General features: G+C 39.7%; 1 protein-coding gene across 1 annotated transcript; it reads left to right on the plus strand.

Moving 5' to 3' along the window:
- Window positions 1-14690: 14690 nt before the first annotated feature.
- On the plus strand, window positions 14691-54306 carry LOC121997673 (rho GTPase-activating protein 7-like). Its single transcript, XM_042552223.1, has 23 exons — window positions 14691-14890; window positions 14974-15094; window positions 16276-16312; window positions 32023-32099; window positions 32845-32915; window positions 33018-33096; window positions 33222-33366; window positions 33475-33594; window positions 34042-34119; window positions 34313-34368; window positions 34458-34527; window positions 36882-36969; window positions 37379-37622; window positions 39156-39380; window positions 41964-42293; window positions 42658-42707; window positions 50166-50226; window positions 50310-50393; window positions 50977-51090; window positions 51170-51333; window positions 53189-53258; window positions 53582-53779; window positions 53849-54306. The coding sequence occupies exons 2-23, from the start codon at window positions 15032-15034 to the stop codon at window positions 54023-54025; spliced, it is 2601 nt and encodes an 866-aa protein (XP_042408157.1). The 5' UTR covers window positions 14691-14890; window positions 14974-15031; the 3' UTR covers window positions 54026-54306.
- Window positions 54307-72089: the final 17783 nt, after the last annotated feature.

The raw sequence follows: 72089 nt of genomic DNA on the forward strand, positions 1-72089 counted from the left end.
ACTAAGCTCACAATTTCTTCTGACAATTCTTGAAGCATCTTGGGTCTTGGAGACAAGTGTTGTTACACTTCCAAGAGTCAAAAGACATCTTGAAGCTACATAAGATCAAGCAAGAAGAGGTTTTCTTTTGGAATTATGTATTTACTTCTTGCTTCGAGTTGTATCTTGTTGTGTAAGTATTGTACAAGGTTTCTCCACCTCCAGTTATATCCGATAAGGAGTTTATTTCTTAGTAGAGAGTGCTCGTGTGCGTGGATCCTTAGATTAGTCACCTCTTCTTGAGATAGATACCAAATGAATTTATGTGTTAGCATTTGAGAGTTTGCTTCGAGTTTATTATGCTGTAAATCAACAACACTGAAATTAGCTATTCACCCCCTCTAGCTTCCGAAGTGACCCAACAAGTGGTATCAGAGTGAGGCTACTCTTTATCGGACTCATCGCTGAAAGGACAACAGCTAGAGGAATGAGAAGTTGAAGTCCAAATTTCATTAAGTCAGAGACTTCATCAAAGGCTTAACTTAAAGATGAAATTCCAAGATAGACTCAGTTTCAACACAAGGGTGCCTCCGTCATTCGCAATGACAAACTTCAATTCTTGAAAGTCAAGAATAAAAAATTTGTTCATGATGGAGATAGAACAATGGTTTGCTTTAATAGAAGATTTTGAAGCTCCAAGGGATAGTAAAGTCAAAATCATCAAGAAGAACAAATGGAGCAAGGAGCAAGTTCAAAGATGTGAGGTCAATGACAAAGTGATCAAGTTATTAGTCAATTTATTGCTTAGCGACATCTTGAGTAAGATAGGGGAATACAAAGATGCCAAGGAGCTTTGGAGCATGTTGGTGAACATCCATGAAGAACCCTCCACTAAACCAAGTTAAGAAAAATTCAAAGAGGGCAACTCATAGGATCATTAAGAAGAGGACTCCAAGATTGAGAGGTGCTCAACATCGGAAGAAGAAGAAGTCCAAGAAATTTCATCCTCAAAGGTGTGCAACGAAAAAGGCAAAGAGAGAGTATACTCTTTGTTTCATGTATAAGAGAATGAAGATAGAGAAGCCTCTCCCTCAAGGATTGAGGGGGAGCGTGGAACATCAATGTCGGATCAAGAAGTCTCTTCATCCGGATCGAATAGAGAAAGTGTCACCCCTACAAGTAAAGGTATAGAAATTTCAATTGTAAATAATAAAGATCATATCATTTGTTTTGAGTGTAGGGAGAAAGGGCATTATATGAGTAAGTGCCCTAAGTTGACCAAGAAGAAGAGTCAACCGACACCGAAAGGCAAGGAGAAGCCTAAAAAAGTTAACCCCGTGGTACGCAAGGGCAAGGAGAAGCCTAAAAAAGTTAACCCCGTGGTACGCAAAGGCAAGGAACACATCGTATGTTTCTTGTGCAATCAAAAAGGACATTATAGAAGTCAATGTTCTAAAGGGAGGAAATCAACCAAGATCAAAGGAGAAAGCGCAAGTCAAGGGGGAGCTCTCAAGAGCAAACCTAAAGTGTCATTGATTGAACCTATTCCTCTAAATCATGATAAAAAACATGCTAGTTCTAATTTATATTATTTTAATATTATTTATCATGAAAATAGAAGACATGATAGGATAAAAAAAAATATGTAGCTTTTCATGCCAGGACCACTTCACCTAAGGTTAGAAAGGTAAATAATAATCTAAGCAAAAATTCTTTGGATTTTAGATATAAGCTTAGAAATAGAAATACTCAAGAACCAAATGAAAAATTAAAATCTAAGGATTTAAGGATGGAAAACAAAGCCTTAAGGTCAAGATTTAATAAATTAAAAAAGACCCTAAAAAGAATGAAAAATATCTTTAAGGGGCAAAATGAGCACAACCTAGGTTTAGGAATGCAAGAGCTATCCTATGGTCATAGAAGTTTGGGATACAAACCTAAAGCCAAGAAGAACATGTCTTCTTATCATAGAGTTCCATATAGTTATGAAACTAACCCTAGGTCTAGGGGCCAAGTCAAAGATACAAGAGAAGTTATCCCTAGAAGTATCTTTGAGAAAATCAATGTGACTAAGGCTTCAAAGAAGTCTAAGAAAGTCACTAAGAAGATCACAAGGGAAGCTATCCTTAGAGTTGATCTAGAGGAGAGGAGCATGACCAAGGCTTCTAATAAGTCTGAGAAGGTCATTAGGAAGGTAACTAGGGAAGTTATCCCTAGTGAATACCTATAACACTCAAGGAGCACCAATAGATTTTGGGTTTATAGGAGTATATTCTCTATACCCTAGATAGGTTTAGAGAGTGTTAACTTTAATTGAAAGGATAGTTAACCTAACCTTGAAAAAGTTTATATTTAGAAGTCATTTTCAAGGCTTTGTTACTCATTGAAAATGAGAATGATTAATTGATTATTCTTTGAAAGAGTAAAATGTACCAAATTATGAGGAATTATACTTAATTTAAATTTGTACAAATAAGGAAAAACAAAAGAAATGTCAAGTTAGGATTTTGACGGTTTCTTAGGAAAAAAAGGGCAGTTTAGGATTAATTTTAAGTTAGCAAATATCTAGAGATACTTAGACAGATAATCTAGGTATATTTATTTATGCTAAACTATCATGATTGTCTGTCCATCACATGTCATGACATCATATTTCACATTCGTTTTATTATGAAAAATCCAACAAAAATATTATGTCATGTCATACATACATCATATATCTATAATATATTTTTCTTTCAAAAATTAATTATTTTGATGTATGTCATAAGTCATTATGCCTTATTTTAAATTTCTTATAATTAAGGACAATGACATTTACCAACAAGTGTGATAATGGACTTATCAACAAGTGACATCCTAGGTGGATGATTATAATCTTAAAAATGCCTAGATAGATATGTATGATCCCTTAAATTAGGGTAAAACTAAAATCTACATCTCACAAAGACTATAAGATAACTTGTATGTATTTTAGTACACATTAGATACAAGTGAGATATTAGGATGATGAACTAGACTCAAAATGTTGATTTAGTGCATCCATTTGAGTTTTAGGTTCATCAAAACATATAATTATGTGTTATCCAATCATTGGGAAAGCTAATGTATAAGTCATGTGCATTTACCCCAAAGAACATGGTTGGAAATTGGTTTTGAAAATCATTTCAAAATATTTTTGGAAAACCTTGGTGAAAATTAACTCTATTATTTTGAAAATTAGAAGATTAACATAAAAACAGGAGTTTCCAATTTTATGTTAATCTTCAAAAATAGGAATTATTTTTTTAGAAAACTATTTTTCCTTGATAGTATATATCTTTAATAATGTCCATAAAAATTTTCATAATTTTTAGAATTTTATAGAATTATTAGGGCATTTCTGAATTTCGACTGAAATTTGATTTCAGGAAATCAGAAACCCAATCGATTAACCGATTGATTGAGAGAGTTTATCAATCAACCGATCGATTGAACTGGATTTTCTCATTAGCAGAAGCTCACAAAATTGATCAGTCAATCAATTTACCCTGCCTGGATCGATTCAAGGGCATTTCCCACGAACAGAAGCTTGCGGAATCGATAAGTGGATCGATTGAATGTCTTAAATCGATTGGAAAAGCTTATTTTGACTGTAAATGTTTGATTTCAGCCCATTAAGCCATTTTTAGTTACATTAACCATTCCTAGCCCTGTGAAATTCATTTTTAAACATTTAAGGGTAGTTTTCTTGATGAAACAAGATTGAATTGATTAAAAAAGACTAAGTTGAAGTTTAGGATGAGGTTTAATTTCATTATTGGATTTTAGACCTCAAAACTTCAAATTTTTTGTTTCCTAAAGTTTTAAGAGTTCCAAGTCATTGTTGGTTCAATGATAGAAATTTAGAGCATGTTTTGTGGGTGAGCTACTCCTTAAAGACATAAAAACAACTTTTAAAACCACGGAAGGTTGTAAAACCTAAATTGTAGTAAATGTTCAATGTTGAGCATTGAAGAACAATAGAAGAGTGGATATCTTCATAGTTTGAGTGTTAATGCTCAAGGATGAGCATTGGAGACAGTGAAAGGTATAAGACCTTCATTGTGGTGTTGTAAACAACGAATGAGGTTATGCATAACGTGGAGATAACTCTTCAGGGAGAGAGTTTTGATGTATGCCAAAGAAGGAGAATGTAGAGTTTAAGTTAGGTCTTCATTACCCAAAGGGAGAGTTTATCCTCTAGGAAAGGGAGAGAATGAAGGAAAACCCTCATTTATGCTTTAACATGAAGAAGATGTTGAGATTATAGATTAGCCTAACTTAAAAGTATTGTCAAATATCAAAAATGGGAGATTGCTGATGCAGTTTCCCTAGGTAAAGGTTGACTAAGTTTGAATTGGCTTAAGCTTGAGTGGTAATGTGTGAGTTTCGATGTTTGACAATATATGAAGATTATTCTGATAATGTATGGAGATTGTAGGAGCAATCACCCGTTTTGTATAGAGATTGCAGGAGTAATTGTCCGTTTGGAAGGATTGATCAAGGTTTATCAGTTTAATACGAAGAAGAGTCAAGTATATCAAGATTGACCGGATATTTGATTGAGAAGTCCAATGGGAAGGTTCACAGAAGATGAAAATCTAAGTGGATCAGTATTGACCGAACACTTGGTGAGAAAGACCTAGTGAGTGAAGCTATGTAGATGGGAAATCCTAGTGAGTGAAGTCATGTGAAAGTCCTAGTGAGTGAAGCTAGGCAAATGAAAATCCTGGTGAGTGAAGTCAGGTGAAAGCCCCAGTGAGTGAAGCTAGATAGTAAGGAAGTCCTGGTGAATGAAGCTAGGCACGTGGAAATCCAAGTAGGTCCAGGAGGACTGAACACTTGACATGGAGAGAAAAGTCCAAGTGTGTCAAAGGAATAACCAGACACTTGGTGACAAAGTCCCAACAGGTTAACGTTAACCAAATGTTGGGTTTGGGAACCCTAGGCTTGATTTAGGCAAATTAGGGTTCGTCAATTTGATAAGAAGATCAATTGAACCAGAGCCTAATCGATTAACCGATCGATCGAGAGAGTGTTGTGAGAAAAAGGGGCTCAATCATCGACCGATAGATTGGGAGACATTCTTGCGAGCATTGAGAGGCTCTCAATCGATCAACCGATTGATTGTGGTTGGATTTCTCACGAGATTGCGAGAAAGTCTGAATCGATCGGTCAATCGATTCCGAGTATTTTAAGCGAAGGGCACAGAGGTGCTCTGAATTGATTGGTCGATCAATTCATGCCTCCCTAATCGATCAACCAATCGATTGAGATATGATCATTGCACAGGAAGCAAGCTTTAGACAGCTGGGATTGCACGGATCTAACATGTCAATCGATTGGGAGCAAGCCCAATTGATTGGGAGCCCTAAGAGCGTAGAGTATAAAGCCGTTGGCGAGCTTTCTTCTCCGCAGATTTTTCTCCCGATATTCTCCACCGAGCTTACGATTTCTTCCGCTAGTTCTTGAAGCATCTTAAGCTTTGGGGACAAGTATTGTTGCACTTCCAATAGTCAAGAGACAACCTGAAGCTACACAAGATCAAGCAAGAAGAGGTTTTCTTTTGGATTTTTGTATTTACTTATTGCTTCGAGTTGTATCTTATTGTGTGAGTATTGTACGAGGTTTCTCTACCTCTGGTTGCACTACAAAAAATACCATTATTACCGACTGAATTTTCCGTCGGTATTCCGTCGGTATATGACATTACCGACGGAATACCGACGGAATTTATGATATCGGAAGTATTTTGGTCGGCATTCACTTTACCAACGGAAAAGTAAATCCGTCGGTAGTTACCGACGGAATTATCTATTCAGTCGGTATATTACCGACTGACTTTCTTACCCGTCGGTAAAAAGTCAAACGGCGCTAAACGGAACTTACCGACGGAATCTTTTATTCCGTCGGGGATTACCGACGGAATTATAGTTTCCGTCGGCAAACTCCCGACGGAATTACGGATTCCGTCGGCAAACACCGATGGAATAAAAGATTCCGTCGGTATACCCCGACGGAATACTTGTTTCCGTCGGTGTTCTCCGACGGAATCCGTAATTCCGTCGGAGTTTACCGACGGAAACTATAATTCCGTCGGTAATATATCGAAAAAACCACTGTACTTTTCGATAATATACCGACGGAATTTTAGTTTCCGTCGGTAAAAACCTGGAAAAATTTTGAAATCCTGCCCCTGTTTTGCTAGTTTCCCATATACAAATTTAATACAAATACAAACCATCACAGGCGATGGTATCACAAACACAATCCACACAATATATTCACAACATACAACAACAAGATCACAATATAAATCAATCCACAATCTCCAAAATACAACACACAACAAATATATAAACATAACTGAACGACAAATAGAAAATCTCCAAACTATAATAAAATCTAAGTATCAAGTTCTCACAATCAAAAATATCTAAAAATATACAAGTGAACAACAAATACAAAATATCCAAAATACATACCATGATACATCACTTATACATATATCCGAATATAATCCTGTAAAAGTCAAATATAATAGATTATGATTAGAATAAATCGATGCAAATATAATATAACTCAAACATTGTTATATATAACTAGTTTTACTTGTAAAAAAAAATACCTGGATTATATTTTGGATAACCAATATTAGTGGTGATGGTGAATGTATCAGTATGAACTCCTGAAAAATGTAAAACACTTTAAGATAAACCTCTAATAATATCTCAATACAATAAATATATTTGACTTAATGAATTTCTAAAAAAATCTAAAAAAAATCAAGTTATAGTTAAACATACCTCAACAAAATCTAATCATCAGCAGGGTCTGGGTCTGATGGGTCTGGGGTCTACTCTAACTGGGGCTGCTGTGATGGGTCCCATCGTGCAATGATTGCTTGCATCTGGGCCAATGCCTGCTCCTGTGCAGCCCACTTCTTCTCCCACTTCTGATCCATGGTAGTCATCTGAGTCTTCAAGTCTTGGTTTTCTTTTCTTAATGACTCCACCTCAGAAGAAGAAGAAGAGGAACTCGCACGGCCCCTAGGAGTCCTCAAGCGATCAAATACCACCTTGGCCTGGGAACCAAGGCCGTAGAGGGAGGAGTTCTTTGTCCTTCCACCCACAACATCATAATAAATTTCATTTATTTCCTGGGTGGATAGATCCTGTGACTCCCCTCCCTCTACTGGTGGCTGAGATGCCTGAGCAACCCTGCTTGTCATTTCATCCTGTGTAGAAAAAATATACAATTTATATATTATACACAATTATTAAAGCTAATTAATCATTATTAAAGATTAAATATAAATTGCAAGTTAATAATTCAAACCCCAATGTTCTTTGATCGATCATCAATATATGTGTCATCCTTTCTCTGGTGAGTTTTGAGAAAGATCTCCAAGCAAGTGGGTTGTCTTTCTAAAGAACGCTCCTGCATGTACAAATAAATTTGACTAAAATTATACAAGTTCATTAATAAATAAAAATTTAATTTATATAACTTTAAATTAAAATCACCAGATCCATAGCGTGCTCAACAATGGATCGAGATCCTGATGTATGCCGAGCAGATCCGGTACTCGGGCCACCTGGCTCTGTATTCCTATTCGCTCGAGCTTTTAGAGCCTTTGTCTGCCATCTTTCTGCAGACCAAGTGGCCGTCCATGCACTCCAAATCTCGTCGGATACATAAGCAGGTCGTGTGTCATCCTTTCTCACATAGTATAATAGGTCTTTGTACAACTTGGCACAATAAATATTCCAAGTTTTTGCAAATTCTACCTCGTGCCCCTCCTCCCATGTATATTTTTTCTACAATTTAAAAATAAAATTTTAGAATATTAAAGGATAAATATAATGTACACATTCAATTTACTTACCACAAATTCTTGATAATAGAAATCCTTAGTTCCAGCATCTACATGTCTCCATGTAGTCCCAGATATGCAGACTCTTTCTTTAAATTTCCGTGTGATATATGTGGATACTCGATGGCCGTCGGGAGTAAACCTACATATAAGCAATATTAAGACATAAGATATATGTTATAAATAAAGAACTTGAATTACTAATAATAAAAAAAATACTTACGACTCTCCAACAACCCTAAGTACGGTGGATCCACGGAGTGGTGCTGGAAGATCTGCCATGATACCTTATATCTACAAAAACATATTACAGCACATCATAATAAGTCTTTAATAACATGATAAATAAGCAACAAAACATGATTAAAGCATAACTTACTAGATGAATAATAATGCTAAAATTTAATCAATCCTAGACTCTGGAAGCATTTCTACTCAACATTAACAGTTTGTAAGTCGTCGTCGCTAGACTCTGTTAGTTCAACAAAATCCTCACTTCTTGATTTCTCTCCATCATCTATCTCCTCGTCGGTGGCATTACCATCTACAAGTAATTGTGATGTAGATTGGAGTTGTGAATCAACCAAGTCTCTCTACTTCGTCATTCAAATGCATCATGGTTTTGAGCAGTAATAGTGTTCGACATTTCTATGGTAAAACGAGACTTCAATCGACAAACAGACAACCATTCACTAACACTTCTTCTCTTCGTAGGATATGCAAGATAAAAAATTTGACTCGCTTATGCCCCAAAAATGAATGGTTCGAACTTATTGAACCTTCTATTTACATTTACCTCAACTAACTTATAATTTGAATGTATTCCGATCCCTGTTCTTGGGGTCAGATCATACCATGAACATTTGAACAATACACACCTTTTTATAGGTAATGTAGGATATTCAACCTCTATGATTTCTTCAAGTCTACTATAGTAATCAAATGCAGTGTTATTATTATCGATAGATCCTTTAACATAAACACCAAAATTATAAGTTAATCTCCGTGAATCTCGTTGTATCACATGGAATTTGAGACCATTAACATAGTAACCAGAGTAGACCATTATTTGATGGAGGGGAAAGATTCAATATTCTATCATCTTGTACATTAGATATTCTTCGGTCTTTCACCTATCAAAATAGTAATACGAAAAATTAGGACCGAATTTATTTTAATAAAGAATTATGAAAATTTCTCTAACTCACATATATTTGAAACCATAATGCAAATTCGGTCTCTAACTTTTCAGCAACCTCACTTGCAGTCATTGATGGATTTTGAAGATGTAATTGTTGCTCATACAAGCTTTGAAAAAAGGTAATTATAAGAAAATTAGGATATCAAGTAATTAACTACAACGAAATAAAAGCTTGATTAGAGAAGTTAACTTACTTTATGTATGGTTTGACCTCATCACAGTTTAAGAGTATGTATGTTCTTGCAGCATGATATTCTTGTTGAGTTAACCATCTAGAAACAGATGCACCCATTGGTTTACCAGAAAATTTGAAAATAGAAAGCATCGATGGATCTATATTCTGAGTATCATCGGAATTTCTAGGGCATTTGCGGTGTCTGGTTTTAACATTATCAGCAAAATAATAAGAGCAGAAAGAAGATGCTTCCTCCACCAGATAAGCATTACATATTGACCCTTCAACTCTTGCTTTATTACGAACATTATTTTTTAATTTTCTCAAAAACCTTTCAAATGGGTACATCCATCTGTACTGACAGGACCAGCTATTCGTGCCTCATATGGTAAATGTACGGTAGATGTTCCATTGAATAAAAAAACTTGGTGGAAATATGCGCTCAACTTACAAAGTATGAGAGGAATGTCGGTCTCTAGCTGAATCATATCAGTCATCATAATACACCTCATTGTCAAATCTCTGAAAAAAGAGACTCAACTCTGTAAGTGCTTGTCAAACATTATTAGGAAATAAGTCATGGAAAGCTATTGGAATTAGTCTTTGCATGAACACGTGATAATCGAGACTCTTCATTACAAACATTTTTATCTATTTGTATTCACATAGTGAGACATATTCTAGGCATATCCATCACGAAATTTGATTTTTTTTAACCAACTACATAAAGCTTGTTTACCATCTTTGTCCAATGTATAACAAGCCTTCAAATATCTACTAATTGTTTCATTCTGATGCAACTCAGGTCTACTTACTAATTCTTTTAATTCCTCATGTTATTTAACTATGTCCTTAGTTTTCCGGTGAACATTCATCACGGTGTTGAAGATATTATCAAAGAAATTTTTCTCAACATGCATCACATCTATATTATTGTGTAGAAAATTTTTGTACAGTGGAACCTATAGGCTTTCCGAGTAGCAACCAACATTTATGTCATCAAAATCATCCTAATATACTAGTAGAAATCCATAGCTATCAATTTCATCAAGAACTCCTTCATCTAACTTCCATATAAGGGGAAGTTTCCTAACTATTTCGTTCCTTTTTAAAAAAAAAAATTAACCTAAATGGATGATCAACTAGTACAAATTTATGTTAATTATCAAACTACGATATCTTTCTACTGCAAGTTAATGAAAATGCACCAGACTCCCTCATACAATGTGGGCATACTAACTTGTTAGTTGTGCTCCATCCTAACAACATTGATTATACTGAAAAATCACTAATCATCCATAATAAAGCATCATGCATTATAAAATTTGATTTACTTGTAATGTCATAAGTCTTTGACCCTACATTCCATAATTCATTAAGCTCGGCAATCTGAGGTTGCAAGAAAACATCTATTTATCTTTGGATTAGTTGGACCGGGAATAAGCACGGTAAGAAACATAAATTCATCTTTCATGCACATCCATGGTGGTAAATTATACGGTGTTAATATAATGGCCAAGATGAATATTGTTGTCCCGATGACCAAATGGTTGAAATCCATCTGCAGAAAGCCCCAATCTCACATTTCGTGGTTCCATTGCAAAGGAGGAAAAGACGGTATCAAGATGTTTCCATGCAGGAGAATCACAAGGATGACACATTATACCTCCTTCATGCTCATGCTCATGATGCCACAACATGTGGTAGTGTAGCAGTAGATGCATACAAGCGTTGAAGTCTAGCGATTAACGGAAAATAATACATCACTTTCCAAGCAATATTTTTCTTCTTCTTCCCTGGTATGCGATTACGATGCTTAAAACGAGGGTGAGTACAGATTTTACATTCATTAAATCATCGTCTTCATTCAAAATATCATGCAGTTGTTTATACAACAATCAATTCTCTATAGCAAACCTAAACTCTGATCAATTTCTTTGTTATAGAAGCTATCGGTCATTATGTTATCGAGGAGCAACTCGACATCAATTGACATGTCATCGTAACATCTTTCGAGAAATAATGTTCGCTTTCATATTCAATAACCTTGCATAGCTGATAGTTGTGAATGACCGGAAGGAATGCCTTCCCACACTTCTCTTTCACTAGCCTTTAACATTTCATATAGTTGTTGATATTCAGGGTTGGTATTTCATCTATATTCGAATAATCAACTGCATTCATCGCATCTTGAACCATTGATTGCATTGAAATATCAATATTATTTGATGCTTCAGGAGCTGTAACAGTAGTCCCAGAATACGAACCACCAGATGACCCAATTGGTTCATATATATAAGGTTCTCCGTGGCAATACCAATTGTAGTAATTTGGCACAAATCCATTTCTACATATGTGCATTTTTACGGTATCTTCATCACGAAATGCTCTATTTTGACATTTTTTATGATTGCATGGACACCGTAACTCAGAACCATTCATACATTCTGGATGACTTTTAGCAAAAATCACAAACTGTTCAACTTCAGCAATAAAATCATCTCTGATAAAACCATTGTCTAATCGATTGTACATCCAAGCTTTGTTCATATACATTGGTATAACCTAAAGAGAATATAAATTTAAACATTATTAAACTTGTTGTATCACTTGAAATAAGTTTAAATAAAGAATTATGTGCACAATTTCATCTCACGATCATCATATCATATTACCATAAATCACCTCTACACTAGAACAATTAAATGAAACTATTATAAACATGTTGTTCCTTATAACATTATCAAATGAAATAATCATACATATATGAGAAGCATCGATCAAACTACATTTTATGCCAGTACAATAGCGAAATTGATCAAAATATGTCACGACACTTAAATTTTCTAGGGTTTACATTGTGCTCATACGAACAGTAACAAAGCATCGCTACAATTGCGAGCAGTTGCTGGCCGCGAGTAGCGAGCCGTGAGCAGGCCGCTAGCCAATCGAGCGCCCATCTCGGCAAGATCCTGCTGACGACCGGCCGCTGAGCCGGCCCCGTCAGGAACCTGCCTCGGCGGCCCCGCGTTGGCGGCCGGTAACGAGATCGTGTCGCACAGCGCCCGTTCCGGCGTGTGGCGTCCCGCCGAGGTGCCGGCCGTGTGAAAACGCAAACGAGAGAGGAGAATAGAAGAGCATACCTGAGAGATCGCCGGAACGGTGTGAACGGGAGGAAAGGGCGCCGAGATCGCTGGAGAGAGCCGCCGGAAATCGCCGCCGCTGAGGAAAGAAAGAGGTCGCGGGAAGAGGAAAGGGGCAATCTGTGCCCTAAAACGTGATTTACCGACGGAAATATAGTTCCGTCGGTAATCACCGACGGAATAATACTTCAGTCGGTAATCACCGACGGAATGGTTAATTCCGTCGGTGATTTCGGCTAGTTATCGGGTAAGGTTTAGCGAATGCAAAGAAAACGGGTACGGGGCAGAAACTTACCGACGGAATATTATTTCCGTCGGTATAATAAAACCCTAAACCCAATAATTACCGACTGAATATAATTCCGTCGGTAATGTTTACGCCCGCACCCGCCTATTTACCGACGGAATAAGAAGTCCGTCGGAAATACACAAAATTCTAACGGCGATATTATGGACTCCCCGACGGAATAGTATTCCGTCGGTAATTACCGACGGATATATTAATTCCATCGGTAATTACCGACGGAAATAGTAATACCGTCGGTAATTACCGACGGAAGTTTAATTCCGTCGGTAATTACCGACCAATATAAATCCCGTCGGTACGTACCGACAGAGGTATTTTCAGTCGGTATACGCCGACGGAGTTAAGATTCCGTCGGTACTCCCGTCGTTAAACTCATGCATTTTTGTAGTGTTGTATTCGAGAAGGAGTTTCTTTCTTAGTGGAGAGTGCTCGTATGTGTGGATCCTTAGATTAATCATCTATTTTTGAGATGGATATCAAGTAAATATACGTATTAATATTGGAGAGTTTGCTTCGAGTTTATTCCGGTGCAAATCAATAACACCGAAATAAGTAAATTAATGAGACGAACTATTCACCCCCTCTAACTCCCCAAGTCATCCAACACTCATGAGCCCACCTTTGCACCTTAATCTAATGGCCATAAAGCCTGTTTAAATAATATTTAAAAATCAAAATATTAACTTTAACAGTAAAATTAACAAAATTCAAACAATTACTGCATTTACTAAATTATTAGATGAATTACTCATCAAAATCTCACTATAACTCTCAATTCTCGTTGAAAAAATGATATAGAATACGAGTCTGTGCTTGATTCGTTGCCTTCGAGAGTCTAATTTTTATTATTTTATTGTAGTTTTTTTTTCGGATGATTAGAATCTAGAGTGTTTACAAAGCTAACTAGACGACTAGATGAGTTTCTAATCAATTGCTCTATCAGTTGATTAACAATTTGATTAATTAGATCTCAAACAATAATACTTTATTCTTTGAGAATAATGTTCTTAGTTGGCTCTTCAACAATCTTCCAATTTATTGGGGACAGTTTCGATGGATTAAATATACTTAAAGATACCAAGTGCACTTGGCTTACAACTATACATGTATAAGTCTATGCAAATTTTTAAGATTAAACTTGATTGCTAACTAAGTTAAGAAACAACTTATTTTATCAAAGATTCCTATATAAAAGTAATACATCATCACATAATTTTTAAACAGTGTGAATCCAAAGATTATTATCTTTTACAATCTCTCGTAGTGTATCAAGGCCTTCTCTTTAAGTCTTTAGACGTGATTAATCCTTCTCGTCCTTAAGTCCATCTCGCCTTTTGTTCTCAACACATCGAATCGACCCTGTTCCAACCTAACTATATTAAATCACTAGCTCTCCAAACCTTATACAATTTTGACAAAATTCGATATTGTGAGCAACCTAAAAAGGCCTTTTAGATCTCTAATAATTGCAAACTCTTGATTGTCAACATCTTTAACTCTTCCATTAATCACCAAATATCTAATCAATTATGGGCTCATAGACTCTCAATCAACTAATCAACTTTTTGTTAACAACGGCAATTACTCAAAATCTATATTAAAATAACTACAAACCTAATTTAAATTAATTAATAATAATATAAAAATATGATCTCTAAATAATAAAATTTGATAAAACGATACCTACCTACCAGTCAAAATAAGCCATATTAATTTGCTACAACATTAATCACTATACGTTTAAATTACCTCTATTTGAGTTTTTAAACAAAAAAATTAACACACGGATTATTCAATTAAAATGATAAAAAAATATTAAGAATTATAATATAATATAATATAATTAACATTTTACTATAAAATTAAATTCATGTTTATGAATTTCGAGTTTGTTAAAATACATTTTAAAAAGTAAAAAAGGGGAAAAAATAAAATTAAAAACTCCCACTAATTTGTTCACCGGTTCAATACCCGAACCAAATGTCGTCAAACACAAGTAAACAACGACGCTGGCCCCGTCAGGTGGTCCTCTTTCCTTCGTCTTCTGCTCCGCTGCGCATCCGTCGTCGCAATCTTCCCATTCGCCTACTCTTTCCTGGCTTCCTTTTGCCGTCTCAAACCCTAATCTCTTCGCCGCGTGGGCCGCGGGGAAGATCCGTCGTGGTAGGCGGCGTACCGGGAAATGCGGGTGGGTTGGGCATTCTGCCGAGGTAGTGTTTTCCAGCTTGCGGGTGTTGGTTTGATGCTGATTTCGGAGACTTGGTAGGGCAGGAAGAGCAGGAGCACCTGATCTGATGCCCCATCTGTGGCCGGCGGGAGACGGCGCGCGATGTCGTCGGCTCCGACTGCGGGGGCTGTGTTCGAGCGGCATCGCCCCGTAGCACCCAATACTGTATACTTCTCATAATCACTTTCTGATTCGTGTTGCTTTTCCGTTGAAAGTCTGTAGTTGAGATTTTTTTTCTCCGCTTCCCGTTTGTGCTCTCGAGGTCCCTCTTTTATTACCTCTGAGCTCATTTTTGGTAAAAGCTTGGATTTACGACTAGACTCTTGCAGGGAGCAAGTAACTTGGGTAGTTGGTTATGCTTCTTGTTATTTAGTCGCTAGTTCACATTTATATTATATGACAATCCATTGGAAATCCTATTTCTCAACATATCTATTTTGGTCATAGATGCGTATGCTGATGGAGCAGTGAGTATATTACTTCATGCTTTTGATTCCAAATGAGTGATTTCTTTTTAATGATTGCACATAATTAAGAATATTCGAGCTCCACGATCCTTAGAAAAGAGAGTTACCGTGTGTTTCTGCCACTTAAATAAGCTGGCAACGGATTGATAAACATACAGCATAGTGAAGCTTAAGTTCAAAAATGAACCAAGGTTAATAGCTTCCTATGCAACCAAATCAGGAATTTGTAAATTGTCACGTGATATTTGTGATTAAGATGTACAATAATGTCACTATGCTTTGGGGAAACTGTGCAGGCACGAATGATCTGTATTGTCCGTCCAGTTCTGTATAGTTACTAACAAAACGCGAAACAAATAATGAATGTTGCAGTCCACATATTTACATAAACTTTTTGATGTTTCATGCTCATGCAAGCTGTCTATACCTCTGTGAGGCAATTCATAGACTAGATTTGCCTATTGATCAAAGAGGGCACATTGTTTTTTTTTTTTATCACATATTGTGGTCCCCCCGAAGTGAACAAGGATGGTTGTAAATCTATTACCCATTTACTTTTTGTACAATTTTTCGTAAGTATTGCCATATATTGATTTGTGAACTAATTCAGTATATTCCAAGATTTGAAATTTTCCACAAAGAGAATATGTTGTTACAAAAAGTTGAAAGCTAAATTATGTTAGTTATAGAAGATGGTCAAAATAACTCATCATGCCATAGAAAAATAAAACCAAGCAAACCTCCTAGATTTCAGTCTTGAAATCCAGTATGGTTGATTTTTTTTTTCCTTTACTTTTTTAATTATGGTTTTATAATTACATATGACGACTGCAAGCTGGAACTTCATAACTTATTTATCTTTTCCAATTGCCAATGCAGGTGTTTAAAAGTGGACCATTGTCAATTTCATCTAAAGGTTAGTTTTCTTCTTTCTATAAAGATTGAGATTATGTTGATATGATGAAGTTTTCTCACTGTATTATTGTCCATGTTGGTTTTTGAGTGGATTCATTATAATGATGCCAAACAAGTTTAGCCATCTTGTCTCGGTCCATTGTCTAATACTTTCTTAGATATTGAATGTTAGGTTGCAGTAAGTGCATCTAGTCATTGACATGTTATGAACTCCATCCATCTTACATTTGAGATCCTTGTCCAACACAAGCTTCAAGCTCAAGTTCTTGGGCCCTAGGGTTGACTCAATTGGTAAGTGCATGGTTTAATGACTGTAGTGGTGGAGGGTCGAAACTTGGTAGGGGATTTCATCACTCTGTGGATCCTGCCCACGCACTTGCCAATTTGGATTCCTACTAAACTCCCTCTCAATGGCATGGGGCAGTCGTGAGGGGCCGCTAATTTGGTGGTACCACGTTCAAGCTCAAGTTCTTGTTTGAGTCTATTCAAATTGGCAACATGCACATAAATTCCATCTTAGCTATCTTGCAACTTTAGTCTATATTCTCGACTTTCTTTCTTGCTTGATAATACAACAACAACAACCAAGCCTTGTCCCACTAGGTGAGATTGATTATATGAATCCTTTTACGTCATTGGGCTCTATCTCCTACTATATCATCATCTATATTTAAATAAATTTTATCTTATTTTATTATTGCTAACCAAATCATTTTTGGTCTTCCTCTTCCTCGTTTGATATACGTGTTTGTCATAGTTTCATATTACCTAACTGGAGCATTTATTGGTCGTCTAAGTACATGTCCGTACTATCTTAAACGTGTCTTTTGGAATTTTCCTTCAATAGATGCAACTCCGACTTTCTCTCTAATGTTCTCATTTCTTATTTTGTCTATTCTCGTATGTCCTTACATCCACTTTAACATCCTCATCTCTGCAACTTTCATTTTTTGCTCATGTGCTTGAGTCATAGCCCAACATTCAGCTTTATATAACATAGCAGGTCTAATTGTGGTTTTGTAGAATTTTTCTTTAAGTTTTAGAGGTACTTTATGGTCACATAATACACCCGACGCTCTCCTTCATTTCAACCATCCTGCTTGTATTCTATGTAAGACATCTCTCTCAATCCCTCAATTTTTAAAAATGATCCTAAATATCTAAAGCTCTTTTGGGTAACTCATCATCTCCTATCTTAATAATTATCTCATTATGTCTAATATTTCTAAACTTAAATTCCATATATTCCGTCTTTACTAAGCTTAAAACCTTCCCTTTCTAGTGTTTCCGGCCAAGATTCTAGTTTAGTATTTACTCATTCACATGTTTTATCTACCAAAATAATATCATCTACAAACAACATGCATCTACAAACAACATGCATCACGGTACTGTATCTTGAATGTGTGCAATGAGTTCGTCCATAATTAGTGTAAAAAGATAAGAAATTAGAGATGATCCTTGATGTAACCGTATCTTTATTGAAAATGTTTCAGTTACTTCGCATGAAGTCTTTACTCTAGTTGTTACATCCTTATACATTTTCTTAATCAGTTCAGTATACGTTACGCTAACATTTCTCTTTTCATTCTTTATATAATTTCTCTTAGACTCTATCATAAGTTTTTTCTAAGTCAATGAATATCATGTGTAGATCTTGTTTTTGCTCTCGATATTTTTCAATTAATTGTCTAAGAAGATGTATAACTTCTATTGTCAATCTTATAGGCATGAACCCAAATTGATTTCCGGTTACTGTGGTCTTCTTCCTTAATCTTTTTTCTATTACTTTTTTGCTAAAGTTTATGGTATGACTCCCCCTATAGTTTGCACAATTTTGTACGTCTCCCTTGTTCTTATATAAGGGAACTAGAGTACTTATCTTCCATTGATCAAACATTTTTTTTTCATTTTCAATATCATGTTAAATAAGTTTGTAAGCCATTCAATACTTTGTTTCCCTAGGCACTTCCATACCTCTATAGGAATATCATTTGATCCAACGACTTTTCTATTGTGCATTCTATTTAAAGCTTGTTCTACTTTTGAAATTTGAATTCTACGATAAAAATTTAAATTACTATGCTCATTTGACCTACTTAAATTACCTAAGCTAAGTTGGTCACCTAAACCTTTATTAAAAAGTTGATGAAAATACTTCTTCCACCGCTCTTTTATTTCTCCATCGTTTACTAGTACTCTATTACATTCATCTTTAATACATTTTATTTAAATAAGATCTTTTATCTTTCTTTCTCTTACTTTAATTATTCTATAAATGTCTTTTCCCCCTTCTTTTGTGTTCAAGTTTTGATATAATCGTTCAAAAATTTCATTCTTTGCTTCATTCATTACTCTCTTAGCTTCTTTATTGACTATTATATATTTTTTAAAGTTTTTCTCGTTCTTACAAATATATAATTTCTTATAAGCTATTCGTTTTTCCTTCACTTTCTATTGTACTTTCTCATTCCACCATTAAGATTCCTTATTTAGTGGTGCATGCCCCTTTGACTCATCGAGTACACTCTTAGCTATTATATTCAACTTTGATACCATCTTATCCCATATTATATTAGAATATCCGTATATTTTATCTAATATTTGTACTCCTACCTTTTTCTTAAATATATTTTACTTCCCATCCTTTAACTTCCACCACTTAATTCTAGGAGTCGTATATATTTCCTTTTTATTGATACTATATTTGAGGCGTATATCCAATACTACTAATCTATGTTGGGTAGTTAAGCTTTCTATGACCTTGCAAATTTTACAAATCTTTCTATCATTCTTCCTAACTATAAGAAAGTCAATTTGCGATTTATTATTCTCACTTTTGAACATGTTCTTTTCTTTTCTTAAAAAGATGTATTAGCTAATATAAGGTCATATGCTATCGCAAATTCTAATATAGTTTTCTCTTCCTCTTTTCTCGTTCCAAACCCATAACCCTATGTACCCTCTCATATTCCTCATTTTTCATTCCGACATGCTCATTTAAATCACCTCTTATTAAAATTGTTTGGGTTCAATTAAAGTCCCACATTAGAAAGATTTGGTAAAGATCATGAGGTTAAAATGATGCATGATATCTCCATTGGCACGAGACCTTTGGGGAGAGCCTAAGAGTAAAGCCACGAGGGCCTAGACCCAAAGTGGATAATATCATGCCATTGTGGAGATATGTGGACATCCTTTGGGCACAACAAATGGTATCAGAGCCATGGTCCAGACCAGACACCATATGGGGCGGCCTTGAACGAAGTTGAGGTTGGGCCCGGAGTAGGTCAGGATGATCGTATATTTGCGGGGAACCCGAAGTAGGTCAAGGTGACCAGATGCTTGCGGAGAGGCCTAGAGCAGGTCAGGGTGATCGGATACTTGCGGGGAGGCAAGTAGGTCAGGGTGACCGGATGCTCGCGGATAGGCCCGAAATAGGTTAAGATTGACCGGATACAGCTACTTACGAGGATGACCGGATGCTTGTGGGAAAGGCCCCTAAGCAGGTCATGATGATCGGATATTCGCGGAGAGGTCCCGAGCAGGTCAGGATGACTGGATGCTTGCGGGTCAAGATTGACTGGATCCAGCTACTTGCGGGGAGGCCTGGAACAGGTCAGGATGACCGGATGCTTGTGGGAAAGGCTCCGAAACAGGTCATGATGATCGGATACTTGCGGGGAGGCCCGGAGCAGGTCTGGATGACTGGATGTTTGTGGGAAGGGTCCCGAAGCAGGTCAAGGTGATCGGATACTCGCCGGGAGGCGGAGCAGGTTAGGATGACTGGATGCTTGTGGGGAGGCCTGGAGAAGGTTAGGGTGACCAGATGCTCGCGGGGAGGCGAGTAGGTCAGGGTGATCGGATGCTCGCAGGGAGGCCCCAAGCAGGTCAAGGTGATCAAATGCTCGCGGGGAGGTTCGGAGTAGGTCAAGGTGACTGGGTGCGGATGCTTGCGGGGAGGCCTAGAATAGGTCAGGGTGACCAGATGCTCGCGGGGAGACCCGAACCATGAGAGTAATTGTGGTTCTTCGTTTGAGGGGAGGATTGTTGGGGTTCAATCAAAGTTCTACATTGGAAAGATTTGGTAAAGATCATGAGGTTAAAAGGATGCATGATATCTCCATTAGCATGAGACTGGGGAGAGTCCAAGAACAAAGCCATGAGGACCTAGACCCAAAGTGGACAATATCATGTCATTATGGAGATATGTGGACATCCTTTGGGCACAACAAAAATCATTTCATTTAGCGGAATGTTTTGTAATATTTCATCTAAGTCATCCTAACACTTTGATTTGGTAGCTTCATCTAATCCTACTTGCGGTGCATATACGCTAATTGTGTTCATAGTTTCTTTCGCCACTATTATCTTAAGGACTATAATTTTATCTCCTTTTCTAACTACTCCTACAACTTCATCCTTTAACGAACTATTTACAAGTTCATTTCTTGTTTTACTCTTTCTTATGTACCATAACTTAAAATCCGAGTTCTCTATCAGTTTTACCTTATCGCCTACTCATTTTGTGTCTTGTACACTGATCCGGTAGTAAGACCGGGGGGCCCTCATAAGGGAAAGTCCAATGACACGTGGAGGACGACAGTCAAAGGGGGGTCAACCCCATGGACTCGAAGAGCAGGCGGAATAGGCCAAGCACTAGGCAATAATGTCCACCCGAGAGAGTAACCAGCTGGCCGTGAGCCTAAATTTCCAAGGGAAAGAGATCATATGGCCGAGCGGATAGTTCGCTCGGATCATATGGCAGAGCGGATAGTCCGCTCGGCCGCATTGCGAATCAAGAGTGAAGGCCGAGCGGTTGTCCGCTCGGCCAGGGTTTCAAGCGATACGAGCCGAGCGGATGGGCGACCCTCAATCTTCCCGGACGGATGACCACCTATGCCAGACCAGAGACGAATGCTCTGGCCGAGCGGCTTGATAGTCGATCCGCGAAGAGGAAGTCAAAGAGTAGAGGACAGTGTGAACGTCATCTCAGTAACCCATGTTGCTGACAACAGGCATGTTCAAAGACCAGACCATACTCAGTATGGTGCGATCGAATGTTTTGCTGTCCCATCAAGGAGACGCTCAGACTGTAGCGGCATGGAATCAGACATGCTCTTCTGACAAGCCCATGTTGCGGTATGGGATGTGACACGTGTACACCTCGGTTTATGTGCACCAAGTTCCCGTGGCTCTATATAAAGGCCACTAGACTTCACCGGAGGTATGAAATCTCTGATCCTGGAAGCCACTTTCTTGTTCTTCGTCTACCTGACTTGAGCGTCGGAGGGTCGTCGCCGGGAACCCTTTCCCGGCCCGACTTCTTTGCAGGTTCGCCGGAGCTCCACACGACCAATCGAAGATCTACGTCAGCAATTGGAGAGCGCCACGTGCCCAGCGACCGTTGATTCAACTTTCGGACAGGATCATGGCTCTGTAGCAGCTCTCTGCGTCAGATGAAGAGTAAGCGCTCGGCGAATTCGGTGAACTTTGATGCTATCGTGCTGGCGGGCGTCCACTTCATGGCCGAGACGGCCAAGCTCCTGAACCCGAGCAAGACCGTGCTCATCCCCGACATGGGCGCCGGCTGCTCGCTGGCCGATTCGATCACCGCCGCAGACGTGCGCGGCCTGCGCGCCAAATACCCGGGCGTGCCGATCGTGAAATGCGAGGCGAGATAACAAAAGGAAAGCCCCGGCGGACGCCTCGCGAGCGGATCGGCCGTCGATTTTCGGAGGCTATTCTACGAGATCCTGCGCGAAGCACTATGTGCCCGGCGATCGGTGATCTGATGGAACCAGGCCGGATGATCGTTTGGGTAAGTTTGATAACACGGCTACCCTTCATTGATACGGATGGGGTGAAGTGTCGGGTTTTCCTCACCACCCTCTCGGATCGGCTCAGCGGTGGTTTGGAGACTAGGACGGATCTATTTCAAGTTGAAGACTTGAGCGGCTTTCCTCCACCGCCCATGAGTAGTCGGTATTGTCGGAAGACTAGTGTCGATCTGTTTGCCGTGAACAAAGCCGCAGATCGCTTGAGCTTATATCCGTGATTCAGCGGGGTGGTATGGATATTCAATGCCACCTCGGAAACCATGATGAATGCCTTGCGCGAGGCTTGGTGGATGGTGACTTCTTAGATCGCTCGTTCGGAAACCACCGAGACTACGACCATATGCTCTCGCGAGAATACATCGGCGTGGAGAAGCGGCCGAAGAAGAAGCCCAATGGCGGGCTCCCCTGCCGGAAGCCTCGCGGCTCGTGTGCCCGGAGGGCCAAGTAGGCGATCCGCTCCCCAGGCTAGGTCCCGTATGAGGTCGGCAGGCGGCTTTAAGCGGAAGGTATGGACCCATGTTACATTCTTTCCACGGACGGACCATGACACGAGATTGCGAAATCTTCCTTTGATCGCTCATTCGGTTCCGGAGTGGCGGCCGTCGATCGCCGTCGTCCGACAGGCGACAGAACTTCGTGAAGCCGATCGGACGATAGTCGACGGCGACAACAAACTCCGGCGACGTCACACTACGGCGTGTGATCCTCGGATGTCAGGGCGGCCCGGGCCGTCCGCTCGAGAAGAAGAAAATAGGAACAACACTTCAGGAGAAATCAGCATAATAGGTGGCGGGCGGCCGGAGGTGACTGGCAAAGCGAGGCGGCGTCGCGACTCGGATCCATGCGGTGGTGCGGCCGAGGCAGGCGGCGGACCCGAAATCGATTTGGGCCCGAGGACTTGGAAGGTTGAAATGCCCCGTTGGCTCTTCTCGTGGCGGTAATGATTACACCGTTCACGCGTTTTATTGACAGGAAGCTCGGTCGATATCGTATTGGCGTTCGACCCGACTCTGGTCGATCGGCAGTGCGCCCATGTGACCCCCTGCGGGTTTAGGCGGCGAAGTTGACGGTCGGACAATCCATTGGCGATCTCTGGGAAGGCCGCTCGGAAGGCGGACTGCGAACTTCGTCGTGGTTGACTCTCGTCGGCGTATAACGTCGTATTAGGCGACCGGTTCTCGGTGAATTCGGCGGTCGTCTCCGCTTTCCACGAAGATCGAGTTCCCGTTGAGGACGAAGTGGGAGAAATGCGAGGAGATCGACTAGCGGCTCGGCGATGTTACGTCGAGATGGTCAAGCGAAGCGATGCCGCTCGGAAGGCGCCGGATCGAGGTGAGCAGCTATCTGAAAAGCCACCCTCTTTGATTTATGAAGAAAAGGAAGTGCAGATTCACGATCGGAGGCCGCGACATTCGTCGCGTCCGATCTGGAGGCGAGCGGAAGGAGGAAGTGATCGATGCCTCGGAGAAACCATGATGTCTTAATGCGGTGTAGCGTGAGCTGCCGAATTTCACAGTATAGCGCGTGAGCTCCGTGTCGGCCGGACGCTCGGCGATGAAGCGGAGAAGAGGTTTGGTGGCGAGCGAATGCCGTCGTCAGCGGAGGTGGAGAAACTCTGAGGCCGCATCTGCGGTCAGTTCCGGTGGTTGGCGAGCAGCGGTGCTAGTCTCGAGCCCGGCAGAAGTGGAAGTGTCGTCGATTTGGGACATTAACAGGCGTGCCCGAAGTTTTATCCCACGGATCGATCAGTTGGTGGACTCTGACGGTTGAGTTGATATGCATGCTCGGCTTATCGGGGATATCGTCAGTCTGCTCTTGGGAAGAGAAAAAGTCAACGTCGTGACGGCCGACGGCATTTATTGCTATAATGTGATGCGTTCGGATGAAGACAGAGCCACTTATCGGTAACTTGATGAGCAAAGTGTTCGAGGGCGGATTAGGCGAAACCTCGAAGTATGTGGATGACATTCTTATCAAGTCCGTCCAGGCGGCGACCTATTTAAAGATATGGAGGAAACTTTCGAACAGCTGCGGAAATATGGCGTTAAGTTAAACCCTCGAAGTGCACTCGGAGCAAAAGGAGGCGTTTCTTGGGTTACGTGGTAATGAAGCGAGGCATCAAGCAAATCCCGCAAGTGAAAGCCTTCAAGATATCGCCTCAATCGGGGAAGTGCGGTAACGGTCGGATAAGCGCCTGTCGATTCATCTCAGCTGGGTCAGACTGCCTTTTTGAAATCTTGCGTAAAGCCACGAGTTTCAGCAGGACGAAGAATGCGATCGGGCGTTCGAAGATCTGAAGACATATTTGAATTTCTTTGCTAGCCAAGCCAGCCGTGGGTGAGCCACTTTGTATCTACTTATCTTATTAAAGGTAGTAAATTTCGGCACTAGTAAGGCGGAGAAGAGCTGTATATTTTGAGCCGTATTTTAAAGATCTTGAATCTCGCTACTGCTGGGCTCGGCGGTTTCGCTTTGGTCCTCGCCGCTCGGCGCCGAGTCCCTGTTCTTGGCTCATCTTATCATCGATAGGACGAACAACCCATTGGGAAGAGTCTTGTTGAATCCGGAAGCGTCCGGGCGGCTCGTGAATGGATAGCGGAGTTGAGCGAATTTGATATTGATACCAGCCCGTTCGTGATAAAGGCCGATCCTTGGCGGTTCGTCACGTCTGAGGCGAACAAAGCCGTATGGAAAATATTAGGTGGACGGATCGTCCACTCGGCTCGAGCGGGATTGGCGTATTACTCTCTCTAGAAGAAAAGATGCACTTGTCCGTCCATTTGGATTATCGAGCTCATATGAGCGGAGTATGAGGCTCTTATAAGCGAAACTACGGCGTGTAGGGGCGGACGGGTGGCCTTCATTCGGACTCGATTGGCCGCTCAGCAACTCTCGGGCTCTTTTGAAATCAACAGCGCTCGGCTCGAGCTTTACGCTCGAGCCTTGAGAAACTCGAGGCCGACTTGAGAGGTTATTATCGAGAAGATACCGGCGGAGAACAGCGGCGATGAGTTAGCGAACTCATGGCTCAATACTTGGTCGCCGTCAATGACCAGTTGAACAAGTATCTTTGGTGGCGCGCGTCGGCCGGATGAGGCCTCGATTCGGCGGTGGCGGACACCGTCGTGGGCTCGCTCGGGTGCTAACCGTCCGATTGAGATGAGGCCCGACTCTGGGAGGAGGCCGGTCGGTTCGCTTCATTGGAGACCGACTATCTGAAGGCTTTCTCCCGTCCCTGTTGAAATCGTAAGCTCGGAAGGCCGGCGTCGTCCTCAAGTGCGTGAGGATCGTGCGGGCGTCCGGGCGGACGATCGTTGGCAGGTCCTGTGGCGGGTGCCAGCGACCCTGGCGGATCTGCGCGGACCGTGGCGGCGTGCTATCTTGCGGATGTATCCTGATGTCTCTCACCGGTGGCGGAAGAGATGAAAGGCATCCAGTCTCTTGCAGATTCGATCGGTGGGAATGGATATCGTTGGTCCATTTCTATGGCGGTAGGCGTGAAAATTTCTTGGCGGTCGATTATTTTCGAATGGGTTGGTAGGCCATTGCGAGATCACCGGCGGATGGTCGAAGTTCGTACAGCAACACGTCGTCGTCGGTTGGCGTCCCTCGCCGACTTGTTTGACACGGTGATGGTGTGAGGAAAGTTGCTCGAAGATTAGTCTAGCTATGACGTGAGTAGCACTTGGCGTCGTGGCGTATCCCAAGCACGGTTAAGTCGAAGTAGCGGAAATTCTTCGTGCTGGCTCGGCTCGACCGTTTGGGAGGTGGGTGAGCGAGGTCTTGGGCGTCTATGGGCCATCAAGATAACCCCGAAGGAAGGCAGGAGTTCGCCTTTCCGTCAGTGTATGGCGTGGCGATTATTCTGTCGAAGTCGTCGAGTCATGGGATCGAATTATGATGATGATGGCAGGCGGAGGAACATGGGCTGGATTTGGTCGAAGAAGAGCGAGCGAGGCATCCGTCAGGCTTATGGCGTCAGCGAAGAATGAGCGAATTACAACCGTGTGATCCTAGGCGTTCAGTTGGCGACCTTATGCGGAAGAAAGTAAAGCCGGTCGGGGTCGTATGGAAGCTGGAGGCCCTTGAAATCATCGAAAAGCTCCGCTCGGGCGCTTATTGTTGGAAGATGAAGGCGGCGGTGGATCGGCCAGTGGGCGTGAATCGTCTCGGTAGGAAGTGGGTAAGAGTCTTGTTGATGTAATTTGCATCGTTTGATCGCTATGTACTTGTAATGCGCGTAAAATGATAAAAGGATAATAAACGGCTTGGCCGACAGCGGTGTTGAGTGTATAAAAGTAGTCGAGCTCGGCGTTAAAATTGAGAGGCGGCGTCTATAAACTTCGCCGGCGGAAGGCCGTCGAACTCAGGCGTTAAAATCGAGGCAATGGCGTCTATAAACCCGTGAAGCGAAGACCGTCGAGCTCAGGCGTTAAAATCGAGAGGCGGCCGGCGTAAACTCGCCGGCGGAAGACCGTCGAGCTCAAGCGTTAAAAATCGAGAGGCGGTGGCGTCATAAATCCGTCGGCGGAGGCCGTCGAGCTCCGGCGTTAAAAATCGAGAGCCGGCGTCTATAAACCCCGGCGGAAGACCGTCGAGCTCGACGTTAAAAATCGAGAGACGGCGTCTATCATCAGCCGAAGCGGAAGACCGTCGAGCTCAGGCGTTAAAATCAAGAGGCAAGGCGTCATAAACCCCGAGCGGAAGCCGTCGAGCTCAGCGTTAAAAATTGAGAGCAATGGCGTCTATAAATCCAGCAAAGCGGAAGGCCGTCGACTCAAGCGTTAAAATCGAGGCGAACCGGCGTCATAAACTCGCCGTAGGAAGACCGTCTAGCGCCGATATTAAAAATCGAGCGATGAACAGGCATTTATAAAGCCGCTGGACGGATAGCTATTCGCATGACACGACCCGGTTGTAATCGCCGATCCATAATCGGTCCTACTATAAAGACAAGAATAAGGCCATTGTACGGCCGAGCAGCTCCATTATAAAGAATACTTAGAGTGAAAAAATTATTATGACTGAAACAAAGGCTAAGGAGGAATATTGGTCTAGCAAGCAAATAAAAGTAGATTTCTTTTACGCCGAACGACAGACAGACAAAAATAGTAGTAACAAGGATATTAGCACCGAACGACGGGCGTACAAAAAACAGTCCAAATACTCCTCACTCATCAAAGTTAAAGAGGGCGTCCGGGATAGAGCCCATCATGATTGTCAGATCTTCGGGGGGGATAGACAGCTCTGATAGGTGACCCTTAGTCTTTAGATAATCAACAGCCACCTTGATAGCCTCTTCAAAAGTTAAGGACAATTTGTCGCTGAACTTTTCGCCAAATTCGTCCGAGCGAACGAAAGCTTTGCGCACTTCCGCCGACCGACCGGGCTCCCCATCTTGATATTCTTTAAGAGTGGCTCTGGAAGCGTCAAGGGCAGCCTGAAGATCTTTCAAAGCCCCTTCAGATTTTGCCCGGTCAGTCGAGCGGCTCTCCCGTTCAGTGGCTAGCGAGGCATCCAAGTCCTTCACGCGCTGTTCTAGCCCTCGGTTTTCCACCTTCATCAAGTCCATATCGTCGATGGCCTTGAGCTTCCGGGTGGTCGCGGTCTTTATTTCCTTGTCCCGTTGCTTGACCAAGGCCTCAAGCCGAGCTACTTCACTCGACAAGTCGGAGGACTTACTCCGTTCGGCTTCCAGTTGCTTCTTGGCCTTCTCCAGAGCGGTCGTGGATTGGCCTCTTCTTTCCCCCGAAGCTTTGAGCTTTTTCAGCTCATTCTCCAGCTCGGCTAGGCGATTGCTGATAGCAATCTGCTCCACCCAGTTCTGCAAATGGATATGATCGAGTCAGAAGTTAAATCAAAGTAAGTAGCAAGACAAAGGATATACCCCAGTCGCCTGCTGCAAATTGCTATCGCCTAGTTGACTGGGAGTCATAAGAGCGATACGAAGCCGAGCATCCTCTCAGGCTTTGGCGAGTGGACCCGTAAGAGTGATCTGTTGCTCGGGAACCATTGGCCGATCGGCAGCCAATAAATATTCCTCCGATGGGAATCGTAGAACAGTTTTTATCAACCGTGGGCCGCTCGGATCATCTTGGGGCGCGGATTCTTTGCCAGACGACTCGCCGACTGGGGAGGGACGGTCGCCCAGTCGTCTTAGGCGATGCAGGCCCCGAGGGGGACAGGATGGCGGCACCTCGGAGGCGGCTAGGGGCGAGCCGATCGGCGTGGGGGTACTCTCTATGGAAACCGTCCCGGAGATCACTGGAGCATCACCACCTCGCTCGAGACACTGCTCATCGGATGGGGTCGGCTGAGAGACTTGCTCTTGCCATCTGCGCTTCCGAGTTGCTAGAGGAGCTTCATCCGCCGAGCGACCCTCTACCCTGACTTGAGCAGAGGACGCTATGTCGCCCGCAGCCTCGTTGAGAGAGGCAGAAGCGATTAAGGCTTCGGGGACCATCCGAGTCCCCTCACTCCCTCCAATTTCCGAGCCACCGGGACCAATCCCCGTTCGGCGACCTCCACATTCTTAGCCTTGCCGGCCTTCGCGCGCGCATCATGACTTCGGTTGTAGGCGAAAAAATAAATCAGTTAGAACAAAGGGAAAGGGTAAAGAGGTCACTTACCTAGGCTGGTCGGGAGCCAGGTGCGGATCGGACTGAGGCCGAATATATACAGGTCACTCTCAAGGAGCGGCTTGTCGATGTGGTACGTCTGATTGGCCAACATCGTCGCAGTATTCAGATAGGCGGATCGCCTCTTGAAGCTCTTCTGGGGGTTACGATGCCACGGCTGCCGTTGGATCGAGAACCGGTGGCTCGGGGAAACACATATAGAAAAAATGTTCCTTCCAGTGTTTGTTGGAGGTCGGCATATTATCGAAAAGAACAAAACCTATCCTAGATTGGAAAACGAAAGTACCCCACTCGGCTTGTTTAGGATAGTAGAAGTAGTGGAAAACTTTGGGGTCTAAGGGGATGCCGTTCAGTTTAAAGAGAATTACCACCCCGCTCAGCAGCCTAATGGAGTTCGGAACTAGCTGGCCGAGCGGGATGCGAAAGTAGTTGCACACTTGTAAGAAGAATCGATGTGGAGGAAATCGCAGCCCGGCCAAAAATTGGTCTCGGAAAAAGAGGACGGTGCCGGACGGCGGGTTATGAGGCCGGTCGGTGGGTGTGACCAATACTATGTGGTGGTCGGCAGGCAGGTTATACGTCCGAGTGAGGCGCAGGGCGTCCTCCTCGTCAAACCGGCTTTCCATGGTCGTGTATCAAAGACCAGGAGCGCCGGCGGTTGGCTGGGAAGTGCTAGTCATGGTCGAAAGTAAAAAAGAAATGCAGGACAAAAAGAAAGGGAAATCAAGCAGGGAAGGAAGGAGGCAGTACGACAAGGGCAGCCAACAGAAAGCGTAAAGGAATGAGGAAGTGAAGGAAAGAAGGGCTTACAAGTAAAAGGATGATCGAAAGGGGTTGCGAGGTCGTCGGAGAGCTAAGAAACGGAGTCGCCGAAGCAAAAAGAAGCAGCAAGGCGTCGAAGTGCGATGGAGCAGGAATGCGGCGGAGAGAAGAAATCGAGAGCTTTATAACGTTGGCCTCGGATAGCCTCAGCCGTCCGATTCAGGTCGTAAAGAACGAGGCTATCATCCAGCTGCTCATTTCAAACGGCGACTGTCCCATCGGAGGTGAGGCCAGCGCCGTACGATGACGGCAGTGGGAGCGCCACGTGTCAGCAGGACACAGGGCGCATTCAATTCACGCCCCTTACCGCGCGCAGTGCGCGTGCTTGGCGTTAATGGAGAAGATTCAGAGTGAATTCCGAGGGGATATTGAAGGCGTCAGCATGATAGCGCCGAACGGGCATGAAGAAGAAGGTAAGCCGAGCGGATGAACCTTCTCGGGCCCAGCATAGTGGTGGTCACTCAGTCAGACCGGCAGTCCAGTCAGTCGGACTCCGCCTCCTTCGACTAGACTTGAGGGGGAGGCAAGTGATCCGGTAGTAAGACCGGGGTGCCCTCATAAGGGAAAGTCCAATGACACGTGGAGGACGACAGTCAAAGGGGGGTCAAGCCCATGGACTCGAAGAGCAGGCGGAATAGGCCAAGCACTAGGCAATAATGTCCACCCGAGAGAGTAACCAGCTGGCCGTGAGCCCAAATTTCCAAGGGAAAGAGATCATATGGCCGAGCGGATAGTCCGCTCGGCCGCATTGCGAATCAAGAGTGAAGGCCGAGCGGTTGTCCGCTCGGCCAGGGTTTCAAGCGATACGAGCCGAGCGGACGGGCGACCCTCAATCTTCCCGGACGGACGACCACCTATACCGGACCAGAGACGAATGCTCTGGCCGAGCGGCTTGATAGTCGATCCGCGAAGAGGAAGTCAAAGAGTAGAGGACAGTGTGAACGTCATCTCAGTAACCCCTGTTGCTGACAACAGGCATGTTCAAAGACCAGACCATACTCAGTATGGTGCGATCGAATGTTTTGCTGTCCCATCAAGGAGACGCTCAGACTGTAGCGGCATGGAATCAGACATGCTCTTCTGACAAGCCCATGCTGCGGTATGGGATGTGACACGTGTACACCTCGGTTTATGTGCACCAAGTTCCTGTGGCTCTATATAAAGGCCACTAGACTTCACCGGAGGTATGAAATCTCTGATTCTGGAAGCCACTTTCTTGTTCTTCGTCTACCTGACTTGAGCGTCGGAGGGTCGTCGCTGGGAACCCTTTCCCGGCCCGACTTCTTTGCAGGTTCGCCGGAGCTCCACACGACCAGTCGAAGATCTACGTCAGCAACTGGAGAGCACCACGTGCCCAGCGACCGTTGATTCAACTTTCGGACAGGATCATACACAAAATACTAATTCTTCTCCTAATTATCATATCTACTATCTCCATTGACTTACCTATGAGGGTTCTTATGTTCTATGTTCCAAATCTTAGATTATTAGTTTTCCTATCATATTTGTTTTTATCATGTGGAACTCTTGCCTATTTAACACTATACCCAAGTTCTCATAAAGATGTAGTGGTCATTGTCGATACGTTATAGTCGCACTCTGCAATGTGAACTTTTGCATATTTAGCACTACACTCGAGTTCTGGAGATGTAGCGGTTCTTGTCGGGATGTTATAGTCGAACTCTACAACGCGTTCCTTCCGGCCTTCCGGGGAACAACTTAGCATTAACACAATAGTTTAATAGATCTATTCATTGAATATTTATCATAGTTTTAATGCCGGCCGGCAACCTAACGCAACCCTCCTCCTTTATATTTGGGCTTGGGACTGGTCATGATTGGTTTGTCACGGGCATAGTTGTTGTAGCATAAGATCAAAAAAAAATAAAATTAAAAGATAAATTTATTTTTTGTTTCTTCATTTTTTTAAGATCACAAAAAAAAATAAATGAAGAAACAAAAAATAAATTCATCTTTTAAAATTAGTATAGTGTGACCTTTTTTTCATGTATAATTTTTGTGTTAATTTCTTTCACGACTTGGCTTGGAGGCTCTATATATAAATATAGATTTTTTATCATGATCGTCAAAATCAGCATGATATTTAGAAAATCAAGCTATTGGCCATATAAGATCAGTAGGATTTGAATCAATAACAAAAGTTTAAAAATATGGAAAAAAATTAGATTAGTTGTTCTCTATTATAGACGATAATATTAAACTTATAATAAATACGAACAATTGCTAATATAAAATATCAAGAGTAGTTGCATCATGAGTTTGTTCAGTTTCTTGGTAATCACGATTCTAGTTGTTCTTTTCTAATAATATCTTGATACAACAACTGAATTAGTAGCAGTAACTTGTGAGCTCATTTTTTTCTAACCTTTATGTGCATATCACAATACTAGGAATTGGTTGGAAATCATGGAAGAGACGTTGGTTTATACTCACACGGACTTCTCTTGTTTTCTTCAAGAATGATCCTGTATGTATGATTACTTTTATTTAGAAAGTAATGGTTGCTTTTTTATGTTTTAATCCCAATAGTTTTTGTCGATAAGTTATTATTTTTATGGGTAGCTTTTGTTGATACGTTTATACTGTAGCTGCTAAAATTAGATAGAAAAGCCTTGACATCATAGATCAGTGGGAAGATATGAGTCATAGAAATACATTTTCTATATGTTGAAGTAAAATCACATTTATTTGATCCTCCAATCATCCTTTGAGTAGCACATGGAGCTGGTTGCAATTTTCTGTCAAGAGGTATTTATCAGGATAAAATCAGGGGATAAATAAATTCACTGTTGTGCTTCAGTGGGCTACATAATGCACAAATGTGTATAGCTTTGTAAAGTTTTGGCACATCTGTAAATCTACGACGGAGAAAACATGCACCGTGGATGAATTCTTATGTTTTGTGGTCTGTAAAAAAATGTAATCATATATCAAATATTGCTATAATTCCACATCAATTTCAATGTCACATTGCTGAAGAAAATTTTAAACACATGCTTATTTCTAGCTATTATATGTATGTACTTTGATGTAAGATATATGAACTGGAATGTAACTACCACTTTGCTTTTATGTTTATAAGTTGTTTAAACATAGTTTGTGGTATTTCTTCATGATGCTTGAAGCTTTATGCAATAAGATAAAATATGATTGAATATGAGGAGAAAAAGGAGTATACATAAAGTATTAATTGACTTTTGGTGGCATTGTAGAGTGCACTACCCCAAAGAGGTGGCGAAGTCAATCTTACTTTGGGTGGTATTGACCTAAATAATTCTGGAAGGTAAACTTTCTGTAATATTTATTTTAACTATCCTTCTTTCATATATTATCAGCTGCTACTGTGGATATATATGTCCTGTTTGTTAAAAGTTTTTATTTTCAGTGTTGTTGTTAGGGAAGATAAGAAGTTATTAACAGTTTTGTTTCCTGATGGACGTGATGGTCGGGCATTTACCCTTAAGGTACTTTACGAACTCTTCATCTCACCTTTGAACAAATTTTCCTGAAGAGTCAATAATCCACCCTTGTCTTCTTTCGTTGTTTATGGACAATTAACCTTTGGGAGCTTTGCTTATGGCTATGCCAGGCAGAATCTTTGAAGGATTTATTTGAATGGAAAACAGCTTTGGAGCATGCTCTTGCGCAAGCTCCAAATGCTGCTCTTGTGATGGGACATAATGGAATTTTTCGTAATGACAATGGAGATACTTTCGAAGGATCATTCCATTATTGTAAGTTCCAGATATTGCAAGTTCTGATTTTCTTTTATTTAACATAGACTATGATTGGAATTTTTGTACCCTTCTAATTTAATCATTATGTTTTTCTATCATGGACAGGGAGGGACAAGAGACCTATCAAATCCTTGGTTGTTGGTAGGCCAATTTTGCTTGCCCTCGAGGATATTGATGGAGGGCCATCCTTTCTAGAAAAGGCATTATGCTTTCTTGAGAAGTTTGGTGAGTAATGAAACAAATATGATGTTTTACTCTTCAATTCTACTGTTACTGTTTTTTTCGTAGACTTTTGGTACTTTCCTTTTCTATAAATTGTAATATGCTTGATAACTATAGATGGTGCATGCAAACATGCTGATCACCTTTACTCATGCCAAGAAGTTATGGATTTGGACGTAGCACATACAAAGATTGTGACATCATGACGGAATTTATGTTTCATGCCCTTTTAAATAGTTAGACTTGATTTATATATCAATTAACATACAATGACTCCTTTCACAATTCATCCCCGCATGTTCAAACTGTAAAAGAACCAATCTGTAAAAGACTTGATTCAAACTGAAGCAAGAATTATTCCAACTTATGAAAACATATCTGCCTTTGGATTGAATGTTGAATGCTGATCTCTAGCAGTCAGTTGTACATCTTAAAAAATAAAATTTGTAGGAACAAAGGTGGAAGGAATTTTGCGACAAGCTGCTGATGTTGAAGAAGTTCATGGAAGAATCCAAGAGTATGAGCAAGGTTTGTGTCCTTGTTCCATTGAATTAATAATTTTTAGTGGAATCATGTAGAAGGTGCATAGATACGTTGGACGATATCTTTGTTGATCTAGAATTATCTGTAACTCCCCATACTTTTTCCCGATTTTGATTTTTATTCCTCAGGATTTTTTTTTAATATTACTATTAAGCCTAGTTGAATGACACTTTTTTAGGAAAGATTGAGTTTGCAGCTGATGAAGATGCCCATATTGTTGGTGATTGTGTTAAGGTTCTTTTATATTTTTCTCAGTGATTACCTGGTAGCCTCTAATTTCGAATTTACTTTGATCAATTACTAATGTTCATACAACTCTGCAGTATGTTCTTCGGGAGTTACCATCCTCTCCAGTCCCGGCTTCTTGTTGTACTGCATTACTGGAAGCTTATAGTACGTCTCTCTCTATATTCTAATAATGCTTACTGTATGCATATTTGTGCTAGTTTTATCAGTTATCAAATGGAACATTTATGGAATAGTTGTTAGAATGGTCTTTCAAAATTGTCAATATCTCTGCCGGATTTTTCTACAGGGGAAAGTTGCATCTGTAGCGTAAAGACTAACTGAGGATCTACTCCTACCACATTGGAATCCATCATTCCATCCCACTAACTTTGTATGGAAAAATTTAGGCTGTCTACTCCAAGAGAAGTGAAAGAGGGGGGGGGGGGGGGGGGGGGAAATGAGTTTTCTTTCTGTTTACCTGGGAGGGAAAATTGATGGGTACAGAGCCAAATGACCACATTACCCCAGATAAGTTTAAAAATACCATTATTCCTATCCATGTGAAACATTCGTCCTTCCTCGCTGCAGTCGTCACCATTGATGATGATGAGATCACCCATAGTTGTCCGGTGATCTACGGAACAAGGAGTTTCTTGTATGCCAGCTGCCAGTGTTGACCTGGAGAGAAACTGGATAAGTTCTAACTGCTGATCCTTGGTTGCAGATACAACCAGAATTCGTGAGCTGAAGAAACAAACACCAATTGAATGGTTTCCGGAGCAAGAAAAGAGAGAAAACAATGCTCAAGTGTTGATAATTGTCCTAGCTTGCTTTTTGCACGCTTCTATCCTTTGTGTCTGCCTACTGTTGAGCCGCAAAACTCGCCAAAAAGAAATGTGCACTTTGTACTTGTTCTTGCTAGCTCAGATTTCACCCCAGATAATCGGAGAGACGGGACTGTTATCCTCCCAGTGGGAACAGGCTCCATCTGCCTGAGTAAACAGAGCCTTAGTTGTCATGACCCGTGACCCACATGCTAGTAAAACATTGCATGGGCTTTCCTGCCTCTGCTTGTGCCATGTGTCTTGAATTTATGTCTATAATTAATTATTGGCTGCATCTTAGCCATAGTTATGAAAACCAAACCAGTAAGGGTTACTGGTTTTATAGTTGAACCGATGGTCAACCAATCAAACCACATGTTGACTCAGGCATTCAATTGACTGAGCCCATTAGCCAAATGACCTAGATCCATTGTCTAAATTGCTAATTCCAACTTTAAAAAATATATTAATTTCATTACATTAAAAGCTGGTGTTAATTGGACACAAAATTTCAACAAAGTACAAATTATGAACTAGTAAAATAAATCAACTCAATAGAAAAGTTATGAGATAAATTATTATCTACACCATTAACACATACAAGAATTAATACAACAAAATAATTCTTAAAGAATCACAATTTAACATAATAAAAACATGCTTGAGTTATAATTTATCCAATGCCATATACCTTTTGTATTTTAGTTATGAAAAGGGGCATTTTAATCATTTTTTATATATTGACAAAATTGGGCTAGTTTTTTAAAAACTGGCTGGTTTTTTCTGTTTTCAAAAACCTGGTGGCGAAACTGGTTTTTAGCCTTATTTTGCAACTCTGATCTGTGAAGGGAATCAACCTAGCGAGCGAGTCGGTTCCATTTTTTTTCTGTTGAACCACTGATCGGTCCAGTTTTAATAACTATGATCAGAGCAATGAATTATTGTTGGAAGATTCAAATGTCTTGCGCATGAAATGACATACTATAACATTTGACTGGCATTATATGAGATTTGTTTCCATCCTAATCAGATGACTGCAAATTATTTCTGCAGATACATTATGCATATTGCAATTGATAGTTTGATACTTCTTTGTGAGACTTAAGAACCCTGAATTGCAGATATAACAAATGCACATCCTATATCATGCTGTTGAACTTTCTTGAATGCATCCAGTGTATATTTAAAGCAGTGTAGCAGCAACTTCAACAAGCTAAGCCAATTGAATGTTCTTGTGAGACTGATGCAAAGATCATTTATAAGATTTAGGAAGATAGAAAATATAAGTTGACTAACAGAACAGACTCGCCCATGAAACCATTTACTAACTTAGAGTCACAACAGTGATTTTGTTGGAAGACAACATTCCTGAAACAAGTCAACATGCAAAACCCCTCAGCATCTAATTAGTTGACTATATGCTTAAGTATGTGATAATTGTTTTTACCTGATAATAATGAGTTTTTGAATCCAAGCTAATATTTCTAGGAATTCTATCATATAAGGCATTCTTTTCTTTGTTATTGATTTGTTATACTCTGCTTCTCATGATGGTCTATTTGCCCCTCTTTAGGCAAATTTGTCAATTTAGGTTTTATTTGAAGTATAATTATTAGTTATACTTTATTCATTGTTTTCCCCCCTAAAACTGTTGTATTTTTGTGTTATGTGCCTACCTTCTTCCTATATTTGTAGAATTGATACACAATGAGGCTCGTGTAAATGCTATGCGTGCTGCTATAATTGAGACATTCCCTGAACCAAATCGGCGACTATTGCAGAGGTTGATTCTACACTCGTGTGATTATAATATTATAGTTTTAAAATCTATATTTATAACTCCATTTTAATAAGCCTGTATTTATACTTGTTCAAGTTTGCAAATATCATCTAATTTTAAATGATTCTATTCATATTTTTAAATTTCATCTACACCTTGGGTTCTAACTCTTCATAAACTCAAGTTCCAATACTAGTTGTTAAGCTCCATCTTGGATTAATTTATGAAATCATAGATGCCACATAGAATCACAGACCATCTTGGATTAATTGTTAAGCTCTAATGCGCAATATGGTTGATAAATAGGCAATTGTCTTGATTGCAAGCTGACATGTGTACCATTTTTGTTTGTCGGACAACGTCTTAATATCTAGATGTGCTTAATTCTTATCTTGTCCTTGTTCTTTCTTAGGATTTTGAAAATGATGCATGTTATCTCCTCTCATACTGCTGAGAATCGGATGACTCCATCTGCTGTTGCTGCTTGCATGGCTCCTCTTTTACTAAGACCTCTTTTGGCTGGTGAGTGTGAGTTGGATGATGATCTCGACTCAAACGGTGACAGTTCAGCTCAGCTTCTGGCGGCAGCAAATGCGGCTAACAATGCTCAGGCCATTATCTCAACTCTTTTAGAGGAGTATGAAACCATATTTGATGTATGTTTCTTATCTATTAACTAAATTGTTTATGCGTTATTATATTTTCTGTTTTGAAATAAGATTTATGGAATCATGCTACTCAACCAACTCGGTCATATGCAGACAAAAGTTGTATCTATTTCAGTACTTGTTTCAATGCCTTCGACTAGTTCCACATGGTATTGAGATAACTTGATTCCAGACTTTGCATCACCCATTGTGGAGGCCATTTCCAATAATCACCTAGCTAGATGAGCCATCAATTGAATCTGACCTTTTTTACCCTCTTAACTCTTACATACATTTTGTTCATTGTTCATTAAAACAACACTCTTAACCGGCTCAAATCTATCATGTTTAGTTCTTTCTACTTACCTTAGTCAAAGATGTGTTTGTGAAGGTAAGCAAGATCTGGAAGAATAGAAAATGTTGAGCTATTTATACACAAAGTCGATAGGTCAAAAGTATAGATATTATGGATGAATGGTCAGCTCACTTCTAGCTTTAACCTTTCACCTCTTGGTAATGTATGAATAATTCAGCTCATTGCTATTTTTTTTTTGTTTGTTTCAATTTTTAATGGAATCCATTACTTGCTTTCACTGTGGTTGCTATGAATCTTTCTCTGATGCTAATTAATTATATTAGAGGAGCTATTGATGAAAGTTCCAATTGAAGTTGTTACACTTGTTTTGGTGGAAAATAAGCAATCACCATCAAGCCATTTGTCCCAATTATTTGGGGTGGTTACGCGAACCTTATCCCTCTTTTGAACACAATGCAAACCAATATCACTAGGAGTTTTAGCTATAGGTAGACTCCTTATGTTGATTGATATAGCTTTGCATAGAGCTTAATGGAGACATCAATTCATGTAGCACTCCTCAAATAATTTGGATAAACATAGTTTGGTGGTGATTATGAAACTCCATCCATACCTGGCCTTTGTTTTTTCTTCTTGTCATCTTCCTCAGACAAATGGTTAGGAGTTTGGTGGAAACCATGGTACACCTACCATTCAGTCTTCATATTGTTCGATCTATCTTGGCTTTCTTGACTTTTTCACTAATATTGTGCATTGAAATTCTGGAATAGCAATAGCTGAAAACACTGGTTTGAGTCTGTTGTAGGTGGATTCATGTTTGTCAATTTTGTTTGATGATAGTTGGTTTTGCAATTGTTTTATCCTTGAAGGTTACAACATATTAAGGCATAAAGTTTTTTCAAAATTTTATAGTTTTTCCTAGTTCTACTTTTCTCACTTTACCTGTTGCTCTTAAGGTCTGTTGATGTTCACTTCTATATATCCATTGGCTCATCCATGTTTTGCATTTACTGTGTTATGCAATTTACATCATCATGTTCTGCCAAAAGGAAATTTTTTTTATATCTACTGTATTTTTAATCTTTTCAAGTCTTTCTATGGCTCAATAGAGAGTCTGCTTAATTAAATAATAGGAACCCAAGTTTAGTTTTTCTGTTTGACTTTATTTATGTCATATCTCTGTATTTACATATCATCATGTATGTGATAAACTTTTACCTTTACAGGATGGCAATCTGCAGAGATGCTCACTGTCATCTGACTCTCAGATTGGAGACACTGGGAGTGAAGAGTCTGCAGATGATGTGAATGTAGATGCTAAAGATAATGGCTATCATGATGCAGAAAATGATGCAGAACCAGAAATTGAAAGTGATAATGATGAGCGTGTGCTCAGTGGAAAACTGAGTGGAAGCAGTGGATATGCTGATAGTGATCTTTATGAGTACAAGGTATGCTCTTATTTTTATAGTGAGCTTTCTCAACTTTCTATTTCTGTATTGCACTTTTCTATCATTATTTAATTTAGCAAAGGATCGGTTAATGTAGACTGTATTTTAGGTGTTTGCTGAAATCATGGAATATTAAGTTTAAAAATACTTCCAAATTTCAAAGATATTTGCCTTCAGTATATAAGTTTGTGAAAATTTACATTGCCAAGATTAAAGAATTCATCAGGTCTGAGTATCTTGGATCAAATTGTTGATTTCAAGCTAATTGCCATGCTTTCTATTAATGTTCATATCCTTAATGTCTGTCAGTAAGTGATAACTGGTCTAGTTTAGAATTACTGGTGCCTTTTCTTTTCCACTTCGTACATTTACGCAACATTCTCTTATCATACAAATGATATTGTAGCAGCTCTTACACCACAATTGATTTTTTTAGTGGTATATAAAATGACGATAGGGGAGTGTAGAATGGCTGGCTGTATTTAGTTATTTTGTCCTTAGCATTCTAGGTGACAATTGTCTAAAAGGTCCATTTGTACCATTAATTGATTTTCTACCATACAAGCGATCTTGAACTGGTAGTCCCAAAGTGATGTTAGACAAGTGTGGGATGACTGGTTATATTTAGTTATTTCGTCCTAACCATTTTAAGAGAATTTGTCTAAAGTCCATTTTATACTACATTGATTTTCTACTATTAATTGGTTTAGGAGTTCCCTGAAGTGGTATGCATCTTGGCAGTAACTAATATATTCCATGATTATGTTAATTTTGTTCAGTGTATAAAATGCCGTTCCGTGCTGCCCGGCACGGGCGGTATTTACCGTTCCGCCGGGCGGCCGAAATCGGCACGGGAGGCGTCCCCGTCTCGGAGGCGTCGGAGGAGATGCGGGACGCCTCCGTCGGCGTCAGAGGAGACGCGGGACGCCTCCGGTGGCGTCCCGCGACACCTTCGACACCAAAGCGTCGCGCGCGATGCCTTCGGCGGCGCCGAAAGCTTCCGGCGACCCTGCTGGCGTCGCCGGACTCTTCCGGCGTTGCCGGAGGCGTCCGACGATGCTTCCGGCGCCGCCGGACACCGCCCGCAGGATCGCCCGCGATCATCGCGGGCGATCTCGCGTACGCGGATTTTTTTTTTTTTAATATTTATTTATTTTATTTAATTAATTAAATTAAACAATTCCTAAGGAGGACGTGAGTTATTTAGAAGAGGCTTTTATAAACCTTAATTAAATTATCCTAATTAAATATATAAAAAATATATTTAAAATTAAAATAAATTTTATTAATTAATATTCTGAAAAAAATTAATATTGTAAATTTAATTTAAAAATTTTAAAAAATATAATAATTCTTATTTATATTCTAATATTTTCTTTATTATTTTAAATTTCATTTAAATTTTAAAAAAATTTAAAAATTCTAAAAAAAATTAAAAATTCTAATTTTTTTTAAAAAGAATTCTAATAAATTATATTTATATTCTGATATTTTTTAAAATTTTTTTACTTGATATTTTTTTGCTATTTAAAATATATATTATTTAATTAATAATTAATTAAATGAATAAATAATTAATTTATATAATTATTATTAATATAAAGTAATATCTTGTATTAATTTATATACTTATTATTATTATTATTATTATTATTATTATTATTATTATAGATACTTCCATTTTAATTTAAATTATTGATATATCAATTCTATTTAAATAAAACTATTTTAAATTATTTTTTCTAACAATATTAAATTATTCAATAATTGAGAACTTATAATAAATCAATATACAATTTATTTTTATATACACCATAAACATATTTATCTTATAATTACTATAGATAAATAAAAAAATACCGAAACTATATCGGCACGGTACGATACGATACCGAAACCGTATCGTTCCGGTCTGAGACCGAAACCTCGGCACGGGTCGAAATTTTAAACCTTGATTTTGTTCACTATAAAGTTTGTTATATGCCACAGATGGACTGACCTATACAAAACTAGACTCCTGAGAACATTTCTCAGGCTTGTCAGTACTGGGTAATTGAGCTGGATTGTGGCAGTTCATATTCAACCATTCAAAATTGTGGCAATAGTGGGCTTGCCGATATGCTCATAGTTGCTTGTTAACAATTGGTCCGTGAAAAAGGTTTTTTTTGTTTGATATACACAACTATGTTCTGAGGCCTCAACTGTTAGTCAAGTGGCTAGTCTGATTAATTAGGCAACATAACAGAAAAGAACTGAAATTTCAGAGTTAGTAATGCCAGATCAATCTTCTGAGTTGCATTAGATTTGACTATTTTTTCACCATTTATTAATTGGGTTTAGTAGCAATCTTGTTCAGATCTTGAACTTCAATATGAATATTGTTGGATTTTGTATAGAATTTCTGACACTAGTATTTTGAATAACCTTGACGATGCTAATATATTCAACTTTGCTCCATTGTGTCATGAGTGCATTCTTTACTTTCCTAGTCTTAATTACTATATCGTACTACCATCCCTGTCATTACTGACTGTTCCTTTCAATTTGGGAGTTCAATACTATATTGATGTCTTTGCAAAGCAGGTCTTTGCTGGTGATGATTCAGATGCAGAATCTCCTTCTAAGAATCAGGTTTCAGCTACCAAACCAGAGTTACTTGTAGGATCTAGAACTCCACTAGATGAGCAAGTTTCCACTATCAAAGGTACACAGAATTCACTGATTGAGAAGGATGCCTCTGATGCCTTACCTATGCAAGAGTCTCCCTTGTCAATGGGAGAGATTCTATCTTCCTTACATCCAGGAACTTCTTTTCCATCTCATGCAACTGAATGTAGTGCTGAAAGATACTCAGTTAAACCGAATGGATCTCACATGCAAGTGAAGCACACAAATTTTTGGGGACGTAACAATGTAAGTTGCCTTCACAGTGCCTATGTGCCATATGCTGATTAATTGTAGGCTACAATGAAGACCAAAAAATAGTTTATATAAATTCAGTAATTCTATTTTGTTTGTACTGTTGAATGCATATTGGGAATTACCCTTATTTGATGAGTTAGAATGAGAAGTCATCTTTGTTCAAAGGCTAAACAGTTCGCAGGCTGTGTTTCTCTGTTGCATATTTCAGCACTCGTGTGTAACATTTGAAACAAAATGAACTTTTTGTTGATCTACATGCTAAGGATCATGTTTTTCTTTTTTTTTTTTTTTAAAACTTTTAGATATCTGTATAAATGTGTACCTTAGGTAATTGATATTAATTTGATTATTTCAGGTCAGAAAGAATCAGCCACTGGAACAAGTTGATTCTTCTGGTGAAGAAGAGTAAGTTTTGTTGAGCTTCAAGAGTACACAACATAGTATTATTAATAGGGGGTCTTTTACAGAATTAATGCTTTTGGATTTATGTGCTTTTTTATTCTCACTCTTTATGACACTTATACATGTTTATATATATTTATTTTGGACAAGAAGGCATGAATATTGGAAAAATATTTTATCTTTGTTGGTGCAATATTTCCTAGGTCAAGGTTGACCTGGTTAGCTTGAATTGGGTCAAGCTCGAGTCTTGATGTTTGAGTTTCGATGTTTGACAATACATGTAGACAACACATGGAGATTGCAGGTGCGATTGTTCATGTGGGAAGATTGTGAAGGAGAGTCAAGTAGGTCAAGGTTGAGTGGATACTTGACTGTAAAATCCTGATAAGTGAAGCCAGGTGAAAGTCCTGGTGAGTGAAGCCGGGCAGTATGGGAAATCCTGGTGAGTGAAGCCAGGTGAAAGACTTAGTGAGTGAAGCTAGGCAGTATGGGAAATCTTGGTAAGTGAAGCTAGGTGAAAGACCTAGTGAGTGAAGCTAGGCAGAAGGGAAGTCCTGGTGAGTGAAGCCAGGCAAGGAAAATCTAGATGGATCAAGGTTGATTGGACATCTGGTGTTGGGAAGTCCAAGTAGGTCAAAGGGATCGACTGGATACTTGGCACGAGAAAATCCAGATGGGTCACCAGACATCTGGTGGAAGTCCAAGTGGGTCAAAGGAATTGACTGGACACTTGGTAAGGGAGTCCTAGCAGGTCAAGGGTGACCAGATGCTAGGCATGATGTACCAACAGGTCATGGTTGACCTGATGTTGGTTTAGGAGACTTTGGACTTGGTTTTGGGCAAAACAAGGAGCTGGATCGATCAGCCGATCGATTGGCTCATGCCTAATCGATCGGCTGATCGATTGGGCGAGTCCCTGCGACAAGCCTCTTCCCAATCGATCCGTGGATCGATTGAGAGAATCGCCGATCACACAGAAAGCCTCCCAATCGATTGGGAGCCTCCAATCGATTGGCTGATCGATCGGGAGATGCGATTTCACGCGATGAGGCCTGGATCGATCAGCCGATCGATCCAGGCAATTCCCAAGAGCACAAAGGCGCTCTGGATCGATCGGCCGATCGATCCAAAGCCTCCCCGATCGATTGGGAGCAATGCAATCGATTGGGATTTGACCGTTGGCGCAGGATATAGCTGTTGGCGAGCGTTTCCCACATTAGAATCTTCCACGGCTCCGATTCTTTCTCTACACAGATCTTCACAGCAGTTCTCCACAGCTCTTATGCCAGATCTTGAAGGTTCTTGGAGGCTTGCGCTGGTGCACGTCCAAGTCAAGAGGTGAGGAAGAAGCTAGGGTTAGGGTTTCTTGTGCATATCTTGTAAGCTTTTGCTTGTATTGTATTTCCCTTCCTTTTCTTCTTGTACTGTGAGCCTGTAGGGCTTCTCCGCCTTTGGTAGTTACCGAAAAGGAGCGTTTTCATAGTGGAGGGTGTGTGAGTGTGTGGATCCTTGGATTAGTCACCTCTTCTTGAGGTGGATACCAAGTAAATCCCTAGTGTTAGCGTTGTGTATTTGTTTCTTTGTATTTTCCGCTGCATTTCATCACAAGAAGCAAGCAACGACGAGCACGTGATCGCGACGAGCCGGATTCACCCACCCTAAACTCGTGGACGAGTTCTTTTCAACTCCAGGCGACTGATGCAGGAGAGAATCCAAAATTAGGGTTTTTTTAAGTAGTTATCCGTTAATTAAGTTTAGTTTATTTTTATATTTAATTTTGTCCTAAATCTTTTGAACCGAGTCTTGATAGTTAATTTATCCTAAATCTTAGGGAATAAGTCTAGTTGGTTATTTTTCTGTTTAGATTTTGGGTTTTGAGAGCTATATAAACCTATGCTTAGATGATGTTTGGGAACAAGTTATTTTGATATTGAATCAATTGGTTTCGCTTAAGCCACGTTACGGCTACATCTCTTTTGTTCATTATTTCCCGCTCTTATTTTCTCAAGAAGTTTTTTTTTAAAACCTATCTTGAGCTACTTCTTATTTCGTTATTTCTCTCTTGTTTCTTCTTAATCCCTCTGTAACTTCACGCTCTAGAATAATCTATATTTTGTTCGGCGTAAGTTGGTATTAGAGCTCATTAAGATCCACTGGAGGGTCGTTGTGGACGTGGTCATGATCGTGAAAGGCAGGTTCCGGCCGAGGAAGCCTTATATTGTGGTTGTAGCACCCAAGACGAGATTCAGTTCTACAAAGACAAGTCACAAAGTTATCTAAACGTGTAGCGACACGAGTACGTAAATATCGTAAGTTCCTTTATTTCCCTTTTGAAAAATCTCTAATTCCCAATCGAGAAGAGTTGTCCAAGCACAAGTTTAGTTTCGAGAAATACGGGTTCAACCACCCCACCACCTACAACTTCGAGAGAACACCAACTCCCTAGTGCCTCTACGTCCTCCCTTCCTCTCACGGCAGCGGAGACAACCATGAGGATGCGGACCTCGACAACATCGAGTACGACCAGTCCTACTCTCTCGATCATCCAATTGCAGGAGGCAGTGAAGACGACAAGATCGAATTATTCGGTGATCCAATTTACGACGAAGACGAGATCGAAGCACTAGGCAAATCGATATTTGATGATGAAGTTGACGAGGTACTCTATGGTGATGACCATGATATTTTGGTCTTATTTGAGGATGCAGTTTGTGCCGTATCGGAAGATAATGCGAAGAAAAGGGAGACTATGGATGTTGAAGACATTATTTTGAACTCGAGGACGAGTTTTTTTCAACTTGGGGCGTCTGATGCAGGAGCAGTGATACAATCATCTTGTATCATCCAATATGGCTATGTTCCCCTTGGAGTTGTTACGAGAAGAAAATAAAGCTACAAACTTTCCTTTTAAATCTAGAAAAAGGATGATCAAGGCTACTTACAAGGAAGATGATGAGTTTGTGGTCTTCTAATGTGGTTGCACTCTATTTGGAGTCTGGACGAAATGGAATCCTTAAGATTTGGTAACTAATAACTCTACATTACTTTCTATGTCCAGATTTTTGAACAAGATGAAGCACGAAAACATGATCTATACTTTGCTTCCTTACAAAAGCGATAAAATAGACCTAGACTTAGATCTACCAACAACTCTTATCCGATTTTGCTAATTTGATGGCTGAGATGTTCCTCCGGGACTTTCCTCTAGGAGAGACATTCAACACCAGATCGACTTCGTTCCAGGGTCAAGCTTACCTAACCGGTCGACATACCGTGTTAGCCCTAAGGATGCTGAAAAACTACAACACAAGTTGTGGAGCTATTGAGACAAGGTTATACTCGTGAGAGTATGAGCCCTTGTGCAGTCCCTTCCCTACTCATGCCAAAGAAAGACGGTTTGTGGTGCATGTGTATTGATAGTAGAGCCATTACCACAATCACGGTGAAGTATATATTTCCGATTCCTCGCTTAGATGACATGTTGGATCAACTTTTCAGGTCAAAGATCTTCTCCAAGATTGATCTTAGGAGTGGATACCACTAGATTCGAATCAAGCCAGGAGATAAATGGAAGACCGCCTTCAAGACACAACATGGGTTGTATGAGTGGATGGTCATGCCTTTTGGACTATCCAATGCACCCAACACGTTCATGAAATTCATGCATCAAGTCTTATGACCTTTCATGGGAAGATTCGTGGTTGCATATTTGGACGACATCCTCATTTATAGCCCGACACGATCTTTGCACCTTGATCACCTTCGCACTGTTTTTGAGAAGCTAAAGGCGGAACACTTGTTCAACAACAACAGGAAATGTTCTTTCTTCACAACCTCATTTTTGTTTCTTGGATTTATAGTGTCTATCAATGGTGTTTGTGCAGATCCATCAAAGATAGATGCAGTTTTAGAGTGGCCGCAGCCAAAAACCATTCACGACATTCAAAATTTTCATAGATTGGCCTCTTTTTATCGTCGATTCATCCAGAATTTCAGCACCTTAATTGTTGTTATCACTGAGTATCTCAAGGGACACGGGTTCAAGTGGACTGAAGCAGCTACAACTAGTTTTCAACTGGTGAAGGAAAAGATGATCGAAGCACCCGTTCTAGCACTTCCAGAGTTCACATTCACGCTGAAGCATCAATCCAGGAGTTTTAATTGTGTTGCAGATGCTCTAAGCTGTCATTCTTCCCTGCTTACTACCATGAGCATTAAGGTTGTCGACTTTGGATCTTTCTTAGATATACAATACATTATCAGTAAATTACATAACGAAGGACACTTTGACCGAGATAAGACATTAGCCCTCATCTCTTCCGACTTCTATTGGACTAAGCTAACGAGTGACGTAGCTCATTTCGTGGACCGTTGCTTTGTTTGTCAGCAATTTAAGGGAACCCTCACCAATGCAGACTCTATTCTAGTTGTGGTGGACCGATTCTCCAAGATGGCTCACTTTGTAACATGCAAAAAATCATGGATGCTGTTCGGATTGCCACCCTCTTCTTTAAAGAGATTGTGCGTTTACACGGTATTCCCTAAACTATTACTTCGGATCGTGATACTAAATTTGTCAGTCAATTTTGGAAGACTTTATGGGAAAAGCTAGGGACAAAGCTAAACTGCAGTGGCGGCTATTACCCTTAGACAGATGGTCAGATCGAGGTAGTGAAGTGGGATCTAGTTTTACCTCAAGCAGAATTCGCATACAATAGATCAAAGAATAGTACCATTGGTTTGAGTCATTTTGAAGTTGTTTATGGACGAAACCCATCTGGGGTATTGGATTTAGTCCATATTTTGTGTCCCGGACAAACTAACCCCAAGGCTCAGGAGATGGCCGAGCATCTTCGAGTTATTCATGAGTAGGTTAAGCAAGCTATTCAAGAAAGCAACACCGAATACAAGATCAGGGCAGATTAGCATCGACGTCAGGTTCTTTTTGACATTGGTGATATGGTTTGGGCTGTATTAACTCGTGACCGTTTCCCTGTTGGTGAATACAACAAGCTCAAAAATTGAAAGATTGGATCTTGCAAGATACTAGAAAAGATTAATGACAATGCCTACAGGTTGTGACTTCCTAGCCATTTAAAAACTTCTGATGTTTTTAATGTAAAACACCTAAGTCATTGTGCTCTGGAGCCGGATTCACCCACCCTAAACTCGTGGACGAGTTCTTTTCAACTCCAGGCGATTGATGCAGGAGAGAATCCAAAATTAGGGTTTTTTTAAGTAGTTATCCGTTAATTAAGTTTAGTTTATTTTTATATTTAATTTTGTCCTAAATCTTTTGAATCGAGTCTTGATAGTTAATTTATCCTAAATCTTAGGGAATAAGTCTAATTGGTTATTTTTCTGTTTAGATTTTGGGTTTTGAGAGCTATATAAACCTATGCTTAGATGATGTTTGGAAACAAGTTATTTTGATATTGAATCAATTAGTTTCGCTTAAGCTACGTTACGACTACATCTCTTTTGTTCTTTATTTCCCGCTCTTATTTTCTTAAGAAGGTTTTTTTTAAAACCTATCTTGAGCTACTTCTTATTTTGTTATTTCTCTCTTGTTTCTTTTTAATCCCTTTGTAACTTCACGTCCTAGAATAATCTATATTTTGCTCGGCGTCACAATCTCTTGCAAAAAGCAGGGTAAGGCTGTGTATAATGGATCCTTACTCGGTACCCCGCATAGCAGGAGCTTCGTGCACCAGATTGCCTTTTTATTTTATTTTATCTTGACCCAGCTAGAAAAAGTGAATGAGATTCTTGCATTCATCATCACCTATATTTCTTGATGCTTGTCATTCAATGTGGGACATTATCTCACACATAAATGCACCATGCAAAATGTTGGTGCTAATATACATTTTCTTCTCACTGATAAGATCCTGTGATAAATTTGACTTTAGCAGCATTCTTGGTAGGGTAACCAGCGGAAATCTACCCCTATGTACTAGCATACAATGGCAATAAAATGTGAAAAATAGGGAAGGAGGATTAAGGTCTCCGTGAGCTAAAATTGGAATGGACAATTTCGTGACCTATGTACAAAATTTCAATCCTTAAATTCAAACTCAAAACCAGATCTAAGCTCTAGTGATTAATCAAGTCTTCCGAAACCAAGGTTAAACCACGCCGAAGGTCTATACCCAATACAAGGATTCAAACCCAATCAGATCCCTATTGAGCTGATTCTATGAAATAAACTTTTGCTCTACGAGAGATAAGGTTGGTTCATCAGCGAGACAATTTTGACCATATCCTCCATGTACAGACCCCATTTGGCCAGTTTCACTGAGTAGATGGTTCCAGTGGTTCAGGCAAAGCGAGATTCAATTAGAAGGTAATGAAGCAGATATCTGCGAAGAAAAAAGGGAGGATAGGAAGACAAAGGAAAACTTGCTACTCTTTCTTACTCAAATCCCTAAAATTTTAAGAACTAGGTGGTCTTGCCTCTTGGTGCACTTGTATGGTAGCAAAGTAGGTTGTGGCCTCTTCTAAAGTAGAGAATGCTTAGAGGTGGTCCTATCTAATCCTATCTTTGGGATAGAACTACCTATAAAAGCTATGCTGTTCAACCAAAAAGGATATTTCAAACTTTGGTCCAAGGGCATTAAAAATGTAAAGTCATCAAAAATTCAAAATACAAGGTGACACAATAACTAGAAGATTCATGCTATATTTCATGTTGTCTTTAATTCTATTATGCATGCAATAATTTAGATTTGAGATGCCCTTAAACTAAGGTAACCTAAGCATTTATGGAATATGGAGGCTTCTTCTGTTAGGAGCTAGTGATTTCCACTATCATTATCACTTAGGCTGAATTATCAGGATGAAAATCTTTGAATATGGTATGTGAATCATTATATGTTCGTGTCTCAGAACAACTTACGCATGATTTTATGATCCCAAATACAGAAGTAAATTTCTTTATTATCCTGCTTTCATTCAATTTATGGCTTCATTTAATTTAGCATATTTGTAGTCTTTCATTTTATCTTTTTTGGCAGAGGGACAAGGCCAATACAAATAAATTTTAGAACACTTGCATTGTGCTACTAAGAGTATCATTATGTTGATCAACTGATGGCAAACTCTAGAAATATTTATGGTTGATCAGGGTCTGTACTGTCATGTTTCCAGCACCATAAGCTTGAATTTTTATCTTTGTAGTTGTTAATTGCTAGTGTATATGTCAGTCCATTGTGGTGGCTCTAAACTATCTAGTGGCATTCTCGTAATGTGTCTCACCTGGTGGGGAAATCCTTGCAGTCAATATCAAAAAACTGAAACATGAGATCATTTATACTCTATTTCTACAATATGGAGCAAAATAGCATGAGTTTCTTGTAGTGTAAGGTTTTAATCGTTAGAATAAGCTGCTATATCTTCTAAAATTTTACCTTGAGTTGTCACATAAAATTTTCACTGCTAATTAGAATCTAATTTTGCTAGGCTTGCTATTCAGAGGCTTGAGATCACAAAGAATGACCTTCAGATAAGAATAGCCAAAGAGGTTCGATTGGTAACTCTTTCAAGATAGTTGATGGATAGTGAGTATTTTAAAATAAACTCTGAAACAATCCCTAATTCTTTTAGGTGAAAGGCAATGCTATTTTACAAGCAAGTTTGGAAAGAAGAAAGCAGGCTTTGCATGAGCGTCGTTTAGCCCTGGAACAAGATGTATGCATTTCTCATTTTTCAATAACCTATGAAACCTATATATCCTAATGATCTTCATGTCAATACAGTTTCTTGCTTAATCTTTTGTTAGTTTTCTTCATTTTTTTTTTGGAACTTCCTAATATTAAATTAGACCAAAGTATTTTGTCTTTTTTGGTGCAAGTATTATCAACCTTCTTCCTGCACTGATGTTTATAAGTATGCCATTGCCAGGCAATACTATTTTAAAGGTTCTTATTGTTCCATATAATGTGAAAAATAAATACTTAACCAGCATGGATAAACTTCCTAATCTCATCATGCAGTTTGAACATCAATATTACTGTAAGCCTAGGAATCTATATGTCAATCTTTGGGAAATATGCATTTGAAGCAGTATGAAATTATCAACAAACATTGATTTTATTTCAAGGACTTGGACAGGTTGTGACTTGGTGTTGCAGAAGTCCTGGTATAAATTGTGTTAAAAACCCCTAACCTTCAAGTTAAATTAAACCGCTTTCCTCTACAGTTGCTGCTGATGTGTTTAAGTTCTTGGTATTTTGATGGAAATAATCTTCTTAACATGTATGGTTTTACCTAGGTATCAAGGCTACAGGAGCAGTTGCAGGCTGAAAGAGATCTTAGAGCTGCTTTGGAGGTTGGTTTAAGCATGTCTTCTGGACAGTTTTCTAACTCACGCACGATTGATTCTAAGGTCTGCTTATTGTTTTCTTAATTTACCACTTATTTAACTGATATATTGAATTCTTAAATGCGTTCTACTTTCTATGAAGACAAGGGCAGAACTTGAGGAGATCGCTCTTGCTGAAGCAGATGTTGCTAGATTGAAGCAGAAAGTAGCGGAGCTTCACCTCCAACTCAACCAACAAAACCAAAATCATTATGGATCATTCCCTAGTGATAGATATCTGCACCTTCCATCTCATCTCAAACAACAGTAAGACCTTTTAAAAATGTTTCCAAACAAAAAATTGAAAATTGTATTAACTCTCAAATCATTCATTCTAATACATGGGATCCTAACCTCTTTGATACATCGATACGAGTTATTCTTCCTAACAAACTTTTCCAATAAAACTTAACAAACTTATCTAAACTAAACTAACCTTTTCAAAATAATAAAGTACTCCGTTATAATATTTTATAACACTTTCTAAAATATAATAAAAATTACTAATATTTCAACAATCTGTCTGCAAAATTCCTTTTTTTATTATCCTAGAATCATGTGTTAACAAAGTGATGTTTAACAGTCTGTCACTGTCATCTTAGTACTCTTTGTTTGCCTAAGCTGTTTTCCAGTAATTGTTGCTGTTAAATTGGTTCAGTTATTAAACTAGTTGGTTAACTGCTAGTGTTCTTCTTATTATTTTTTTAATTTTTATTTGTAGTTTTTACACTGTCACATCAAGTTAAATTAACTGTTGATTTTGTAAACTGTGTTAAGGAGCTTACTCAGCTGTAAAGGTCAGCTAATCTAGTGTACATTGGAAGGAATTTTATTTATTCTATGGTTTGCTTGGATGCATTGCAATTCATTTGTACGGGTGATGCAGCACCAAAATTGTGTCCTAAATCACAAATTTGATAAAACAAATGAGAAAATTATCTCACACAAAATACAATTTCACACACAGAATCAAAAGGGAATGTTTTAATTAGTTGAAAACTATTTTAATTCATAGGATCCTAATCCCTTTTATAGATTGCTATAATATTGTAAAATAATGGCTTACTTCTTCCCAATAAAAATCCTGATCTACTTTTTTTTTGAAAAAACTATTTTTAGAAATTCTCTAACTACGTTAGAAATATAACAGATTATAAAATTTTTAAATTGCTTAAACAATTTTGAATTTTTCAAGAAATTTAACTAGAATTCAGAAATCTTAACTGCCATATTCTCCTTAATCAAGGAGAACTTGGCTCCATGTGAGTTTATTAACATCTTCTTCAGTTGTCATTTCCATGCATAAATATTGGTGATCTCATGAAGTTTGTTGAACATGATTTTATTATTATTCTTTCTTGGGTGACCTTTCCAATAAGTGAGAAACTAATGCACTTTGTCTTTTCTTTTGAGTTTTGACTTCGTCTCCTTTCTTTTTGCTTGCCCAGAGGCAAAAGTAGTAATGTTGAGGATGAATTGTCATAAGCACAACTTGTAACTCAAAAAAAAAAAAAAAAGGTTAGCATAATTGAACTTATGTTTAATAAGTCAGCAATTAAAGGAATTAACATGTATTATAATCAAATTTTCTCAGTGTCCCTAAATAAGGATGCTTCGTGTTAATTTTAAATTCAAATTATTCCATATGATAAACATGTGTTGTAATTTTTTTTCTTACGGTTGTAGTTCTACCATTGATATTAATAACTTGAATTTATAATGCAAGATGAGAATTTACTGAGTAACTAGCTACTTTATAATAACTTCTTAATACAATTTTGTTCCTAGTATCAATCTGTATCTCTCATGATCACTATAGCTCACAAATAGAAGAAAATATAGCTCAGCAGGTAGACGAACATTATGGTTAGAAGTAACTATGAAAGGAAACATACCAATAAAGTCTTAATTGTAAATTTATAAGTTGATATTAAATCCCTAGTGACATTAGTGTTCTTGTATCATTTGATGCTCATCATCTTCAGTCAGGATAAAAGATGTGTATTTGAGAATAGACCTTTATTTGCGAGCTCCGTCAACTTTACTTTGCTTCAAAAGTTCTTTACATGTGGTATCTTTGTGCTCCTTGTATTTCTACTGCATTTCTGTCTACTTGTTGCAGGAAGATTGTCCAACAAGATTTTGATATGAGCCTTGCCTTTTGCAATCATGAGAAGAAACAAATAAGTGAGGTATGTTTAATAAATTATGCATATAATGAACAGATTGCATAATAGCAGTTCAATTACAGTCAGAATATTTTAAAATATCAAATATTACCATCCAGTTTACTATATCATTATTTTCTCATGAAATTAAAGCAAATCTATAGAATTTTTCTCCTCCATAAATAAATAAAATTTATATTATATTTATTTAAAGAGATATATATGCAACAAATTTCCATCAGAAATTACATAAACTACAAATGAAAACACAAACGTGGCTGCCACGTTGGACATTTTGGACTTTTTTAGTGTGTAACATGGATAGCCAATTTCTCATGGGATTGCAGGAAAGCTCATCAGCAACAGATTGGAGGAGAGCAATGCCACAAGGACCTCCATTTACTAGTTCCAAGATACTTTCGAGGAAGCATTCTACTGATAAAGTTAGTCTAAATGATTTAAGAGGCTTGGAGATCGAAGCATCGACCAGCATGCCTTCTCAAGTAAGGCCAGCGATTGTTGATAACTCGCCTAAGATAACAGAGGTAATTGTAGTGTTTTTGTTTGCCAAACACAAATCTCTGAGAAATATTTAAAAGGAAATCTATTATCAGGTTGCGGAATATCCTCGACAGCTATCTGGGGCATCGTCTACACTGGCAGAATTGACAACCCGACTCGATTTCTTCAAAGAGAGGCGATCACAACTAATGGAACAGCTCCATAGTCTTGATCTAAGCCACGGAGCATCTTCTCAAGGTATACCACACAAATCGTCCCCTCGTAATTGATCTCAAAAGAGGCATCGATAACTGCCGGGCTTGTACATCCGTGATCCATGTAATCTACTTTTAAAGCTTCTTGCATTGGTAACTTGCGCTGTTTGAGTGTGCATCATTTGGTGTGACTGCTGCAGGAATGTAAATTTTGTTACGTTTCTTTTATTTTCTCCGTGTGGTGGTGTATTTTCATTAATAATGTTCTTTTCTTATGTTTTGTTTTCAAAACAAGATACCAATATGATCTGGAAAAGTAGTTCTTATTGTTTGATTAAATTGTCTATGAGCTTAAAGATCTTTTTGCTATCGACCACCATGCAGTTTGCTATTGTGTTATCGCACCATGTAATTTGACTTGAAGCGTTCAAGTTCTTTGGTCAAATTGTCTCAATTGAGCATGCAGAGTAATCCATTTTCATTTCAACTTCATTTAACCTGCAAATGAAAACTAACTCTGATCCTCGATATATCGAGTAGGATCGAGTTCTTTCTTAGGTTTCAGATGATTCAAGCGTTTTGTGAACTGATGAGCAGGTATCTCTTCATTTGCACATGTAAAGTTTCAGACTTGTAATTTCTTTTGGCAAAAGGGAACACGAGCTGATATATAAATCTTCAAGATGTGGATTCTCTCTATAAATCTCCAATGTTTGTGATTAACAGATTTTGGACCATTGATAAGTGAACTAAAGGCCAGGGATTTAAAATAACAATAACATTATTGGCAAACTTTATTTTTTTTTCGCTCTAAACAAAAATTCAATCGTTGTTTGAGCCTTAGAAAATCAAATTGAAATTGTTCCTGGGGAGAAAGTGAATGTTGTGGTGAAAAACATGAAAGGGAAAAAAAAATGAACGTAACATTAAATTCTAAGAAGGAAATGAAAGGGTACAATCTATTATAATCATACTATAGATACTCCAGCAGAATTGAAATCTTGAAAAGCCAATGATATATTATACACTATCTATATTTTAACTAGTAACTTATTTAACAATCAGAGTGGCGCAGCGGAAGCGTGGTGGGCCCATAACCCACAGGTGTCAGGATCGAAACCTGGCTCTGATATCTTATTTTTTTTTTTTTGCTTAATTTTGTCGCCTGTTAATTAAAAGGTTTGTGGCTTTGGGCCTTGGGCCTGCACACGGATACATTGGGTTATGCAGTTAAACATTAATGATTTCTCCTTACCATTTTTTTTAAATAACGTTACCTGTTTTGTGTGATGATTTCTCCTTACCATTTTTTTTAAATAACGTTACCTGTTTTGTGTGTATCTTCATAGTGTCCATTTACTACAAGATAATTTGTGAAAAGAGAAAATAAGGGGCAGGTCAAAATATTCCACTTGTGCTTTGTATAATTGTATCTTATTGCCTCTAAAATTATCGTCTAGAAATTGAAAAAATAATTAAAAAAGTAAACATGTTATCCAACAAAAGGTGAAAAAAATCAATCCCATAATCTATTACAGCAACACCACCTCAAGGTAAAATTGAGTTGATAATATACTTGATTCGTTATTAAATTGAAACTGCATGCATGTGTTTGCTAAAAATAAATACTCATGCATGATTTATTGACACTTCAAATCTTCATTTTACATTTAGCAATTAATCCAAAACAAAAGATAAGGGAAGAGATTCTAATAGGTTATAATTAAAGACGAGTAAGATTTCATTATTGTGACTTCATTAAACACTGGTGATCAAAATGCAATGTCAACCACATACACAAACTGTTTTCATGCGCTGCTTCAAGTATTCGATAGTATAATTTCATACGGCTAAACTAGACTAGCACTATCCAGTTCGACTTGCATAACTGCAGTGTTGATCGCGTCGATCACATTCATCTTTCCCATACTCCACTGCTTCGTCCATTGGAGTCCTCTCATGGTTCCGGAAGCGAAAGAATCAAAGCACGCACAGAACTAGAAAATAAAAGTCAATTTGATACCACTTTCGGACCAAAGGAACACCTATCTGGATCAGAAGTTGACGTTTGATCTAAGCGGTTTGGTTTGCACCGGAAGCTAAATCGGTTTTACATTTGCTATTGACTCAAGAAAAATAATATGCTCAAGAAAATAAAACTCAAGAAAAAATTCAAGGATAGACACATAAAGTGATAGGGCCCACAAAAAATGAAATGGTGGGTCATGACTTTATGTGTCAATCCTTGAGTTTTTCCTTGAATTTTTTTCCTTGAGCATATCATTGCTCATTGACCCAGTGAAGTGAAATTCAGTCGGTTGATGGCAATAGATTTGACGCACCAGATTGAGAGTCTATCCATTTGTAGCATGAGATATCAAACTAACATACCATACGAGGTGTCAAAATAACATACTATTTCGAGACGGCTTGGCGAGGATCTAGCGGAAGCGCTCCAATTGGGACTCATCGCATCCGGGACGCCCAGAGCTATCTCTTGCTTCCTGCCTTGCAAAATTGTCACTCATGTAATCGATTTATTTGCGAATTATTTGGTGCAAAAATCGGGTTTTTGCATTATTTTCCGTTTGAGATAGTCTACGAAGAACTGCAGACATATGTTTGTTTACAAAGATTTTTCCCTTGTAACATAATCTGAAGTCGTTTTGATAGTAGAACTGAGTGTTATGAATCCAAAGCTCAATTCTTGTGGTTGGGGAAATAAAAGGAGGAAACCTTTTCTCCATGTTATTTTACCAGATTATCCTAGCAATTGTTTTTCTGGAGTGGTATGGTGATTCCAGAGTTGGATATGAACAAACAAACTTTTGGGAGATTTTTGGATCTGTTTTTTCGCCTTGCTGTAGACTTTTAAAATCTTTCCATTTTCAATATAAAAGAGTTCAATGATACCATAGACTTTTAAAACGAAAATTACCGCTTAGTAGAAGAAGGGCAGTGAGCTAGGCTCAGGCCCGTTGGGCTCGATGCAATTGGGCTGCAGTTAGTCTGGCCCAGAGATGATTGGGTTGTGATCAAGCTGACCAGTTAACTTGGGCTCAAGACCAGGTGTAGCAAGACCCCAGCCTGTTGAGCCTGGGTTTTGGCCTGGCATGTCCCAAGAGCTAATCGGGTTGTGATCATGCCGACTGGTTCTCTGTTATATGAGTCCTTATAATTGGACTTTATTTCAATTCGTTCATCACTTTTCAAACAAGATTTTGTATTGTGCCAAATTGGAAGGTCCTCCCAAATCAATTTCAAAGGATGAACAAATGATCGATATGGGCAGCCATGGAAGAGTGCCAAAGGATGGGGCTCACCAATTTGCCGGAGTCAGCAACTTCTCCATCCAAAAGATTGAGAAACTGCTCTTTACTGTAACAATTCCACCTGTGGCCAACCAGGTTTACATAGAAAACCTACAAATTTATGCTTTAGACTCACCATACTATATTAGATTCAATTAAGTTTTTACTAAATAATGCATAAGGTAGAGGTGAACCCTCTTTGCCAACAGAAGAAGCTTAGGGAGTTTTGCATAGCTAAAGACATTCAACTCTGTGCTTACTCACCATTGGGAGCTAGAGGAACAGTCAGGGGTAGATTGGGTTATGGAGTGTGAGATTCTACAACAAATAGCCAAAGTTAAAGGAAAGACTGAGCATTGCAATAACTGATCAAATATTTAAAGATTGAAACCATGTATCTTAAAATTTGCGGTATGACTCAATGTTCATATGATAGATATATTTGAGGTGGGTTTCCGAGCAAGGAGACTGTGTGATAGTGAACAGCTTCAATGAGAAAAGGGTGATGGAGAATTTGGACATACTTGAATGAAGAAGAGAGGAAGAGAAAGAGAATCAGTAGGATTCCTCAGCACAGAGGAAATCTATCTCTATTCTTAGTCTCAGAGAATGTGAGAGAGAGTCTCTCTCCATACATTTGTTTACATCCTCAATGCATATGAATCAATATAAACTTACCAACATGTCTTGAAACTTCCAATGTGGGACTAAAATCTCATTCACAATAGAGCGTCTATCCTCTTCCACAGCTTCTCCATTCACACATATTCAACAATCCTCCACATGAATGAAGATAGGGTATGTGATAGCATTCAGCAGTTGAGTCAAGTATAAGATAGGTAGGTTTTACCCTTTGAACCTTCCCTTGTGAAGATTTGGTTGCTTACTGGTTGATAGTAGACACGATGCCCTTGAACTATATTGTCGTTTGTGTAAGCAGTGATAAATCTCACCCATGACTCTCCCTGATACAACTCAGTTCTCATGAGTGTGTTCATTCTTGGCCATGAACATGCTTAGTTCTGTGAGAAACTCTAAGAATTGTGCCTCCAATTCTCTTCGAATCGGTCCCACTATTTTCTCACATTGGTGATCCTTCAAGAGTTCCCATCTACTCTTCTTGATCATTAAAAGCCCATAGGCTTACTCTGGACTAGTCACTATTTTATTGGGCTATCCTCCATAGTATATCTAGTCAATACAGATTAGTTGTCCCTTTGATCTAGTACTTGGGATCTCCTGTCAGCATAGGTTGGGTGTCCTCTACACTAATCATTGACAACGACATCAAGCTCATTCCTCGTAATGAGCTTACAACTAACTTTTGATTTAACCATTTGGTTAGCGGATCCACTAAGTTATCCTTTGACTTCACATAGTCAATAGTGATAACTCCTATTGAGAGTAGTTGTCTAATGGTATTATGTCTACGATGTATATGTCTAGACTTACCATTATACAGATGGCTCTGTGCCCGACCAATTACTGATTGACTATCGCAATGTATGTAAATTGCCGACATAGGTTTCGGTCGTTGTGGAATATCTTCTAAGAATTGTCGTAGTCATTCAACCTCTTCATCACATTTGTCAAGAGCTACAAACTCAGATTCCATTGTGAATCTAGTTATTACGATTTGCTTAGAAGATTTTCAAGAAATGGATGCACCGCTAATAGTGAATACATATCCACTCATAGACTTGGAGTCTTTTATGTCAGATATCCAACTCGCATCGCTGTATCCTTCGATCACAGTAGGATATCTCGTATAGTGCAAACCATATTTATGAGTATACCTTAAGTACTTCAGTACTCTTGTTATCCCTTTCTAGTGCTCATCACCGGGATTACTCGTGTATCTACTCAATTTACTTACTGCGTAGGCTAAGTCTAGTCGTGTACAACTCATTAAACACATCGGACTTCCAATCACTCGAGAGTACTCTAGCTGAGAGATAGTTTCACCTCGATTTTTCGATAGATGTTGACTCGTATCTATCGGCGTTCGTGCCAATGCAGTATTATCCTTGGTTAATTTCTCAAGAATTTTGTCCACGTAATGAGACTGACTAAGAACAAATCCTTCTGTTGTTCAAAGAATTTTGATTCCTAGAATCACATCAGTTAAGACCATATTTTTCATGTCAAATCTTGAGTTCAGCATATCTTTAGTAAATTTGATTATTTTATCATTACTCCCAATAATAAGTATGTCATCTATATATATGCACAAGATGACATAGTTGATACATATAGGCCTTGATGGCAAAGTAGTAATTAGGAGGGTGAGGAGGGGCAATTTTGGGATTCCACTGTTAGGGCATTAAGGGAGGCAGAGAGGGTTCGTGTGGAGGAGGCTGGTCCGCCGCAATGCTCGCGGGGGAGCGAAACCTGACACCTTCACACCGTCGCTGCGGATGCCGCCTTCTCCTTCCCCTCCGGCCTCCACCTCTTCTCCTCTCCTTCTCTACTTTCCCTCGCCTCCGGTCGCACCTCCTCTTCTTCCTCCTCACGCCCTTCGCCGGAGCCAACGCCGCCTCACTTCCTCTCCTTCCTCCTCGTCGATACCTTGCCACCGCCGTCACCGAGGGTTGGTCCACGACAGACGGACCAGAGATGAAGACGCGCCTCTCTACTTCACGCTCAGCTCCTCGCGACGCTGGCCACAGCACCACACTCTTCTCCCTCTCCTCCGCGCGACGCCGCCACCGGACAGATTCGCCATCGCTCCTCTCCTTCTTCCTCCTCGCAGCGCCGTTCCTCTACTTCTCCTCCCCTCGCCGGAACTGCCTCCAGGCCACTCCACTTCCTCCCTCCTACACGCTGCCGACCAGGGGAGGGGACTGCCGCTTCCGTTCTCCCCTTGTACAGCGCCGCCTCCGGGCTACCTCCTCCTCCCCAGTCGTTGGTGGCCGAGCACAACCTCCTCAATATTGATTCAGCAGGTTCCCTAGCACCGAGTCGGCCACCGTTGTCGTTGTCATTGAATGGACCGTATGTCGTTCCCATTGTGTTCCGGCCTTCGTGTCGTTACCTCGTTCCAGCTTTGTGTGTTGTGTTTCAGTGTGCGACTTGTTGTTTTCCCGATTTGCGTACCAGTGTTTTATCTCGGCCTGCGTGCCGAAGTCATGTTCCGGCCTACGAGTTGATCTTATGTCTCGGCCTGCGTGCTGATCTCGTGTCCCGGCCTGCGTGCCGACCTCGTGTCTCGGTCTATGTGCCGATGTAGTGTCCCAGCCTGCGTGCCGACCTCGTGTCTCTGTTTATGTGCCGATGTAGTGTCCCGGCCTGCGTGTCGTTCTTGTATCTCGGTAGGCATGGCGTGACAAGACCCCGACCTGCAGCTTCCCTTCCGGTTTCGGGCCGCATCCGGCTCCGCGTCATCAGATCCAGCTCTCCAACCTGATCAGAGTCATCTGCTCTTCCGGGTCACGACAACTCGACCAGCGTCCCATCCGAGGGCGCCCCTGGGCCAGGGTACGCTCTCAGTTCATATTCTATGCATATTTTATTATTTTATGGCTTAGTCTTGTACTCATATATTCGTTGGATCTGTCTCGAGTATCGAGGTATCGGGGGTCAGGTCAACCCGGTCGCTGACTGCAGGTAGCGTTGACCAGAGGACTTCCGAAGACTTGGTCAACATAGAAGTCATCTCAGCATACCCCCCCTCCGGGACGTCGCGATTCAGTCAACATTTCATCCACCTCACCCGGCGGTCCATCTGATTCAGCTTCCGGACGGGATCAGTAGTCATTCTCTGTGACTTTCATGTAGATACATTTATCATATTCATTAATTTTAAATCCATATTCCTTCATGGCATTATCAAAATTTTCATGCCACTGCTTTGGTGCTTATTTCAAGCCATATAATGACTTCACCAATCTACAAACCTTGTTTTCCTGTCATGGCACAGAAAACCCCTCAAGTTGCTCTATGTAGATTTCCTCTTCTAGATCCCCATTTAGAAAAGTTAATTTTACATCTATCTGATATATTTCGAGATTCCATAGATCGACAATAGTTAACAATACTCTAATGGAAGTTATTCTCGACACCGTAGAATACGTATCAAAGTAATTGAGGTTTTCTAGTTGTCGGTATCCTTTGATTACTAATCTGGTATTGTACTTATCGATTGTGTCATCTGACTTCATTTTCTTCTTGAAAATGCACTTGCACCCTAGTGGTTTATTTCATGGAGGAAGATCCACAAAGTTCCCAAGTGTGGTTTTACAAGATAGACTCTATCTCAGATGCAATTGCCTCTCTCCAGTGAGGTCCATCAGATGAGTTTACTGCTTCTAAGTAAGTTCGGGGCTCACTTTCCAATATAAAAGTGATAAAATCTGATCCATAGGATTTTTCAACCCGAGCTCTTTTGCTCCATATAAGCTCAGTCTCGACTGGTTCATCATCATCTTCTTCGCCTTGTGTTTCATATTCCCGCTTTGAGGAGCTAGCATCCTCTCGGGTCTTATACGGAAACACATGAAGAACGAGGTATTTCTTGATTATATTATGGAGTTCTTGTGTATCTCCAATATTTGTAATTCATACACAACAAGCCGATAAGCACTGCTATTCTGTGCATATCCAATAAATACACAATCAATAGTTTTTGATCCTATCTTAATTCTTTTCGGACCAGGCACCAACACTTTGGCAAGACACCTGCACATTCGTAAATATTTGTAGGACGGTTGTCGTCCATTCCATAACTCATAAAGGCTCTTATCTATTTTCTTCCAGGGCACCTTATTTAAAAGGTAATTAGCTGTTAACACAGTTTCTCCCCACATGGACTCTAGCAATCCAGAGCTCAATAGAAGAGCATTGATCATCTCCTTTAGAGTTCGATTCTTTCGCTCAACAACTCCATTTTGCCGAGGAATATAAGGAGTTGTTGTTTCGTGTCTGATCTCATGTTCAACATACAACTCAGCAAACGGTAATACATATTCATCGCTTCGGTCACTTCGAACAACCTTAATCTTTCTATTAAGCTAGTTTTCAACCTGATTCTTATAGAGAGCAAATTTCTTTATAGTTTCATCATTACTTTTGAGAAGATACACATAAAAGTACTTTGTGTTATCATCTACAAAAGTAATGAAGTCTTATAGAGAGCAAATTTCTTTATAGCTTCAACCTCAGTCGCACACATCAGGTGGTTTGTTACTTCTTTCAATATGTTGAAAGGATGACCTTTTCATTTTTGCTTCAACACAAATCTCACACTTGTTTTTTGGATCAAGGTAGAATATAAGTATGCCTTGCATGTTTATTAATCTACGTAACACATCGTAGTTAACATGTCCTTATCTACCATGCCACAAACACGAAGACATAAGAATATAATTGGAAGAGTTTTTATTTTTATTTATCTTGGGCCTAATAGTCATTACATTGAGCTTGAATACCCTATCAAATACATAGCCCCTTCTTACAAACATTCTATTTTGGACAATACAACTCCGTTCGACTCAAAAATAATATGAAAGCCATGCTTTCTTAACAGTGATCCGGATACTAGATTCTTCTGAATCTCTGAAACATACAACACATTGTTCAGAGTAAGGTCCTTGCCCGAGGTCATCTTCAGCACCACCTTTCCTTGGCCCATGATGTCTCAGGTTGCTGAGTTCTCCATGAACAGCTTGTCTCCAGTGACTTCTTCAAAGTTGTGGAGCATCTCCTTATTGCAGCAGACATGTCTGGTGGCTCTAGTATCGATCCACCATTACTGTGGATTTGAACCGATCAGGTTCAACTCAGAGATCACAGCGCAAAAGTCGTCCATTTCTGGTCCCTTGTTCAAGTTGACCTTCTGCTTCTTCTTCGGCTTCCTGTACTCCGAAGATTTGTGACCCACTCAGTTATAGTTGAAGCATTTTTTAGAAAACTTCTTTTTGTTGATGCCTCCTCTGAGTCCCATCTTGGAAGACTGGTCCTCTTGATCCGAACATAGGAGCCCCCAATTTCTTTGTTCGAGGTCAATATTGTACCCACATGGCTCAATCAGATCATAGCTATTGTACACAGTCGGCGGTTAAACCTTCTGGCAGTTCGGGCTCTCATACCAATTGTAGGATCAAAAAGAATTTAGATATATCCACAATAACATGATATTGTCCACTTTGGATCTAGACCCTCATGACTTTTCTCTTGGGCTATCTCCAAAAGGTCTCATACCAATGGAGATATCTTTCTCTTTATAAACCCATGATCTTTCCCATGTGTTTTCAATGTGGGACTATCTTTGCAACCTTGCAACACCAACACCTCCTTATATAGGAGCTCAGATCAACGGTCGCGTTAATGGTCGTTTAAATACCATTACTCATCAAGCAGTGAAACATCGACCGTTTCACTCATTATCACTCGACCGTTTTGATTCTGCATTAATCTCAAATTTAATGCATCCGTTACACAGCAGCAAAAGGTTTACGTGGTAAAATGTTGGTTGTTCCACTTGGGCAAATTTTGTCCCGACCGGCCTGACATTCGGCGTGCGCAGGTCGTACCCGCACACGAGTCAACATGGTTTAGTGCAATCCGGGTCTTGGATTTGCACCCCCCTGTGCACCCACGCGTAAGAGAGAGCCTCTCTCCATGCATTTGTTCACATCCTCATTGCATGTGAATCAATATAAATTAACCAACATGCCTTGAAGCTCCCAATGTGGGATTGAAATCTCATTCATAATAGAGCTTCTATCCTCTTCCACCTCTTCTCCATTCACACATATTCAACAGTTTCTAGTGCGACGCTCATCTGCACAGGAATTGCATCTTCCCCGCTGACATGAAAGCCTCCGCCATCCCCTAGTTCGGGTGCTACAGTATAGCCACAGAACGCTGATAGGGATGAGGGCTTTGGGGATGTCTGAGAGTTCGTGCGCTGCGTCTATCGCCTTCCACTTCTCCTCCACTAGCACAATGGCGACCTTCGCCAACAACCCAATGGCTAGGTTGACGTTGTGGTGCTGGAAGAAGGTGAGCCTGGAATTGTGCCCCGTAAAGCTCGGCCAAGGGGACGAAGGCGTGATCGTAGTGGGTGAGGATGAGGAGCACCGTGAGCAGGAAGAAGATGACCATACTCACTGGTGGGATGTGTAAAGGTGGCATAATAGTCCATTGTGCGTAGGTAGTTATGGGAGGGCGACGTGGAGATGAGCATGCCGAAATGTAGAGTTAACCTGAGATAGACAGTAAAGTAGGGAAGGAAGAGTTGCTTTAGATGATTGAGTTGGCTGGAAGACTGAGTTGCCTTGTATGTCTGACTCTTGACTTTAAGTGTAAACTCCCAACTGTTGAGTCCGAGTACAAACTCTTGACTGCCGAGTCTGAGTGCAGACTTGCTACTACCAAGTTTGGGTGTCAAGTGCCTACTGCTGACTCCGAGTGTCGATTTCTGACTCTCGACTCCCGAGTCTATGTACAGCCTCTCGACTTCGAGTGGAGGCTCCTGAGTGTCAAGTGTAGAAAGAGTTGTAGAATCCTAAGTGATGCAGTTTCCTTAAAACAGATTCTTACTACTTTCAATTGTGCTTCGAGGTTGTTATGAGTTGTTTGTTTCCCATGATACAACTAGAAATTGTGAATCTTCACCAGCACTAGTGGTCGTAGCGAACTGAGATGATACTTGAAGGCTATCACGGGTGGATTTACTGAGCGTGTGCACAATAAAGATGAGGAGAGAGAAAGAGGGGAACTTAGGTGAATAAAGATTTCTTTGCTATAGCTTTCGCTTGTATTCTTCTACTCTTATTCATAACCTTTTATAGGAGTGCTCACCCCTAGCTGCAATGAATGATCGAGTTATGTGTAGGTCCAGATAAACTGACTAGAGGGGAGGAGTGAATAACCCTAAAAAGAAAGTTAGAATTTCTCTTATTTTTTGAACTAACAAAGATAGACAATTAATTAAAATAAATAAACAACATAATAGAAAAGAGGCACAATAGTTACTTGTTACAACATAGGTGATTGTTAATCCAAGTCATTGAAAAGCTCAATAAAAAAACTCTTTCGTTGAATATGGAGAAGTCTCTTACAAACTTTTGCTGCTAAAAAAGAAATATAGAATGTGAATACAATTGCTGTAATTAATTCTTAGCTCCAAGGAACTTTTTATAACCTCTTGAAGAATGTTACCGTTGGTTCACGTCGATTGGAGGCGCCTCTAAAGAGATCCAGGGCGCCTCCAAGAATGTTATCGTTGGTTCACGTTGGTTGTTAATACTCTTCTCGATAGTAGCCTAACGACTACTGTTCATTGGAGGTGCCTCTATGGAAGCTCTAGGGCGCATCCAGGAGAGGCGTGAGGGCACCTCCAAATTCCGTCAGGGTGCCTCCATCAAGAGATGCGAGGACGCCTCTAACTTATTGGATCGTTAAGCGCTAGAGGGGGAGTGAATAACGTTCTTCTCTTTTAAAAAAAATCAAGAATACGCAGCAGAATAAAGAAAATATAAACAATGCTAACAAGGCCAAGTTTTACTTGGTTCAGAGCTTGTGACGACTCCTACTCCAAGGCTTGCGATCGTTGATCGCTTTTGTTGAGCAATCACTATCAATTCGAATATTTGAATTACAAATTTTTAGTACACGAATTATAAATTGAAAAGTTATCAATAAGAAGATAGAATGAACCGAGTTCCTTAATCGTCGGATGTCGGAGCATCTTTTTAGGATTGTCGGAGCCTTCTCGGAGCAGTGTGAAAGAATGAAAGTTGTAACAGGTGTTGTTCTGAAGCTGCTGGTCGAAGGTCTTTATATAGGATTATTTCAGGCGCTTGGAACCCCTCTGGGCGTCTGGACCATTGCTAATGTGACGATCTTTCGTCGAAACTTGATTCGTCAAGTTTATCCACCTCTGGGAGCTCGGACCGTTGACATGGGTTTGGCTAGTCATCGTGCTTCAACTTAGCTTCTGGATGATTTTTTTGGTTCGGGCGCCCAGACTGCCCGAGTGCCTGGTATGCCGCTTGGGCGAAGCTGGTCCGAGTGCTGGGACCAGCTCTAGGCGCCCCAAGTCCGGGCGCCTGGATCCCTTCCAGGTGCATGGATACCCTTTTTTTAGCAGCTTCTTCCCTATAAAAAGGGTTAGTCCAGATAACAAAAATATATTTATTCTGCAAAACAAAGTTAGCACAATATAATAAGATAGGAGTAGTAATTAGATTCTGTCTACTTGAGACTAGGATCTAGTTAAGGCCTCAACTTAGGTTTTCCAAATGGACTTAAGTTGGATCGACGCCTACAGTTCCCTCAACCGAGAACGCGTCCTTACTAGATCTCTCTTCTAGTTGTTTACCTCCACTTATCAATTGCAATCACTTGACTTGTTTTTGACCCACCAAGTCTTCCCACTTGTTGTCAGGTCCCGCAAACTAAACTAGATTTTGGCATGTTGTCAGGTCTCACAGACGCAACCAGACTTTCCGTTAGATATCGGGTCCCATGGACTTCACATCAGCTATCGAGTCCTGCGGACCTAGTTGGATTTCAGCCTGGAGTCAGGTCCTTCAGACTCGTCAACTCTTACACACTTGGTAAAGTAATTAGATTACAAATATTCTAATTTTAATCAACTTGTCATTCATCAAAACCTGAGTTAGATCATTATATAAATTGCACCAACAATCTCCCTCTTTTTGATACAATAATAACCCGTGCTAAAATTAGAAAAAAATAATATCGAAAGATAATATACAAAAAAATAAACAAATGATCTAAGTTAGTTTTGAATTTGTTTACTTGATCAAGTTTGTTTGTTCTTTTTTTTACATTAACTCTTATCCTCCCCCTTTAACATTCATAAAAAAAAAAATACTAGAGTAAAAGAAAGTTAGGCATAAAATATGATCAAGTAAAACTAGTCGTTAATGTAGAAATATAACTTAAAGTAAGCACTTTATATATCTTAGGTTAAGGGAGAGGTTTAAAAAAAAATTTTACAAATATTTTTAAAGGCATTTTCAAATTCAAAATTATATTCCAAATAAGGCTTTGTAAAAATACTTTTACGTAAACTTCTTTAAATTTCTAAGTAATTTTTTTTCAAAAATTTTTTAGTAAATTTTTTCAAAAAATTTTAAATAAACTTTTGAAAAAAAAAATTACTAAGTAAATATTTACAAAGTAATTTAAAAAAAAATTCAAAGGAATTTTAAAGAAATAATTTTCTAAGAAAAACTTTCAAAATAATTTTAAAAGATATTCTAAAAGAAAATTTCAAAAGTAAGAAATATTTTCTAAGAAAGATTTTCAATAACTGTGTCCAAAATTTTTTTAATAACTGTTTTAAAAAAATTTCAAGTAAAAATTATTTTCTAAGTTAAGATATTCAAAGTAAAAAAATTCCTCAAGGAAGATACTTTCAAAAATTTTTTAGTTGAACTTTTCAAAAAAAAAATAGTAAAATTTTCAGTAACGAATTTCCACAATAATTTTGAGAGTACGGATTTAAAATAATTTTTCATGTTTTAAAAATCATCTATTTTTTAAAAGCTTTTAAAATTTTGTATTTTTCAAAGCAAACTTTAAAATATTTTTAAATTGTCCAAGTAAATTCTGAAGAGGATTTTTCAAATCAATATTTCAAAGAAATTCAGAAAATTAATTTTGAAAATATTTTAAAATAAAGTGAAAATATTTTTTCAAAATAATTGCATCTTTTCTCCCCTTAACTTAACACTTTCCCTTAGGTTAACACTTTTTGATTATTTTTATTAGTTATAAGAAGTTCTATCTAAAAGAATTTTTACATGATTTTAAAAATAAGTTTTTTAAAAGGATTTTAAAAATAATTTTTAAAAGGATTTTAAAAATAATTTTTAAATGGATTTTAAAATGAATTTTTAAAATATGTGATATGTTAATTAATTTTACTTTTACTTTAATTTTATTTTTAATTTAATCCTTATTCATCTCATCCAGTCTAAGTTTTCAGATAAGGGATCTTATGGTTTTGTGATACGAGTTAAGTTGAATTTTAAGGTTTGGTTTAACTTGTGTTAGATTTAAGTTTAACTTTGGGCTCAACAAACAGATATTCTTTAAATAAACTTCTAAGTTGTGGTGAGTCGCTTGGATATCATTAAAGTAACCTCGCTGATGCGGTGATGATGAGGGGCCCCACCCCGCAGAGGATAGCGGTCACGGTGAAGGTCAAAGTCAGGGCGGTCAACATGCAAATAGCATTGGCCAGTCGGGAGAGCATGCCCTGATGGGGGGAGAAGGTCATGGTCTGATCCAGCCTTCGACACGGGGAGGTGTCAAATGATTGACGCTCAAATGACTAGCTCGACATTGGCAGAGTAGAACTTCGACTGAGCGGCTACCTCGATCGGCCACGTAGTCGGGCTTGGTATCGGCAGAGCGGAACTTCGGCTGAGTGACTACCCCGCTCGGGCAGGCAGCAGGGCTCGACATCGGCAGAGCGGAACTTCGACTGAGCGATTACACCGCTCAGCCAGGTAGCAGAGCACAGACTTGGCAGAGCGGAACTTCGACTGAGAGGACAAGACACACGAACAACAGAGTTACGGTCGAGCGGACGGGATATGGGGGCAGCGAGGCTCCGCCTGAGTGGCCAACCCACTCGGCCTAGCAGCATACTCTCTTTGGTATCCATCGACAACCTTTTGGGAGTTAGTGACGTTGGCACTGGCATGTGGGAGTTAGTGCCTCTGGCACTGGCATGGACAACCAGAAGATCGTACGACGGAAGCTTCCACTGTCACTTCAGAGAAATGCTCGACCCGTTAAGGTACTGTGTCAGGGACAATTTACTGATTAGTCTTTTCAGGAAAAACTTTGGGAAGCATGCTTGCCTTGGAGAGTGTGCATGCCCACTATAGGAGCTCTATATAAAGGGGGCTCCAAGCATCGACGGAGATATGCAATACACGATAGACACTGTTTTCGCTACTGTTCAATCCTATTGCTCCACCTTCTACTTCATCGTCGGTGACTGACTTAAGCGTCGGAGGGCCAACGCCGAGAACCCCTTCTCTGGCTTGGCACTGACGTAATCTGTGTTGCAGGTCGGAGCAGAATCTACAGGCGGTCAGCGGAAGCGCTACATCCCCAGCTTTCCATCTCATCGACTTTCGGACAGGATCAGGTAGGTAGGAAGGTAAACCCTAACTTGAATTTCAATTCAAATTTTAATTCAAACTCTAGGTTTATGCATGCTAGAAATAATGTAAATTATTTACTCATGTATAATTTTGGTTTTAGGTATAACGCTAGGAATATAGTTAACATGGTTGATATCCTTCGAAAATCATATGCAAAGGTTATACCTAACAAGAACCAAACTACCATGCCTAAGGATCTAGGCATTAATCCCCAAAAGAGGAGGCAGATGGCTAAAAAGGTGGGTAGATCTAGGAGTGTCCATGGTAGATAAGTGGATTCTAGGGTTAGAAACTTAGAATTGAAAAATCAAACTTTGAGGGAGAAGCTTAATAGGTTAGAAAAAATCCTAGGTAGATTCATTAATGGATCTAAAAGACTTGATAGGATGTTGGATAGTCAAAGACCCAATGGTGATAAATCCAGTTTGGGATACTGGTCTTCATCAAATAAGGGTAAAAGAAAGTTACCCATGGAGCATTTTGGTAGGTATGCCATAGTAGATCCCCTAAGGCCAAAGAAGGGCACATACAATGATTACAAGTGCAAATGGTAAGGGGGAATCTTCGAAGGCTAGAGAAAAGTCATATGCTAGGGTAGTATATGATTATAGCAAGAAGAGGTCAAGAAATGACAATAAAAAGTCATTTAAGGATAAAGAGAAATTAACCAAGGACAAGCTGTTTAAAGTTAAGAATGTCAGGTTTGTAGGCCAAGTGTCATCCAAGGTATACTGATATGACCTAGCTATAGTAGATGAGTCACCTAGAGAGGTGACTAAAGTTAAGAGCTCTAGGGGATGCTCAAAGAGTCAAGTTGGGACCCATAATTAATGAATCTCAAGTGGACCATGCTTGGGATTCTAGATGGGTCATGGAATGTGTTGGTGCGGGAAGCATCAGATGATCGAACTTAGGTTTTGATTATGTCAAAGGGTCTAAAGTTAAGTTATCTTGTGATCTAACAAAATTGATTGAGCTTGCAGGAAAGACCTAAGTTGTCTTAGGTAAAAGTCCTAGTGGATTTTAAGCAGGTGGAAAACCCTAGGGGGGGTAACCTTAGGTCCTGGTGGTGGTAACCCTAGGTGATGAAAAGTCCTACCTGCGGTTAGGCAGGTGGAAAATCGTAGGGGATGGTAACCCTAGGTTATGGAAAACCCTAGGGAAAGGTAACCCTAGGTCCTATGGGGTGGTAACCCTAGGTTATGAAAAATCCTAAGGAGAGGTAACCCTAGGTCCTAGGGGGTGGTAACCTTAGACGAAAAGTCCAGCCGATTTGGAGGACCGGTCTGGCAACAGGTAACTTCTCTTGAAACAAATAGGTGAGGACGCGTTCCCCGTTGAGGGAACAGTAGGCGTCGGTTCGACCTAGGGTCTTCGGAGGAAATCTGAAGTCAAAACCGGGAAGTCCGAAGGCTGTCAAGTTAATGATTTATATATTATTTGCTATTTCGTCTAACTCTGCTTTGCAAGAAACTAACAATTTTGCAGGGTCAGACTTAGCCCTGATCGGTCGACCGAACCGGGGATCGATCGATCTAACCTCCAAGCAAACAGAGTTGATTTCCAGCTAGCTGACCGAATTCAACCGAAGGATCGGTCGACCGAACATGGGGATCAGTCGATCGAACAATGGATATGTGGTGACTGAGATCAGGACGGATTAGATCAGACCAGATAAGCCAGCGAGGATAGCGGGATCGATCGATCAAATGGCAGGATTGGTCGATCGAACGAGGATTCATCCGAAGCTGAATCTGGTAGGAAGACGGACCGATTCAAGAAGGATCGGTCGACCGAACCAAGGGATCGATCGATCGATCGATCAACGATGAGTTAAACCTGATCTCAAGATTAGTGGATCTGGATCAGGCCTAACTTTGCTTTTTAAGGAGGGCTCGACTAGTTGTTTCAATGACATAATTTCCGAGATCAAGAAACAAACAACTGCTGCTCTATTCAACGCTACTCCGACAACCGACGAACAAATTTCTAATTCCTTATTGTCGGTAAACTTTGTTTTTTCAGTACTTGTAATTGCTTACTTGTAAAAGTTTTGTGAACTATTAGTGATTGTCCACCGAAAGTGATTAACGATCGCGAGTCTTGGAGTAGAAGTCGTCATAGACTCCAAACCAAGTAAAAGAAACTTATAGCAATTGCGTTGGTTTCTCTTCTTTATTCTGCTGCATCATTCTGAGTTTTCTGAAACGAACGAATTAGCCACGAGTACTATTCACCTCTTCCCCCCTCTAGCACGTCAACGATCCTACATAATGTGCCAAAAGGGTTAGAGATGGACTTAAGTCTCTAATCTAGTTGGTTGGCATATTTGGGATATAATTCATGGATGAAAATATGAAATGAGATTTATATTGCATGAAAATTGATTTTAGATATAGATGTCATATAAAATCAATGTTAGGGATGCATTATGGTTTAGTATGGGCAGATACATCAAAAGGAGGTCAAAACTAGGACTTTAGGTCAAGGTTTAATTGAACAATTTAGCTAGATTTGAAATTTATGTTAATCTTGGGATCTATGATAGACGAATATATTTTTCCAAGTAGACAAGGGTAAAACAAACTTCTCTATAAATTTTGAGATTTTTTTACAGCCTATGGAATTTTTGGTGTATTTATGAAGTTGAGTTAGAAATGCTACTTTTAGATT

This window comes from Zingiber officinale, chromosome 6A (genome assembly GCF_018446385.1).
Source record: "Zingiber officinale cultivar Zhangliang chromosome 6A, Zo_v1.1, whole genome shotgun sequence".
NCBI classification, from domain to species: Eukaryota; Viridiplantae; Streptophyta; class Magnoliopsida; order Zingiberales; family Zingiberaceae; genus Zingiber; species Zingiber officinale.

Excerpts from the sequence above, each read along its gene's own strand:
- LOC121997673 (XM_042552223.1), top strand. The coding sequence starts at position 15,032 with ATGTCGTCGGCTCCGACTGCGGGGGCTGTGTTCGAGCGGCATCGCCCC. Across the intron at positions 51,091-51,169 it reads CACGCACGATTGATTCTAAG|ACAAGGGCAGAACTTGAGGA; the intron begins GTCTGCTTATTG and ends CTTTCTATGAAG. Across the intron at positions 53,780-53,848 it reads ACTCGCCTAAGATAACAGAG|GTTGCGGAATATCCTCGACA; the intron begins GTAATTGTAGTG and ends ATCTATTATCAG.